This window comes from Vulpes vulpes, chromosome 16, assembly GCF_048418805.1.
Source record: "Vulpes vulpes isolate BD-2025 chromosome 16, VulVul3, whole genome shotgun sequence".
Taxonomy (NCBI): domain Eukaryota; kingdom Metazoa; phylum Chordata; class Mammalia; order Carnivora; family Canidae; genus Vulpes; species Vulpes vulpes.
This window is the reverse complement of record NC_132795.1, coordinates 19,981,396-20,035,296: the sequence shown is the minus strand read 5'-3', so window position 1 is coordinate 20,035,296 and position 53,901 is coordinate 19,981,396. Positions and strand designations below refer to the sequence as shown.

The window sequence follows — 53,901 nt, the reverse complement described above, 5'->3', positions numbered from 1 at the left end:
TATGATGAATATATAATGAGAAAGAGAAAGAAAACTTTGTTTTAAGCCACTCATATTTGTAATATTTGTTATCTCAGTATAACCTAGCATATCCTGACTAGTACTGGGTCACTGTCCAACATGATAGTTACAAGCTATATGTGACTATTTATGTATAAATTTAAATTTAATTAAGTTAAAAATTCAGTTCTTCAGCCACACTAACCACTTCAAGAAATCAAGAGCCACACGTGGCTAGTAACTACCATAATGCACAATGCACCTATAGAACATATACATCATTGCAGAAAGCTTTGTTGAACAGTTATGACATACAGTAGTAGCACTTTAATGAGAGTTGGTAATGATACCTTCTTACTTTTCTTGATACTTTAAGTATGCATCTAATACCACCTTGGAGTTATTCTCAAAAATTGTCACCTTTCTAAAAATTTCTGGCAGTGTCCAGTGGAGATTATCTTCTGGAAGAAAATAAATCACTCTGGGTAGTTACATTCCTTAGAACTAGCAGGCTCAGAGGTCTTTTCCTATAGGTACATTAGCAGAGGATTGACACCTCCTTGTTACTCTTGAGACTTTTCATAAATGAATTCTCACAGTAGTTTTTAATCCATCCTCTCTAACTTATTCATATTTTCTACTTCTAAGTCCTCTGTATCCCTAAGTAGGTTAATGGGAACCTGGTATAAGATCCTAGATGCTCAGTAATGATTCATTCAAGCTTATGAACATCCTTGTAAACAATTGTTTCTATTGTAAGAGCTCATTGAATATTATAAGAAAAACTTTGTAGGACCCCCAAACTGAATCCAAATATAAAATAATTCTCCCATCTACTCATTCAACAACCAACTAGACACTAGAAATACAAAAAGTAAAGTTCCCCCAAGGATTTTATAGTCTAATGGAGAATTAGATGGAGATAAATATAAGATCCAGTGACAACATATCCATCTGTCCTATCATGGAGGAGATGGCAGTCAATCTCTGTCTAGAAGTGAGAGTTTGCTGAGCAGGCAATCAAAGGGGTGAAAACAAGATAACTCAAGTATAACACTGCATGCTAATTATACTTCAATTAAAAATAAATAAATAAACATAAATAAGATAGCCCTGTGTGAGGGAAATACAGAAGGGATAGGATATTTTTTTAATTGAAAGGGAAAGAATTGAAAGAATAAATTGATTAATAAATTTATTATTGATTATTAGTATAATAAATTCAATGGTTAAATCCATGATATTATTTCATATAATATGAAATATTATAAGTAAGTGGTTCCAAGATTGATTAATGCCAATGACATCAACAACCCAAGTTCTTTCCATCTTTTTTCACTGAATCTTCAATGTCCTTCATTGCCTTATTCTCAGACTGTTCAAATCATTATCACCAGATGCTGCCACAGTTTCAGGAATCACATGGAGGTACAACAGTTATAGAAGAGGGCATCTCTTCCTGTCTGTTTCTTTTTCAAAGAAAGCACTTTTGTCTTCACATCTTAGTGATCAGACTGTCACATCTCTACTCCTAAATTACTAGCAAGGGTTATTGATGAACTGCTTTAGAATGGGCAGGAATCACTCCTGATCTGAATCTGGGATCACCTTTCCTGAGATGTGAATTCCTGAATGGTCACAGCTTTCTCCTAAGTGGAGAAGTGGGAACCACAGTTGAACAGAGAAGCAGCAGTTGATTGTGGAGCACAGGGAGCAGGGTGTGTGGGGGAGTGAAGACTGGCTATAAGCTTTCCAGTATGGGGCCTGAATAACTTGTTATATAATTAATAGGTAATTAGTTATGTGTTCATTTTGTACATCTTAAGTTTGAGGTATGCATCAGACCATCATAACTGCTGACCTGAGACCAGGAAATGAGGACTGGCTATATGTGGGCATCACCCACACAATAATGTCCTTAAAGTCTCAAAGATGTGACTGCCCAAGAGAACATATACAAAAAGAAGAAGAAGCACCAAAGGAGACAAAGCATTAGTGGCTAGATTTTGTGGGTTGGAGGGTTGCGGTCATGGTGGTGGTTGTGGTGGTGGTAGTAGTTACATGCTGGTAGTAGCCATAGTAAAATAGAAGAAAAAAGGACCAGGGAAATTAAAGGTGCCAAGGCCATGGGATTCTAGTTAACAAGGTAAGGCAGGAGTCTAGGAGGGCAATAAGAAATCAAGTTAAAGAATAAAAGGGTTAGTTGGGGTTTAGAATAAAGTTGGGGTGGGGGGTGGGGAAAGGTGACCATACCTGGTTCTGATTGGTTGTGACTATGGTTCACTGTGGTGAGCCTGGCTAGTTAAAGTTGCAGGCACTTTTTTAATGAAGTATAGTTGGGTTTTATTAGCCTCTTGCTCTAATAAACATTCAAAAATAAAGATAGATGTTTTAAATATAAATATTTTTCTTTCCAGACAAATTTCAATTCCTGCAAACCTGTATTAAATAGTGGCACTGATTTTTTTTTTTTGTCCTCTGAGATTTATCTTTTTTTTAGTTTTGTAATTTGCATTTTGTAATTTAGTTTTGCATTTTGTAATTTATTATGTTTAAACAATATGTGAGGGAAGATCTAGGGGATTTAAGGCAGGAAATGCAAAAGTCCAGGCTAATAGTACTAACAGAGCCCACTACAATGGCCGCAGAGGGCCACACATCTCTAGAAAAGACAATTCCCCAAAAGGGTGGCTGGGGAAGGCAGATAAAAGACCGAAGTTGGGTCATGTGACAGGTGTCACTTGAGTAACGGTACTGGGGCCAGAGATAAAAGCCCACTCCTTCTGGTCACATGACACAGCTTCATTACGCTCCCAGCAGGGGGTTAGAGAGTCTGGATGCCATTTTTACTTATTTATTTATTTGTGTGTTTTTTTTTTCCCTTATTCTGTGATAATGAGAAAATGTTTAAACTCCCATCTCTGTGTTTAAACATTTCTCCCTGCTGACAGCAGCGGGATACCCCTTGATCAACTGTCAGATTGGAAAGTGCAATTTTTCTGGAAAGTAAACAGCATGTTAGCTGGTTGGAAATAATTTTCTGTTTATTGGTAGCTGTTAGTCCAAGAGTGATGGAGCCCTGTGACAGCACTTGTCAACTGAGGAATAAGAAACAAGTTTGGAAATACCTTTAAGACATAGTTTTGACAATAGGCCTATTTTTTGATAGAAATGTACTCTCAAAAAGTTAAGTTAAAATGGGCAAAAAAAAAACTTTCCCAGTGTTACCAGCTCCTGGAGATCCTTCTGGCAAAGCTGACAGAGAGTCAAAGGCAAACTCATGGAATGTGGGAGTTGGAAGGGTCCTTGAAGTCCTGCCCCCCTTGTTACCACTGAAGAAACTGAGGCTCAGCCAAAGACCTTCGGACTCTTCTCACAAATAAGAAGAAAATATATTAACTATCAATATAATAATGAAATAAAGGTTATATTTGCTTTTCAAATTCATGTATGAAAATAAATGGAAAACACCAGTGGAAGCTTTTTAAACATTTGGATGTACATAGGCTTACCAACCAAGTTTAAGAATACTGTGGATTTTTTTTGTGGAGTGGCTAACAAAACATCATCATAGTCCTTCACGGATTAAACATACTGTCATCAGAAAGAAATGGCTCCAATAGAAGTAATATATATTCTCAAGCTGTATATGGTAATCAGTCCCATGTCTATCTTGAATTAGGCTAAATCTGAAGTCCTGATTTGTCTCAGAATTTGCCTCACATCTTCCTCATAGAAAAGTATTGCCAGGTGCCAACTAGGAGTCTTCATGTAAATTATTCCAACAACTAGATCAAGTCCTATATGTGCAAATGTCTTCTCCCCCATATCGTAAACAAAGCGAACAGGTCCTCTCCATTCCCATTTAACAGCATCACCATCCGCCCAGTTCCCTGATCCTCCTCTTACTCACCTCCAAAATATCTTCTAATCTGTTTCCCCCTCTCCATCTCCATCTTCACTGCCGGCCACAGACCTGTGGTTCTCAAAGAGCATCAGCATCACCTGGGAAATGGTTAGAAATGCAAACTTTCAGGCCCCATCCTGGATCTTCATAATTGGAAGCTGCAGATGGGCCCAGAAAGTCTACATTTTAAGAAGCCTTACAGGGGATTCTGATACACTGAAGTTTAAGAACCACTGCTCTGGAGGTATTCTCCAGACCTTGCCTGGTAGTCCCCTAACTGGCCTTTCAGCCACCAATTCTTTCTTCTCTAGAGACTTCTCCACACCAGTAGTTCTCAACGTTAGCTGAATTGGATTTACCTGGAGAGTTCTTTTTTAAATACCATTGCCTGGGTCCCCTTGCTGGGAATTCTTGTTTAATCTGGTGTGTAGCATTAGGCATCAGGATTTTTTAAAGCTCCCCATGTTATTCTGATATGCAGCCCAGGCTGATAATCACTGCTCCACACTGGAGCCAGGGTTCTTTTGTTATACCATCAGTGTCCCCCTGGAAAAAACTCCATCAGTCATAGGATAATTCTGGAAAGGATGCTTCATATGGCCCTGACAGACCTCTCTAGCTGGTTGCATCATCCTCCAGTCTCTACACTCAGCCACACAGAATTTCTCATCATTCTGCATAGCCCTAAACTTTTGCACGTTCTGTTCCCCCTGCTTGCAATATCCTTCTACCTTCTGCCTGGTGGATTCCTATTCATCTTTAAGACTCAGCCCCTAAATCCTTCCCTGACTTCTCCAGCCCACCGTTAGTTGCTCTCCACTCTGGGATCCCAAAGCACTCCTTTGCTATTATATCTATTACACAGGATTGTAATTATGAGTTGACATTTCCTCCTCATTTACTAAAACTGCATCAGGAGTAGGTCAGAAGAATGCTTAGCTTTTTAATTTTATCCCCAGTGTCTAGATAGACATTGAGAAGATGTACAATAAACATTGGTTAAATGCCCAAATTGAAAATATAATCAACAACACTTGCTATCTTTTTTTTTTTTTTAGATTTTATTTATTTATTCATGAGAGACAGAGACAAACACACAGGCAGAGGAAGAAGCAGGCTCCATGCAGGCAGCCCGATGTAGGACTCGATCCCAAGTATCCAGGTTCATACCCTAGGTTGAAGGCGGCGCTATACCGCTGAGCCACCCAGGGATCCCCACTTGCTATCTTTCATTGAGATCAAATCATAGCACCATTCTGCTTTTCATTCCAGAAACAGTAAAGCTCATATAGCTTGATTTATATATATATATATATATATATATATATATATATATATATATATGACAAGGGGTCAACCAGACCTAAGCTCTGTTACTTGCTGGCCTTCATTTGCTAATCTTTAAGACAGTGTCAATAATACTTGCTCTGGCAATGTCCACAGTAGCCGAACAATGGAAAGAGCCCAGATGTCCATTGATAGATGAATGGATAAAGAAGATATGGTATCTACACGGGAATACCACTCAGCCATCAAAAAAATGGGGTCTTGGGATTTGCAACAACACGGATGGAACTAGAGGGTATTATGCTAAGTAAGTTAGTCAGAGAAAGACAATTATCATATAATCTCACTTATATGTGGAATTTAAGAAACAAAACAGAATAATAAAGGAAAAGAGGAAAAAATAAAACAAGACAAAAATCAATCAGAGGGAGACAAACCATAAGAGACTTTTAATCATAGGAAACAAGCTAAGAGGGGATGCCTGGGTGGCCCAGCGGTTGAGCTCCTGCCTTCGGCTCAGAGCGGGATCCCAGAGTTCAGGGATTGAGTTCTGCAACGGGTTCTCTAAGGGGAGCATGCTTCTCTCTCTGCCTGTGTGTGTGTGTCTCTCTCTCTCTTTCTCTCTCTCATGAATAAATAAATCAAATCTTAAAAACAACAACAACAACAACAATCTTTAAAAAAAAAAAAAAGGAAACAAACTAAGGGTCACAGGAAGGGGGATGGGGTAACTGGGTAATGGACATTAAGGAGGGCACGCAATATAATGAGCACTTGCTATTACATAAGAGTGATGAATCACTGGGGCGCCTGGCTGGGTGGCTCAGTTGGTTGGGTGTCTGCCTTTGGCTTGGGTCATGATCGCAGGGTCCTGGGATGGAGGCCCACATCCGGCTTCCTGCTCAGTGGAGAGCCCACTTCTCCCTCTCCCTCTGCCATTCCCCCTGCTTGTGCTCTCTCTCTCAAATAAAATATAAAATATTTTTTAAAAAGACTGATGAGTCATTGACCTCTCTCTCTGAAAACAATAATACATGATATGTCAATTAATTGAATTTAAATTTAAAAAATAATAATACCTGCTTTGTAGAATGAGCATGAGGATTCATCATGTAACACTCAGCAGCATGCCTGACACAGAGTGGGCACTAAATAAATTAAAATTTTTATTATCATAATAAGTAAAACTAACTGAAAACAAAGTTGAACTGAGCAGCCCATGTGTTTATTCATGGGTCTCCGCCTTCAGTGTGTGAGGAGGCACTGTCATATTTATCTGTGTGTTCTCTGGGCCTGGAACACAGTAGGTAATCATTAATTCAATCACTCAACAGCATTTATTAATGAAATAAATAATATTTGGGTTGGAAGGGGGCTGTATGGGGAGCATAGGCTTACATATTTGCCCATCTTACCAAATGGAATCCAACAATTTTGGCAGGTGGGAAGATATTTAGAAATCATCTTTAAAATTTCTTATTTACAGGTGAGGATATGGAGATATCCAACCAGGAAAGCTATTTTATTTTTATTTTTTGTTAAGGATTTTATTTATTTATTCATGAGAGACAGAGAGAGAGAGAGGCAGAGACATAGGCAGAGGGAGAAGCAGGCTCCATGCAGGGAGCCTGATGTGGGACCTTGATCCAGGACCCAGGGATCATGCCCTGAGCAGAAGGCAGATACTCAACCCCTGAGCCACCCAGGAATCCCAAGAAAGCTATTTTCACTTCAATACTTAATACAGAATTTCTAGGTTATGAATCAATGCTGACCGAGTAGGAATTCAAGTCCATATTTGTAGAAGTTGGTCCTAACAGTGCCTTGCTGAGTGAACTAGGATAGCACCTGATTTTCCACACAATGAGAAACTGGGAAATTGAGAAAAATTTTAGAGAAAAAAAATCACAGGTGGCACCTTTGAGTATTGTTGATTCCAGACTATATATAAAATTAAATTAAATTAAATTAAATTAAATTAAATCATCCTTACCCAGTATGTATTTGAATTTATGTTACTGTCTCTTCAAAAGGCAATCATAAAACACAATTTGGGTCATTTAACAAGTGTTTATTTAAGCAATAACAAAACGGATTAAAGTGTTAAACTGATATAATTGCAGAAATAAGCCTCTTTTTAAAAATCACCTCAACTGGGGTGCCTGGGTGGCTCCGTCGGTTAAGTGTCTGCCTTCTGGTGTCCTGGGATCAGGTCATGATCCTGGGATCCTGGGATCGAGCCCTGCATCAGACTCCCTGCTCAGTGGGGAGTCTGCCTCTCCCTCTCTCTTTGCATGCTCTCTCTCTCTCTCTCTCTCAAATAAATAAATAACTCTTTTTAAAAAATAAAATAAAAAATAAAAATCACCTTAATAGATGTGTCCCCAAAACCGGAGTCATTCCCAAGCAGTCTGAAAGCTACTTTTAGCTTTTAAGGCCATCTAGTGTGGAGTTTCTGGGATGAACCAGAGTGACTGGACTTGGATGTTAAGAAGGCTGCTCTGGTGGTACAATTGTGATAGCTGGAGGGTTGGTCACAGATGTGTGGCAGGAATATACAGGGGGCTTTGTGACAAATGTCCCATACCACTCAGCCTCCATGCCCTGATCTACAGGAAGCACCTCCATGCAACGCCCTTCCTAGGAGGCACCCACACTCTCCCCTAATCCTTGTGTGCAAGCCCAGAAATGAAAATTAGGACTTTATCAGTTTGTTAGGGTTTCCATGACAAAATACCATAGACCAGATGGCTTTAGTTATTTTCTCACAATTATGGAAGCAGGTAGTCCAAGATCAAATTGGGTGCAGGGTTGATTTCTTCTGAGGCCTCTCCTTGGCTTACAGATAACACCTTTTTATTGTGTCCTCACATGGTCATCCCTTGATATGTGTTATCTGTGCACTAATGCCCTCTTACTGAAAGGACACTAGGCCTCACCCTCATTTAACTTAATCACCTATCTAAAAACATTACCTCCAAATACAGTCACATTCTGAGGTTTTGGGGATAGGACTTTAATATATGAATTTTGTAAAGGGGACACAATTCTGCCCCAAACAGTCTTCTTAACTGGAATACTGGCTGCTGACTTCTCTCACGCAGAAGAATGAATGAATGAATGAATGATGAACGATGAATAAATGCTCTAGGCCAGCCAGACATTAACAATGCTATGTTTTCCTTATTGCTGCTATGTAAAAAAGCACTATTGGGGGGTGGCCCCAGGCAGGAGTGGGGGTCAGCAGACAACCCCCCTGCCCCAGATAACAAGGCTGCTCTCCAGGAACACGTGTTAGAAAAAGTGCTTGATCAGAGTGTCAACTTGTGGGCCACGTAGGAACACTAAGTGGTTTTGTCTGTCACCTCCTCCACCCCCCCTGGAATTTGGCCGTAATCTGATGGAAACACTTTGCCTACTTTCAGGAGAATTTTCCACTATCAGTAAGGCTGTTTTTCATACTTAGGCTATCACCAAAGGCTTTCAGAACAGCAGCCCTGCTCTCCCCCTGGGAGGCATGCGGATCTCCAGGGCAGCGGGATGTGGGCCCAAAGCCACTCTGTGCAGAATGTTCTATTAATTGAGCTTTTCAATCACATTTAATTATAGCCCGTTTCCTGAGCAGTGACTCTGGGCTAGATGGTGCTCCTGCAGCATCTCTTCATTCGCCCTACTTTATTGCGGAAAAAATGTGGGGGGCTACATGACAGATAAGCGATGAGCAGGCAAGCTGCTTTCAAATCCAAATTCAGCCCATGTGTTTCCAAAATCCATGGCTGAACCCCTACTCTTGCTGTCCTCATGTCCCTGTGAAGCTGTCCAACTGGCCTTCGTAAGCAGCTATGTGAGAAAGGATTACAAGTGCCAGTATGAGAGTCAGAATGTCTGACTTCACAGCATTGGAGCTAAATACTTTGGGGCAAATCATTTAACTTCATTAGGCCTCAATTTCCTCATCTGTAAAAATAGGTCCAATCATAGGACCTATTCTAAGGGGGTTATACTGAGGCTTTGAAAGGGTCTGACCCACCAAAGGTATTCAATAAATGAGGGTTACTAGTATTATTACCACACCATAAATACAATCAAAAGTACAGATTTGTAAAAATAAATTAATTAATTAATTAAAATTTTTTAAATTACAGATTTGTTCCCACCTAGGGATGAATAAGCATATGCATTTTATGTAGACTGTGTGTCCATGAAGACGAGAATAGCCACTAACTACTGAGCACTACTATATATCATGCAGTAGACTACGTACTTCATATATATCACCTGGTGTTTTACATATGTGACCTTATTTATTCCCTGTAGCCATCCTCTGAGGTAGTTAATATTGTAATTGTCCTATTCAGATGAAGAAATGAAGCTCAGAGAGTTTGAGTGACTTGCTTGAGGTCACACAGCTGAAAAATGACGGAGCTGAACTTTGGTTCCAGGATTGACTCTAGAACCTATGCTTCTAGTCACTAAGATACACAATGTCTCTCTAAAGTAATAAGCTTGGGCAGCCCTGGTGGCTCAGCGGTTTAGCGCCGCCTTTAGCCTAAGGTGTGATCTGAAGACCCAGGTTCGAGTCCCACATCAGGCTCCCTACATGGAGCTTGCTTCTCCCTCTGCCTGTGTCTCTGCCTCTCTCTCTGTATCTCTCATGAATAAATAAATAAAATTAAAAAAAAATAAAGTAATTTAAAAAATCTCCAAAATTGTTACCCTCAACTATGTATAATTTTTTTTTATTGTTTTGAAAGGTGACAGCTTATCCCATCAATGCTGCCATTGTTCCTACTCTTTGGCCCTCAGAACCATCCACAACCCTCACGAGAAAACTAGTCTTATTCAATTATATCCACCTCATCTTTTAATCTAAAATGGTATTACTTAAACTTGATTATTCACCTTATTCCCCAGTCTTTGATCTAAATGAATTTTGGCTGTTGTTAAAAATCAAATCCACCTTTAAAACATAAATATTTGCCTCCATCAAGACACTCCAAAGAATGCACTTAAGTGTTTAAAAAAGAAACGAACCAGAGCATTTTTAACAGTATTTTTGGAATAAGTGATTCGTCTTCCAAGGAGACTGCTTTGAAGGGGAGACTCATGTGGGATGCATAAGCTCTGGTATGTTTATTTAAAACATACCTTAAATTTCCTCATATACATTCACAAGAAACTTTCCTGGAAGCCCCAGACACTCAATTCTGTTAAGGCGGGGGAAATTCATCAGGTCACTGAGTCCTTTTCAATTGGGTCTTTCCTGGACTTCTAAACTTGTATTCAGTGGATTATGAACATGAGCAAAAGAGTTCCTTGAGGAAAGGAACCCCCACCTAACAGGGATACTCCCGCAGACACCCTGAACCAGTACTCTGCTCTGCAATGCTGAGCCCTACCCTAGAAATGCAGTTGGTAGCTAGAGAGAGAGTCTTGGGCTCTGAGGGGACAAATGAAAGTATTGGTACAGGATTTTTTTTGGTAGGAAGTCAGCAATTCTCTCATTCATGGAGCTACCCTGAACTTAAATGCCTGTCAGTTGCTAGAAATCAGGTGTCACATCTGATTTGGGGGCAGTGCTGGATAATTTTTGACAAAATTTCTCCATGTGATTTTTACGTGGCCTCCCATTTGATGGTCAATTCAATGTCAGACGTGTGGGACTATCCTTCCACAGCCTTTCTCTTGATGAGTCAGGGTGGCTACCCCAACCCAAACATTCTAATTGGGGTTAGTCACTATTTCAGACCCTACTTAAATCCCTCCTTTCAAATTGATTCAAAGCACAGACCTACTTTCCACAGTAATCCAACTTTGGTTTCTTTAGACTCTTGTCATTTTAGCTATGCCTACACTGCTGCCCTGCTTCTCTGAAAGCTTCCTCCCCCAACCATACTGCGTTTCCCAGATGTTCACAACCCTGAAATATCCCAGATGACAAAATGTATACACATTGTACTTGTCCAAGTAAGTCCATCTTCACTTACTTTGGTTGAGTTCCCATTTGTCTTATCAAAACAGTAAAAATTTGATTAGTGCAATAGGTAAAATAATCCCCCCCACCCCAGATGTCTGCATCCTAATCCAGGAATCTGTGAATATGTTATAGCGTATGGCAAAGGGGAATTAAAGTTATGGATAGAACTAACATTACTAATTAGCTAACCTTAAAACAGGGAGATTATCCTGGATTACCCAGGAAGGCCTAATGTTATCGTAAGGTCTTCAAAAGTGTGCAACAGAAGAGGAGCTTAGAGCAATGTGATGTGGAACTGAAGGCAGAAGAGGAGGTCAGAGTGATGTGATATAGAACGGGACACACTACTGCTGGCTTTGAAGACAGAGGAAGTTGGCCATGAGCCAAGGAGAATGGGTTGCTTCTACGAAGCCAGAAAGAGCAAGGAAACAGATTCTTCCCCAAAGCCTCCAAAATGGAATGCAATCTTACTGAAACCTTGATTTTAGCCCATAGAGACCCATTTTAGACTTATGAACTACAGAATTTAAGATAAAAAATTTGTGTTGTCTCAAGCCATTACATTTATGATTATGTGAATTGCTACAGCAGCAATGGAAAATACAGTTAGCTCGGGCCTAAATAACCTGAAAATACAATTCACTGACACTGTTTCTGCTTATCGCTTTCAGGAGAAGTATCTAAATCTCTAGAAAAGTCTAAATTAACAATTGGCTTTTAAAGGTCTCAGATTGGGTTCTCTCAAAACCAATCCTGACATGGAAAGTTGGAGTCCACTGGTTTCTTAGGAAGAGCTCTCAGGGGGTAGACTTGTAAAGGGTCTGGGTCACAGCAGAGGGAGACGCTGGCCTGCAGTGCAGCTGGATCTGAGGACTTGACGGATCCCATAGGTAACCCTGGAGCTGGGGCAGCCCTTCAGAATTGTCCCAAACTGAGGCAACGCGGGGCTGAACTCGTGTTTCCACATTATCCAGTCTGGGAGCGATAAGGATCTAGGGTCAGGGCGTTCCTAGCGGTGGAGGACAATGCCCCGCTAGGAACACAACTGTGAGTCATCAGCAGCTGATACTCCCAACCAGGGGAGGACTGATAAGGCCAGGCCTGAGGAAAGGATCTGTGTAGGCTCTATGGTATTCATGGCAAGCAACCAATATTTCCAGGATATGTGAGATCTGAGATCCATCTCTATTCCATCTTGTCTTGATACAATGGATAAGAAGAAGAGCTGTTACTTGTGCAATGCTTCTTACTTAGCAGCTACTATTCTTAAGGACTTTGCACTCATCCTCTCCAATCCCAGCAAAGTAACCACTGTTAGTGGCATTTTACAGATGAGGACACCAAGGCTCAGAAGCTCAGACACGACCAGTCCCAGACCACCCAGCTCATGAAGGGAGAGCCGGGTTTTGACATCAAAGCCAAGCCACTTCATCTCTAGCCCACCACAGGCCACATGGAGCAAGTTCCCAGGAATCGAATTAACGTTTACAAACATCAATCTGACACTGCAAGATTCTTGGCCCTCAAAGAAAGATAAGATTATGTTCGGTAAACTCTGCTTCCTAAATAGGAAAAGGGGCCTGAGACCAAATGATAAGATATTAAACAGGGTTGAAATGAGAAAGAACTTCTGGTGGCCCAGAGGGTGGAGTAGATCAAGGTTTGTACTACACACTGTAAATCAAAGTTAATTACATTTTTGCTCTGCATTGTACATGGTGAATTGGGTCATAATTTTACATGTGCCTCAGTGTTCTCTTCCCCAGTGGCAGCTCCCAGGGGAAAAGCCTCAGGTCGGTCTGCTTTACCTTGCATGGCCCCTAGCACCGCAGCAACACGGGACAGCACGTAGGAAATACCGTTTGATGATTTTCTTCCCTCGCAGCCATGACCCAGACCCTGTCTAGCGGCCTGTAATGCAAGATCAGTCATTGTAGCATTCTCCCTGCAGGTTGGATCTAGAAAATATGGTGCTCTGAAAAATGCCATAAAAGCTCTCTTCTTTAATAAGAATCCTGGTGTCCTGTGATGGATGCTATAAAATCGAGGACTGGCTGGGGGTGTTCATAGCCGCGTGGGTCCATTAACAATGTCTGGTTCTGTGGCAACATACTTCATATCCTGGAAAGGAGAAGGTGGTCACCAGAGTGCAAAAGCGAAAGCATTTATTATAAATAACACTAGGTGACCCTGGAGTAAACACAGCTGTGCCCTCGTGGTGTCTTGTCAGGGGTACTCCCTCAGTAGATTAAAGAAATCCATGTTTTATGGGGCCATTACTTATTCTGTATATACACCACAGAAGGCTGCTTTTCCATCAGACCTTGCTTACCGCATATAAGGTTTCAAACCCTGGAATTGTATAAAGCAGAGATGCTTCACTGGAACACTTACACTAGCATGCTCTGATATTTTCAGCGGGGGAATGAGGATCAGCTCCTATTTGTTCCTAAATGATTTACGCAGCTTTCTGGCTCTGCACAACTTGAGCTGTCCTACTGATTTCTCACAGACTCTTCTCACCCACCCCTGACACCCTCTCCTGCAGATGCAGTGGGTAGAGAACATGAGACTTGATTTAGGAATGTCATCTACTAGCTACAGGGACTTGGGGCTGTGCCTTTAACCTACTAAGCCTTCTTTTTCTCATCCTTCAGCGGAGAGAATGAACTCTGCTTCTTGGAATTGTGCTAAGTTATATGGAAATGGAGGGGGCAGAGTGGGAAGACAGTAGGAATACACAGTGAGACTCTTTAAGTTGCTGGGGAATACTAGAATATATGTGAATATCATCACAGTTATATAATATAATACATTATATACATGTTGCTAAATATATGTGTTTATTAAATATGTAAATTTAAGATCATATGACAGGGGATCCCTGGGTGGCGCAGCAGTTTGGCGCCTGCCTTTGGCCCAGGGCGTGATCCTGGAGACCTGGGATCGAGTCCCACGTCGGGCTCCCGGTGCATGGAGCCTGCTTCTCCCTCTGCCTGTGTCTCTGCCTCTCTCTCTCTCTCTCACTGTGTGCCTATCATAAATAAATAAAAATTTAAAAAAAAAATTTAAGATCATATGACAGTTATTTGGCTATCACATATGCATATGTGTATGTATATATGTATATCTAAAACCTTTGTGGGATTGTTTCTACTTTTTGTCTATGAACAATGCTACTATGAAGATTCATGTATAAGTTTTATGTGGACACATGTTTTTATTTCTCTTGGGTATATACTTTGGAGTAGGATTGCTGGGTCATATGGTATCTCTATGTTTAACATTTTGAGAAACTGCCAGACTGTCTTTCAAAGCAGTGGCACCATTTCACATTCCCACCACCAGTGTATGAGAGGAACCTATTCATTTTAACGCCAAATTCTCATTAACTCCTATAGGAATTCCCCTTTGGATTGAAGGACTGGCTCCTGGCCCTTAATCCTGAGGGAAGAAGTAGGAAGTGTTTGTTGTGGCTGCCTTTGCTTTCAGGCCTGCTTGGAGCTTGTCTTAGAGTATCCAGGCCACCCCCTTTGTTTTAGGCCGCCTCAATCTCTGGGATGGTTGGAATAGAATGTTTATTTTCCTGTTTCTTAGGAGTGTTTTGAGGAGGGAAGTTCTGTGTGATCCTTGGAATAGAATAGCACGATTTTATGGAGTCTGTTGGTGGTGGTTGCCACAACAAAATGAATAGCTATAATACTTAAAATTATTGAATGTTAGCCTTGGAAGGGTCAGTAAAGCGACCATCTAGTCCAGGCATGGTAAGTAAGCTGTGACTCACAGCTTACTCCAGGCTGATTGGTTTCGGGTATGTGGGATCATGGAGCTCCGTCCCGGCTCAGAGAAAGGGCTGGGATTGATTAGCAATGTCTGCCCTGGTGACAGGAGGGTATCAATGGTGGCACTTATGCTTCCTATTTGCTTTCTCTAATTAAAGCCAGCCATACAACAGCTGAGGCTACAGTCCGGGTCACACAGCTGGTTAATTATCAGAGTTGGAACAAGAATCAGTTCAATGTTTTTTCCTCTGCACCATACTGTCCCCAGTTCTGTAAAGTGCCTCATAAAGGGTCGATTTAGGGACAGGAATAGTGTAACCAAGTCAACAGGGTCAATTTCTTTCCTGCTATGTTCGGCCAATTCCCATCAATGCCTGCAGGAATTACTTCATCAGGGTTAACTAGTTAATGATTATAAAGTCTTGGTAAATGCTAACTAATAAAGAGGGGGCCGTTCCCACCTCCCGAACCCCCATATCTGCAGCTATCATGTGGAACGCCCTTTGAAGTCCACAAACTTGATGCATTTGTACACAGGGAGTGTAGAGCAGAATGGGTTTGGACCAAAGTAAAGAAGTTAAGCTCCTTCTGATTTGAAAGGGAATGACTGTGTGTGTGCTTTCCACTTGAACAAAGAGAAAAGAAGCTCCGTATTCAGTCCTTAGTTCAATCAAACCCCAGAGTCATTCTGGGGGAGAAATAGGATTTTTCTATAGGCAAGAAATGAATATTGACCATAAAATATAACCATTTTTTAAATTCTCAAATTTATTTGAATTTCATCAGAATGTAAAATATGTCTGAATTTCTCCTTTTCTACACTATTAATGAATTAAATTATATACCAGCAAAAAATTACCTTAAAGATCTCAGAGACCTTTTGCAACTAATTCCTTTATTCTTTTTAAGTGTTATCATACAAGAATAGAAATAATATGAAAGTGATTTCCTTTTCCTTCTATCCCTGTACCTTCTTTTTTTCTTTCCATCATCCCTTGAACACCTGTATTCAATGTCCAGCATTGTCAGGATTCAAGCCAGTGAGCCACAGTCTCTGTGCCTGAGGAACTCCATCCAGCAGGCTTAAAGTCACAAACTCTCCTACCGCCCATGGAGGAAACAAATTCAACTGTCTCCAGGGAAAGGGAAGGTTCTGGAAGTCAACGGGGGAGCCAATGGGCAGAGAAGCAGGAGACAGGCAGTCCATGGTCAAGATGCACAAAGGCACAGAAGGCTTCCAGAATGGCAAAGTTGAAGATGCTGAAGCATAAGGTGGATTTGGAGAAATGTCATCAGAGAACAGCAGGAAGTGAAGCTGGAAGAAGGGACCTCTCTTCCCAGGCTCCTGGGGTGAGCCTGGCTCCAGACCCCTTCTGTGGAAAAGATTCCTGCGTTTTTCATCAAACTGCTGAAACTGAACCATGAATGCAGGCAGGGATGTGTGTGTGTGTGTGTGTGTGTGTGTGCATGTGCACATGTGTGCATGCATATGAGAGAGAGACATCACATTTTATTTATCCATTTATTCTTTGAGAGACATTTGGGTTGTTTTCACATTTTAGCTTTTATGAATAATGCTGCTATGAACATTTATATACAGGTTTTTATGTGGCCCTATGTTTTCATTTCTTCAGGGTATGGACCTAGAGGTAGAATTGCTGGGCTATATGCTCACTCTGTTTAACATTTTGAGGAACTGCCAAACTGTTTTTCCAGATACCTTTTAAAATCTAAATTTAAAGGTAACTTTAAACCTTCAAAATATATGACATTCCTCTACAATCGCACCAGTCTGTGCTCCTCAAGGGTTGTGTGTTTATCGTTGTGAAATGGCGAAACTAAAACCATGCAGTAATGAGGTTGATGTCTTTTATTCAAGGGAAAACAATCCGTGGGTTGGAGGAGCGCGGTGCCTAACAAGCAGTGGAGCAAGCACTCTTCCCAAGGGATTTGGGGTGAGCGCGAGTTTTACCATATGTTAGAGGCAACAGAGGCATCGTGGAAATAGGGCATGACTGGGGAAGAGGTTGGAGTTTCCTTACAAGGCCAGCAGGTCCTGTTACCCTACCCAGGGTAAGGTAAGCTAGCTAAGGCTGAGTTGGAGGATTGTGACTGGGGTTAGAGTCCCTTGACAGTGAGGTATATTCTGTAAGCACAGGCTGACTTGGGTTTGGATTTCTGATATGGGCTGAGCCCCAGGGAAACTTCCTTCTTGTGGTTTCCAATATAAAAACTAGCTATATCTGTATGTTAGCAGGACATCTTTTATTCCTGCAGTTCAGGATTGGAGCCTCATGGCACTCAGTGGGGCTAAGATGAAAGGGATCTCCATCCTTCCAGGGGAAATCCCAGGTTAGTGTCTCAGACTCATGAAGAAGTAGTTTCCTTCCTGCCTGGCCTAAAATCTTTTCTTGGTTTTATATAGAGATAGTGGCTTTGATCAACACGCACGTCCCTTAGATCCTCCCTCCCTCGAACACTGGACCAATGTCTATGGGATCCATTAGGTTGAAGGTAAAGGCCTACATTTTGGGGGGCTTCTGACTTCCCGAAGTAATACAGGGAAGGAAACACCAAGTGAGACCCTCATCATGAACAGAAGATCGGGCCATACTCCCTTGATGATTGGGTCCCAGAAGCTGAGGTTGGGGAGGGCGATGGGATAAAGAAAGGTGTCATTGAGGCAGCCAGCAAGTCTGGAGTGGGAAGGGCTTAGCGTACAGAGCTGACTGCCCACCCACCATATACCAGCTGCTCTAGGTCCAGTTCCTCCTTTATCCCCATTTTTAGGGAGGAGGAAACCAAGAGCTCAGTGATGGAAAAAGGAAGAGTCTGATGCCCAACAGCAGTCGAAGGCAGAAGTGAACTGGAGACGGACGGAGTAGGTCTGAGTCCCCAGATTAGCCTCGGAACCGGGCCACCATCCCCGCCATCTGGAGCACAGGGGCTGGAACACGTGTTCAGTGGCCCTTGGGCACCAGCACCTGGCCCTGCCCAGCAGAGCGGCTGTCACTGCTATTTTGGAGGCAATCATATATTTTTAATGACCTGCAAAACCTCCCTGTGAGAAGGGAGGGAGAGTTGAAATTGCGGCCAAGCAATTTGCATTGCGAATCAAGTTATCCTCCCTCTTGCTCTCCAAGAATATGCAGAAATAAATGCCTCCTAATGAACCCTGGGGGGCTGAGGCTTTGATATGAATTCTGCTGGAGGGGTAAAGAGTTCCAGCCAGACTGAGACCCAGCGTGAAGTTGAAGCGGGAGGGCCAGGGCAGTCCCCTTCAGAGGGAGGAGGAAAGGAAATTGGATTATCTAGCTAGCAGTTGGTGTTTTTCTATCTCTTAAAAGCACAGATGAGAGCTCCCCACCTTCAGATGGGGGGAATTTGGTTTATCCCTATTTAACTGGCCAGCTGTGCACCCCACTCCAGCCTCCCCACCCTGGCTTCACTCACCCTTAAGCTCCTTCCGTACTCCCTGGACTTGCAGAGACCAGGAGCTCCAAAGCCTTTGCATCTTCCCAAACTAAAGAAGATCCCTTAGAGATGATAGCTAGAGGGGCACCTGGCTGGCTCAGTTGGAAGAGCCTGAGACTCTTGATCTTGGGGTCCTGAGTTCAGGCCCCACATTGGATTTAGAGATTACTAAATAAATAAACTTAAAAAAATAAAGATGATACATAGATAATAGACAATAGATAGGCAACCTTTCTATCTTTTAAAGTCAGGTAGCGGAGATCCCTGGGTGTCAGCGGTGTGGTGCCTGCCTGCGGCCCAGGGCGTGATCTTGGAGTCCAGGATCAAGTCCTGCATCGGGCTCCCTTCATGGAGCCTGCTTCTCCCTGTGTCTCTGCCTCTCTCTCTTTCTCTCTCTCTCATAAATAAGTGAAATCTTTAAAAATAAATAAAGTCAGGTAGCCGTCAGTTCTGGCTGCCTCTCAGAAAACACCAGCCCACCTTCCCTCCCCCACCACCTCCAGGGTCTGTGTTTACTCAGCACAATGAGGTGTGTGTGCAGGCAAGTATGTGCTTGTAGGAATGAGCCCTGTGGGGGCTGGTCTGGGAGGTGAGTGGTGTGGGTCTGAGGGCATGTGGATGCGGTATTTGTGTGGGCTTGAGAGTGTGTGGTAATGAGGGTTTGTGTGGACTTGTGAAAGAGAGGAGGTGGAGAGACCTTTCACAGCCTCCCTCTGGGAATCCATGGCGATGAGCACAGGCCCAGCTTGGACAAAGGGAATCCACAGAAGATCCCGAGCTCCGTGTTGGCTCTCTCTGCTGCCTCCTTGCCCCAACACCTTCCCCAGAACTGCAAGCACATCCTACAGATCAAGACACTTCTCTTTCACAGCTGGCGCTGCCTGAGAGGAGCCTGAAAGTCCAGCAAAGCCCCTGGTAGGAAATAAAACCTGGCACCACAGCGCATGGGCTCTCCATGGTTAGACGAGTGGGTGTACCCTTCAGACAGCCTGGTCAAAGCCCAATCCACTGATTCTTCTATCTCTCTATTTCCTTATTTGGAAAATAGGGATAGTAAAGGACCAATCTTAGTGGGTTGTATGTGCTAATAGGAGTTTTTATTGGGGTGAATGGGTTGGTAACTGCTCAGTACTTGGGGCTCCCATTATTGCGAGCAGTATTGGGATAAGATGATTTAACGTTTTTAAGATGTTCGGAGGGGGGATCCCTAGGTGGCGCAGCGGTTTGGCGCCTGCCTTTGGCCCAGGGCGCGATCCTGGAGTCCCGGGATCGAATCCCACGTCGGGCTCCCCGTGCGTGGAGCCTGCTTCTCCCTCTGCCTGTGTCTCTGCCTCTCTCTCTCTCTGTGACTATCATAAATAAATAAATTAAAAATTTAAAAAAAAAAAAAAAGATGTTCGGAGGGATAGTGAGCAGAGGGTCATACCCAAGGGAATAAATAACTTAACCCATGCTTTTAGGATCTCCTTATTGGGTTTGGCACTGTGTACACAGGTTTGAGGAACTTGTCTACATCAAGATACCCTGAAAAAAAACAAAAGAGAAAGGAGAGGAAACGTTACAGATTAAAAAGAAACATGAGTCACATTAACCAAATGCACCTGGGAACATTGATTAGATCCTGACTTAAGTGATCAAATATTTTAAAATTATGAGACAATCAAGAAAATTTGAATGCTGAATGAATATTTGATAATAGCATGGAATTATCAATATTTTTAGATATGACTATGGTATTGTGGTTATGTTAAAAGAACAGATAGACTTTATCTCTTAAAAAATACTGGAATGGGTGAATTGATAAAATGTTTTGGATTTACTTGAAAAGAATCTAGCTGATGGTGGGGGCAGTTTGGAAACAGGGAAGAGATAAAACGAGATTGGCAAGATGAGAGTTCAAGGGGCTCCATTATATTATTTTCTCTAATTTTGTGTGTTTGAATATTTCCAAAATTAAAATATTAAGGAATAAAAAACCAAGGCTCTTCTGGAGCTGCCACTTGGAGAATGGCTTCTGCCCTCCCACAGTGTCACCAGGACAAGATGATTCAGTCAGGCCCTTGGACCAACAGGGAGGGGCACAGCTGAGCACTGCTTTCTAAGCCCTATAAATCAACAAGCACAGCTGAAGCCATTTAGTAGGAAGCTTGTTAATAAGAAAAATCTGGTTTCAATGGGTCATTTTATTAGGGAGAGGGAGAAAGGAATGATGGAGAACAGGGCTGCCCTGGCAGTGAGGGGGTTTATAACCAGTGCCAGGTCTCCCTCCCAGGTAAGAGTTGGATTGTGTTAACTCTATCACCACCTCCAACCCTTTTCAGGAGGATGGTGAACCCAGAGTGCTAGTAACAGGAGTAGCGGACAGGCCAGAGCATGTGCAGGGGAGAATGCCACTGGCTTATCTACTTCACCAGAGATGCAGGTCTTCACAGGGCAGCTGGGGCCTTCTGCAGTGTGCAGAGGCCACGTCCAGCAGAGAATCTCATGGATGACTGAGGGCAGAAAAGTAAAGGGGGGGAAAAAAAAGAAAAGTGAAGGGGGCAACAGCCAACTTGATAAGATGGTTTCAAGTAGAGTAATCTGAGCCAAAGCGAGAAAGAAGGCCCCCAGGAGAAGTGGGACTTTGAAGAGGAATCTTAATGGAAAGGGACCCAGGAAGTGGGGTGCATGGGTGGCTGAGTGGTTGAGCATCTGCCTTTGGCTCAGGTCCTGATCCCTGGGTCCTGAGATCAAGTTCCATATCAGCCTCACCGTGAGCAGCCTGCTTCTTCCTCTGCCTATGTCTCTGCCTCTTTCTCTCTGTCTCTTTTGAATAAATAAAATCTTAAAAAAAAAAAAAAAAAAAAAAAGGAGAGGACTCTGGAGGGACCCTAAGAAATAAATACTAGAGCCAAACCAAGGTTAATGCTTGTGGGTAAATTGAACTAAAAAGTGGTTTTTGAGCCTTAGAGGTGCCTTAGAAGGTCCTATGACTTAGCTTGCTCAGCCAAGGGCTAAGAAGGCCCAGGTACCTGAGTTCAGGGCATAAGTAGTGACAGCCCAAGGCCAGAGTCTCTGGAGGAACTACAAACTCACCCTTCTCTCCTTTCTTAATTTGCCAGTGACCCAGGGCTGCTGCAAGGGTCAGTGAAAGAGCACTGACTTTGGAGTCAAAAAACCCAAGTTCCAGTTCCAGCTTTGCTATTACCCAGGGGTAAAACTTTGGGCCATCAATCCTTTGGACTCTCTCAGCCTCAGTTTTTCCCTATTGGTTAACAAGATGAACAATACCTGCTTCACAGAGTTGCTACAGAGGGGTATTTGTGCAGTAAAAAGTGCATGGGATTTGGAGAGTAGGTGCCAAGGAGGATCAAGTGCAGGCCTCACCAAACTATGAGCCATGTGCCTTGAAGCCAGTCAGTTGATGCCACTGAGCCTCTATTTCCTCACTTGAAAAATGTACTAGCTTACCATGAAAACATAAAGAGAAAGTAGTACTAGCTTACCATGAAAACATAAAGAGAAAAAATGTAAGTAATCGGCTCAGTGGGAGGCCTTGCACAGGTGACCACTCAATGTTAGCAATGAGCATTAATATTATAAAACATTAGAACATAAATGAGACGAAATGTGAGAAGTCACTAAGAATGTCACAGAAAAAGCACCTGGGGGTCAGAGAAGGGAGCTTGGGTCTTGCCAGACTTGGGGTCATCTCAGCATTTACCTTGTGTACATTGTTTTTATCTCGTCGCTTGGAGCACAGGGGTCACTTGGTGTCAATGCAGACACCCTCGGCTTTGACACTCGATGGGCTTGGAGGTGTCTATTAGATCAATAAAAACTGTTGAATGATTGAGGTCTTCACTTGCAGAAAAATGTGCAGAAACTATAGCATGGGCATGATCCGAGCTTTAGGAAAAGAGGGAGCTTAGAGGTTAGGAAACTAAAAAAAAGTTGTTGTTTTCACCCTCGAGTTCAATGGGATAACTTCAGAAAAACCTCCAATATGAAAGTGATTTTTAGGCCAAAAATCTTAACACCAAAGCAAAAAAAAAAAAAAAAAAGGTCCTGTTTACATTATTAATACTTTAATACTCCTGGGTACACACGGATCTTTAAATAAGGACCTGCAGACAGTCATCTTTCCCAGAGTCTGTACCTTGTGGTTACTGCAGAGACAGTTACGGCCCTTCCCTTCCTAAATTAAACCTCATCTACTTCACCCACATTTGTTCTTGGCTCCTGCCAACAGGAACAGCCCTCCCGCCCTGGCTGGTCCCCAACCCTCCCACGGAGCGGGAGGCGACCCCCGCCGGAGGCCTGGATGTTTTCCTTGCTGTCTGCCCCGCTGGTCCCCCGATGGTAGACGCCGGGGTGTGAAACTGCACACCTACAACGTTGGCCTTCTGGTTCGGGGGGCCCCAAGAGGAAACCCGCAGGCTCTCCATTTCCTGTGGGTGAAGAGTTATGCGATTGAAACAGATCATACCCTCTTCCACTTCCCGGGTCACACCAGCCCAGCCCAGCCCAGCCCAGCAGAGTTAGGAAGCAGTGGCAGCAAGTCCAGGCTGGCCTGAGCCCCCAGGATCTGCAAATAGGGGTGCGGGCTTCCAGCTGCTTGCTTGTGTCTCCCCCTCCTCGCCCCCTCCCTGCTGCCACCTTCTCAGTAGGGGAGCAGGGAGCTGGAGCCCGTGGCCTACAGGGCCAATTCCCTCTGGGGGGCCTCGGCCGCCCCCACTCGCTGGCTGCTGTGTTCCCCTTGCTGCCACTTTCTTCTCTCTTGCAGGCTGATTTAAAACACTTTGAGTTAAAACAAAACAAAACACTTTGAGTTTGTTTTGTTTAAGATTTTATTTATTTATTCACAAGAGACACAGAGAGAGAGAGAGAGGCAGAGACACAGGCAGAGGGAGAAGCAGGCTCCATGCAGGGAGCCTGACGTGGGACTCAATCCCGGGTCTCCAGGGTCACGCCCTGGGCTGAAGGCAGACGCTCAACCGCTGAGCCACCCGGGCTGCCCCCAAACACTTTGAGCTTGAAGGAGTTTGTGTCGAAGTGTGACTGCTGCTGCCCCTTGGGCTCCAGGCAGGGACGATGCACCCGGTTGACAGGGGACAGCACTGCCCCGGGTGCCCCAAGGGCCCCGCATGCTTTTTACATGGAGATGAGCAGCCACTTGGCTCCTTCTGTAACTAATCACCACTGTTGTTGAAATATTACTACTTCCGTTGCAACCACTAATGCCCCAAATGAGGAACAGGCGCTTCGGGGTGACATCAAACATAGGATGGTCACTTCTCATTTGCCATTCCCAGCCCTCCCAGTGCACATCCGGGGAAGGCCAGAGTGACGGCTGGGTCAGGCTGCTGCCTCTGTTGGCAGGGTGGCAAAGGGGCCGGGATCTGCCCATCTCCTGCTTGAGGATTTCAAATGTACTTTATTTCTCCGATCATAGCGTATTTTAATGGGCACCCAGTGCTTTTACTTGGCATCAGTTACGAGTTGGTTTTGAAGCAATTCAGTATTACACCAGCTGGGATGATTACCGATCTCTCCAGTGCTTTGGGGTGACTGCCAACTGGGGACCGTTTCCATCCTACTCCAGTTCATATCGCTGTGTATATATGTCCATGTGGCAACACAGCAAGGGCTCTACTGGCTAACAGGACCTCCTCCTACTTGTCGTGGAAATCAGAGGTCCAGTTCCTTGGCTGTGCCTTGCCGTCGTTTGCCGAAAGCTTTGAATTTGGAGGTGACTTAGCGTTTCTGGCCAAAGGAAACATCATCAAGCTAAAGCCAGAGCTGCAGCAACCACAGCTGCTGGTTTGATGCAACTTCAAATCAAGTCCACCTGCAAAGAGCCCTAAAAAACAAAACAAAACAAAACAAAAAAAAACCTGTCTCCTGTTTAAATCAGGGGTGCTTTGCTGATGAAGGTTTTGGGGTACATAATCTGAAAAGATGTATAGGGAATGAATACAAAGAGCATATGCCTTGGAGCCCACGTTTGAGTCTTATCTTCATACCTCACTAGCTGTGTGAACTTGGCCCATGGTTTGCCCTCTCTGAGCTTGTTTTCTCATCAAAAAACACAAATACTAATAATACTGGATTGTTATGAGGGCTCAAAGGAAGGTGGATAGGTGATTAGCACAGTGCCTGGCAACCAGGGGGGGATCCATAATGAAATGATCATAGTCATGTTGATCCTGGTGTCTGGTGCCCTTCACAGACCGCCCTGCGCACACACACCATGCCAGACACACCTAGTCCCTTAGCACAGTGATTAGCTTATAACTTACTCTTGTTTCTCATGGGCCCTGGATCCTGGGACACCAGATGGAGGTCATGGTAATGACAGCAACCAAACTTTGCATTTTCCTTCCTGGTTTATAAAGCACAAACACCCACGCTCTATTCAATCCACATTGTAGGGTGTATGTGTAGTATCATTTTTTCCAGAAAAGAAAGCTAAGGCCCTGAGGGGTTAAGCAAGGTACCCAAAGTCACACAATTTACAAATGTTGGATCTAGGACTGAAGTTCAACATTCATTCTCCTTCTCCAAACTTCCTGCTACCCAGCACTCTGAGGGTAAGCACCCTCATGCCCCCTAAACAGTTACCATGCCCCATGTCCCAGGGCTATCTGCTAGGGAATTAGCTTAATTACCTGTGACAATGTAGAAACAGCTATCAGTGGGTTACCTCTCCCAGATAAAACATTTGTATTTGGATGGGGGGGTGGGGCTTTTGTTGACTAGCCTTGACCCAGAGGATTTACTATAATGGAGACTTTCAGGTCTCGTGTGGTGAATTACCTTAATGCCCTGGATGACTGCCTTTCCTTCCTATGTAGAAGTCTTGTCACACACACGGCCACATGAAATAAAGGGGAAGCATCACACAATTGTAAACTTGTCATAGATCTTTAACTCAGTAGGACATAGCCCAGTGGTTGGGCTTCTGTGTTCCAGACTTAACCCAATCTTCTTTTCCAGCTGGCTCAGCCACTGGGATCTGGCCAAAGGGAGTGAGTTTAACCTTTCCGGGCTGAGCTAAAGGAACCATAATCTTTTCAATAACATCCACATCGCATCTCATTTGTTCTTAACGACATCCTGTGAGGTTGTATGAGTTAGGTACCATTTTCCCTTACACAGATGAGGATGCTGAGAGATCCAGAAGGCTTAACTAAGTTGCCCAGGATCCCAGGCCAGCACGCACTGGTATCCAGATCAGTCCTTCCCTTTTAGAATGGTGGATTTTCTACTCTTTCCTGCAGACCCTGCACTTCCTGGGTGTGTATGGAATGAAGCAACTACAAGTTTATCCTCCCATAACGCTAGGCACTGGCCAACCCTTGACTCTGCAGTTGAAGCAGTAAATCATGGAGACTGGAAGAACCCACAGAGACCACCCTGTCCACTACCACGTTGCATTCGGGTGTGGACCCTAGAACTCCGCTATGATGTGGGTTTGGAGAAAACCCAGAGACAACTCCCTCCCATATGGAAGCAAGGAGAAGCAAATGCTAGCTGTCTTTGTAGGTGGAGGGAGAGGTCAGGGATTGACCTAGTTATATAGTCTCTAAGGATATAAAGGGTTAACTATGTCTGTCATCTCCCCCTAGGACTAGCAAGAAATTGTGGGTTTAAATCCTAGCAGGAAAATTCAGGATTAGCATTAGAAGGAACTTTCTTTTTTTTTTAAATGTCAATTTTATTTATTTTTTTATTTATTTATGATAGTCACACACAGAGAGAGAGAGAGAGGCAGAGACACAGGCAGAGGGAGAAGCAGGCTCCGTGCACCGGGAGCCCGACGTGGGATTCGATCCAGGGTCTCCCGGATCACGCCCTGGGCCAAAGGCAGGCGCCAAACCGCTGCGCCACCCAGGGATCCCTAGAAGGAACTTTCTAACCATGAAGGCCACAAGAAGCTGAAGCAGATTCATATGAAAGAGGAGAGGAAGCTACTTCTTTGGAGAGCTGTAGGAAAGAGGTTAGCCGCTGGGTAGGGAAGCATACCCATCATGAAGATGAGAAGATTGAGGTGTAGGATTACTAGATTTCCCTTTGAGCCTTGTGGCTAAAAACTGCTAGAAGACACCATATAAACAGAAAGTGTAACTACACTTATTTTTAATTGAATAATCATTGCTTCCAATTTGGGATGATTTCAACAATGCCCCTTCTTGTATTTCTATTTTTACTCTCCAGGGGGAAATTTGAAGTTTCCTGGTAATTTATAATTTTAACCACAGTTTTCCTGAGGCAGTAAGTTTATATGGGAAAATAGTTTACTCTGAATCTTAAAATTTTTTCTATGTTATAATTTGCCATCATACTAAACACACATGTTATTATCTCATAAGCTCATAATTGCTGACTCCTCTAACCCCGACATCTCCAGAACAGGTAGTTCTTCTTCAAAGAACATACCATTGCAATATTGGTACAAAATTCAGGTGCCCCTATATGACAGAGAGAGGAGTTTAAAGAAATGGAAATGACACCCGAGAAACAGAGAAATAAGGACATTCTGTGATCCTGAACTTTGAAGCTTTCTCCTCCGTGGATTGTGGATTGGAAGATCCTGTCCTTCATGTATGCAGATGAGGTTGCTGACTCGTACCCAGGGGGCATGTGCTCCCAGCCTTTCTGGGAGGCAATGGGTTTACACAAATCCAGACGTACTTTCTCGTCCTCTCTCCCTTATGTTTATGAGATGGCTCCCAGATGAGTGAGTGGAGGCTGGGGGTACTGAATCACCAGCCTGCACGGGTAAGCCTATGACCTTATTTCATCCTGAGCTAGCCAGACAGCATGAACAATAAGCAATTGAATCATCCATCAAGACTATATTACAGGATAGAGCCGTGCCTCCCAACATCTCATACGTGGCACTCGGATACAACAATGCAATATAATGATAACACAAAGATAACAATCTGGGATAAATAGATAAGGTTATTTGCCACCAGCCAGGTGACTCCAGCCACTCCAGACCTTGGCTGGATATGCAGTAGCTGGAAAGGCCAATATTTTGTAGCACATATTGAGAGGCTCTAGAGTAGAGCAAAATGGCTAGGGTAGAGCAGGCCCGGTGGGAGAGGGCTCTGAAGTTAGATAGCTTGGATTCGAGTCCTGGCTTCGTCACTTATGACCTTGGCTGAGTTATGTAATCTCTCACTGTCTCAGTTTGCTCACAGATGTGAAGGGGTTAATAACAGTACTTCATAGGGCTGTTTTTGTTTTTTTGTTTTTTTTTAAGATTTTATTTGGGGATGGGGGGTGCACCTGGTTGGCTCAGTTGGTTAAGCATCTGCCTTCAGCTCAGGTCATGGTCCCAGGGCCATGGAATCAAGCCCCAGATCAGGCTCCCTGCTCAGTGAGGATCCTGCTTCTCCATCTTCTGCTCCTCCTGCTTGTGCTCTCTCTCTCTCTCTCAAATAAATAAAGTCATTTTTTAAAAAAAGATTTTGGGATGCCTGGGTGGCTCAGCCGTTGAGTGTCTGCCTTCAGCTCAGGGCGTGATCCCCAAGTTCCTGGATCAAGTCCCACACCGGGCTCTTTGCATGGAGCCTGCTTTTCCCTCTGCCTATGTCTCTGCCTCTCTCTCTGTGTGTCTGTCATGAATAAGTAAATAAAATCTTTTAAAAAAAAAATAAGTAAATATGGGACGCCTGGGTGGCTCAGTGGTTGAGTGTCTGCCTTCAGTTGAGGGCCTGATCCCAGTCTCAGGATCAAGTTCCACATCAGGGTCCCCGCAGGGAGACTGCTTTTGCCCCTGCCTATGTCTCTGCCTCTCTCTGTATGTCTCTGGTGAATTAATAAATAAAATCTTTAAATAAATAAATAAATTTTTTTAAATATTTTATTTTTTTAGGTAATCTCTACACACAACATGGGATTCAAACTCACAACCCTGAGATCAAGAGTCACATGCTCCACCAACTGAGCCAGCCAAGCACCCTTTCATGAGGCTGTTCTAAGGATTTAATGAGTTAATCCATGTAAAGTGTTTAGAAATGTTTGGCACAGAGCAAGCACTGTGTAAATGGCAACTACTGGGGCTCCCGGGTCTGCTTCCCAGCAGAGAGGAGCAAACATAAACAGCGCCATGCTCCAAATCCAGTTAGAATTTGCAGTCAGATGATTTATTGTCTTATCAGAATCTGTGCCTCATCTCTTCTCTCTCACCCCTTCCTATCTCCCCTTCCTTAATGTGGCTGTGGATGCCTGAGAGGTAGTAGTCAAGGAAGATAGAGAATTGACCTGGGAGCAGGAAATTCACATGCCGATTCTGGTTCTTGCACCCACTCCAGGTAGGCTCCTGCTGGATATGTCACCTCACACCTCTGGCCTTCAAGATCCTCGTGGATTGAGAGACAGTGGTGGACCAGATGACTGCAGAGGTCTCTTTCTGCTCTAATATGCCCTCGGCTGTTCTGTGGTACAGAATTATATAGTACGGCATGTGTGTGCCCAGTGGCTAGGGCCTCAATGTGCAGCACCAGTGTCTAGGATGATTAAAACAAAACAAGTTCATGTTTACTGTAGATCAAAACACACCAACACATCCCCACCTGCAGTAAGAACTTCAATTTACCAATGTTGCCCTCCCAATAGCTGAATTCTAAATTGGAGCCTTTTTTACTTCAAGAATAAATCTGTAAATATGTCTCCTAGGTAACATCTTGTTAGCTTCCTTACTGAAAGCTCTTGAAAATAATAAAACTGTATTTCTGTTTAAAAAGTCAGTAATTCAGACATCTCACTTAAGCCTCCCACCCAATTAATCTGAATTAGTAAAACATGTTCATTTCTGCTCAGATGAGGACATTGGCTAAAACACACAGATTTCTAAGCATCCATGAGAAATAGAATTTTTAAAATGCCATTTCCCAGCATCTGGGGTTATTCTTTCCTAGGTCTGTTTTATTTTGAGGTGTCCATAACAGGTATATCCTTCTTGCTATTAAAAATTAATATTTTAGTCCAAATAGTCACTCAGAAATAACAGCCAGAGCAACATCTCAGTTTAATCCTAATGGTGACAAAAACTATCTCCCACCTTCAGGATGGAGGAGAATTTGCTGTCCCTTTAGCCTACCCTTGGGGGAGGATGGTCCCCTGGAGCCATTTCTCACACCTCCTGGAAACCAGCTGTATGGCTCTTGCAAAGCCACACCAGAATGTCCCAGCAGAGGGGAGGCAGGGCAGAGACCTGTGGCCTGAAGGATTTAGCAGAACAAAGTCCCACGGAGCAGGGCCTGCAGCTTTACTTTGTTTTCACTGACAGGAGTGCCCTTCCTCCGTGAGGCCCAGCCCAGGCCTGTGTGAGAAAGATTTCCTGGAGTGTGGACACCTACCACAGGCTCAGGACACTGCCAGTCCCACCCAAAGAGTAGAACAATGTTTTTGAAGTCTTGGAGAGAGCTCTGACCTGCCCCTCAGGAGCAGATGGGCTGGCAGCCTGGAGCAGAGCCAGGTCCAACAACTGATCATCCGCAGAGGCATTTTGGGGGGCTGCGGGGGGACAGTAGCTTGCAAGGACCTGCATCCTGGAGGGGGAGGAGAAGGGCAAGATGAATGTGGCCAGGACTTTTATTGCCTGCTGCCTTTGACAAATGACGATGGTTAGCAGAATGAGTTCACCAGCAAAGAAAACACAACCTTCAGGGCAGCCATGGAGCCCTTTGAGAAGTGTATTTTGGCTCTCCTAGTAGCACAGCTATCACCCAGAGAGAAAGAAGCAAGCCCCGGAGTGCAGCCTGGACCAACCAGGAGCTCCCAGGATTTGATTCCTGTGGGAGATGAATAACGGCCCCCAAAGATATCCAGATCTTAATCGCTTGGAGCCTGTGAATGTTACCTCATATGGCAAAAAGGACTTGGCAGGTGTGATTAAATTAAGGATCTTGCAATGGGGAGATTATCCTGGATTATCTGGGTGGGCCCCAAATGTAATCACAGGTGTCCTTATCAGAGGTAGGCAGAGCTAGATTTGACTCCAGACGAGAAGGTGATATGATGACGGAAGCAGATTGGAGGAAGGGACCACAGGCCAAATGACAAGGCAGCCAAGAGAAACTGAAAAAGGCAAAGGAAGGGTCTCCTCTAGAGCTCCCTAAAGGAACCGGTCCTGCTAGCACCTTGACTTTCATCCAGTGAAACTGATCTCAGACTTCTGGCCTCCAGTAAGTGCCAAAAGATTATAAATGTATGTTGTTTTAAGCCACTAAGTGTGTAGCCATTTGTGTCAGTAGTAATAGGAAACTCAAAAAGTTCCTGTGGAGGTCAGGGGGATGCTTCAGCTGCAAGGTCTCCCATTATGGCAGAGGGACTCCTGAATGACAGAGAGGAGCATCAGTGCAGGTCTGAGGAGATATTCCCACAGCCTGAGCACCGCATCTTTGGGCAATGCTAGGAATGTTCACAGCAGGGATGGTGGAAGGACACTGTCCTCTATCAAGCACCTATGTGTGCTTCACTGTTCACGTATTCTCTTACTTAACCCTCAAAGCAAAGATGCTAGCATTTCATTTTCTGATGAAGACATTGAGCTCAGAGACTTCACTTGCCCAATGTCACACAGTTGGTCAGCAGTTCCCCAGGGATGTTCAGTTGTACACCCGACCTTGCGTACTCCTTCCTTAGGAATCTTCCAAAGTAAGAGATTAGATGAGGCAGTTGCTATGGCTGTAGTTCCAAGGAGTCCATTCATCCATCCATCCATTCATTCACTAAATGAATTAGCACCTCCCAGTATTAGGTCCTGTGCCATGGGGAAAGAATGACCTCCTGCCTCAGGTCACTTACAAGCCAGGAACACTCACAAGACAAGTTATGTGGGCATTTCCCTCTAAAAAGCCCATCACGAGGCTGGCTCCTGCTACGCTGTCCACATCTTAGAACAACTTCGTTGGAGTTCATTGTAGCTTCTGGCCTCTCCCGAACATGTCATTCTAAGAGTCTCTGATGGTGACACTTCCATTCACTTTCACTCATTTTTAGGTTCCATTGGATAATCTCATTTTTCTTCTGGGAAGTCTTTCCTGATATTCCTCTCTTTCCCCACACCTGCTCACTGAGGCTGGGCCTCTTCCCGGTTTCTTAGAACCCAGGGCTCCCATCTATGATGATGGTCCCCACACCTCATTATTTATTGTGCGATGTCTACAGGTTTCCTGTAGAGAAGCAGAGAAGCTCTACCAGCCAGAATAGTACAGCCCCCAATGCCCACACCCAAATCTCTGGGGCTATGCCTAAGAAATCGTTACTTTACCTGACAGACGGATCTTTGCAGATGGCATTAAGGTGACTAAGCAGTGGGCCCATGTGGAGATTATTCTGGATGATGCAGACAACTTTCTTTGATTGGGATCAGAGAGATCGGCTCCTCCCTCCCCCCAAGAGGAATCAGCCTCCACTGTGAGGAGGGTTTGGTGTGTTGCTGGTTCCCGCATGTAGGGACCCAGGCGCAAGGACTGGAGGCAAAAAGGTGGCCCCTGCTGACTGCCAGCAAGGAAAAGGACCCTCAATCCTCAACCACAGGAGACCAAATTCATCCGAGGGCATGGATGAGTGAGCTTGGAAGACAGTCCTCCCCATAGCCTCCCAGTTAAGAGCCAACACCTTGAATCCAGCCCACAGAAGCTGGGATGGAGGCCCCAGCTGTGGCACGTCTGACCTGGAGACTGATACAGTGCATGTGTGCTATTTGAAGCCACCGTGTTGGGGCTCCTGGGTGGCTCAGTGGTTGAGCGTCTGCCTTCAGCTCAGAGCGTGATCCCGGGGTCCTGGGATGGAGCCCCACATCGGGTTCCCCACGGGGAGGCTGCTTCTCCCTCTATGTCCCTGCCTCTCTCTGTGTGTCTCTCATGAATAAATAAATAAAATCTTAAAAAAAAAAAAAAAGGCCCATCACTCACCACAGGCAAGGACAACTGGCACAGAGGATTGTGCACAACCACAATGAGAATAATTTTATTTTGCCAAGGAGGAATTAAGGCTTGGCCTTGTTGGTGACTTGTCAGAACAGAGGGAAGAGGAATCAAGATTCTTCATGCCAAGGGGAAACCACTGGTTTGCAATCGGAGAGTTTTCCTGGAGGTGTAAATAAATAAATTTCCTTTGGGCCCCAACACACCCTGAACACCAAGGATGAGTGTTGGTTAATGCCAGTTTAGGGATATAGGCTATGGCCGGGAACAGTTGTGCTAAACTTGATCCAAAGCTTAGCATGGACTAACTTCTATCACCTCAGGCTCTGTGAGAGGCAAGAACAGGACCTAAAACTTGGGCCTACATCAGCTGCTCTGTACCTGGGGTGTAACAGACAGGCTCTGTTGGGTTCTTACTGGATATTCCTCTCTTCTTGTCCTTGCCCAGAGATGATGCTGACTTTGTGTCCCCTGTGGTCTGTTGTTATTTCAGATAGGATGCTTTCAGTTGCAAATAACAGAAAATCCAATCCAAATCAGCTCAAATTACCAAGGCATTTTATTGGCTCCATTTAACTGAAAAGTCTAGGAGTAGGGCTGGCTTCTAGGGAGGCTTGTTCTAGTGCCTTAAACGATGCAACCAGACCTTCTTTCCCTCTCATTTCTCATCTTCATTTCCTCTTCAGATTCTTCCCACATGACTTTTTCTCATCACCCCCCAAGAGGGCTGCTAGTACCCCAAACTGAGTCTTATTGGCCTCAATGTTCTGACAAGGATGATGTTCCCAACTGAGAGCCAACCAAGAAGGCCAAATGTAACGCACTGATGGTTGAAAGCAGATCACACACTCCCTATCTAGGACTGGAGGTGGAATCATCTAGGTGCACACAGCTAAGGGGAAGAAAGACGAGTCCCAGCGAGAAACTGGGGATGTTACTAAGAAGGGAAGGGGAGAATGGATAGATACTGGGGAACCAACCAAAATGTCTATGAAATGTCTGTAAAACTGATAGAGTTTTGTTGTTGTTGTTTTGATCTTAAATGAACAAATTTTCTACCCTTCTTAATACTTCCTTGAAATGAATAATCTTGCAAGGGCTTCCTTAATTGGGTACTTATGATATCACATACTCCTTAACACTCCAATGAACAGATTTCATCTTCATTAAGGCGACAGAGCTTTTAGATGTCAGCTCTTCCCTCTGTTCCCTCTCTGTGCTTCCCCTAAAAGAAGTAGTGCTGAAATATTGCCCTTGATTAATCACAGGCCAATTATCTAGTTTGTGGATTATCAGGACTCCTCCTTTCTCTTCTCTGCCTTTTAGCCATCCCCCTGCTCATTAACAAGCCTGCCTGAAAAGATAGGGAAAAAAAAAAAAAAGAAAAAGAAAGAAGGAAAGAAAAGAAAAAATAGAACTTCAAATCAGCCAGTTTAGCATCTTACCAACCCTGGAAAATTTTTTGAGGAGGAAATTGAAAAGAAATGATGGCATGAGATTATCTTGAATTTCTATGATCTGTGATAATTTTATTGACCCCTTCTCAAAGGCCCTTCCACCTCTACCCTCATCCTCCTTAGACACAGTGAAAAAAGCTGAATTCTCCAGAACAGGCACATTCCTTAGACATCCAGACATTTCAAATAGCTCTACTCCTATTCTCTCATTTCCCTTGTATCTCAATAACTTCTTTAAATAAACTTTTTCTTTTTTTAAATCAAGACATTTGCTTTTGAGATCTGTTGGAGGGATAAACTCAACCCTGCTGCCTAAATTGAGAATTCAGGCCCCATGTCTCAGTTTCCTAGAGAATAAGAATCAGATAAGCATAGTAGTCCTTGCTAAATCAGGTGAACAAAGTAAAGGGGGTCATGGGCAAGGTGGGGCCACTGAGCACCCCTCCCAGCAAACCAGAGTACCCCCATCACCTGCACCAAGCATCTGGCCACCATTTCCACTCACCACTCACATCTAACTGATCCCTTCTAACTCTGGTAGGCTGGACTAGAATGGTGATGATCTCCTAGGGCTTTGGTCTCCTCAGCAGAATTTAAACAAAAAGGAAAAGGGTATCTTTTCTATTTTTCAAAGAACATTTTCCCAACATCTAAAAACACATTATTTCTCTTTGGGATTTGTCTTTCTCCTAACCATACCTGGTGGAACAGAAACTATAACAAAATAGACTGGTGGCTTATAAACAACAGAAATTTATTTCTCATAGTTTTGGAGGTAGGGAAGTCCAAGATCAAGGCACCAGCAGATTTGGTGTCTAGCAAGGGCCCACTTCCTGGTTCATAGATGGTCGTCTATTTGGCTTTTCACTATGTCCTCACAGGGAAGAAGAGGACAGGAGCTCTCTGGGGTCTCTTTTGCAAGGCCACTAATCCCATCATAAGAACTCCACCCTCATGACCTAATCATCTCCCAAAGGCCCCACCTCCAAATACCATCACGTTGAGAATAGGTTTCAACCTATGAATTTTGTTGCAACATGCACAGTCTGTAGCGGGACTGCCACTTCCTTTTCCTGGCCATGTGGCTTGGCCCAAGTGGGCAGCACATTTATAGGCAGAGTTAAATCCCACATTAACAACCTCTCCTAGCAATGTTTGGAAGGGTCTCAAGCAACCCATGTCCTTGGCAACGTAGTGGGGATTGTTATCATGGCAGCATAATGCGGTGCTAGGCTCAAAAACAGAAAAAAATGGACTCCAGAACACTTCTGCATCCAGCCCTGTGGCCAACTGAGGCAAGTGACAACCTCTCTGAGCCTTAATTTTCTCATCTGGAAATGTGAACCCCAATGAACCTCACAGCATTGATCTGAGGATCAAATGCACTAATGCACAGAAATGTATGCAAATTGTGCTCCAAATTTGGATCCTGATAATGACAATCACGATGCCAGCATACATGCCTGCCTTCTAATGGCCACAGACAGTGAGTCAACTTGGGAGCAGGGCACATCCCATACTGGAGCACCCATGGATGCCTTCCCTCGTGTGGGTAATTGGCTCCATAAAAATCCAAGTTCCAACTCTGCTCAAACTTGGTTGACTTCACAGCTGCCTCTCATCCCCACTGAGGGACATGTCATCTTCCCATTGCCCATCATTTACAGCTCCCTCTGCCAACTGAGGATTGAAAACATCTGTCTTTGGCTGTATGATTTCATTCGCTTCTCCGGTCTCATTATGACCCTGATGATCAGCACCAGGCACTGTGCTAAGTGCTTTACATATACAACATTATGTAATCCTTATTTGTAGGTGACAGTATAATAAGAGTTGTTGTTGTTATCCCATTTTAACATGGAAAGAATCTGAGGCCCAGAAAAGATTAGTAACTATAACTTTCCCAAGATCACATGGCTAATAAGAGACAGAGCCAGGTTTCAAAACTGCCAGGTCCTGCACAACTGTGCATTCTCTAACCATTGAACTTTACTGCCTCTCTGTTCCCTTTGCCCAGATTGCAGGGAAGACTCCAGCAGGTTAAGAGGGACAGTCGGGCCTACCTTCTCTGGGCCCTAGAGAACGGCTAGAGCTTCCTTCCTGGATCCTGGCACCTCCTCCTTGAGATGACTGGGCCCCTGGATCCCACTAAGTTTAACGCAGGACCTCTGGATGAGAACCTACTCCCCGACCCCCACCCAACAGGTTCACAGATAAATGGATGCCCAGGAAGGGAATAGATCCTTACATCAGCCGGGTCTCAGGAACCTGAGGATTAATTGCCCTGCAAGCAGCTCGTTAGAGGCTGTGTTGGCAGATGAGGGGAGCAGCAATAGAATCAGCCAATTAAGCAGCCAATGGTGCTGAACTAAACGTGACCTCGTACTTAATTGTGGATGTTGTTTCTCAGCAGTTTCTCACCAGTCTGGGTTTGGGAGAAAGAATGGGACGGTGAGGGGAGGGTGAGTGGCAAGAGGAGACTCCCATTTCTTTCTTTCTTAAGGAGACAGTAACATCAAGGATTCAGTGATTTCCAGCACAGCACAGTTGGGGAGGGGTAGTCTGTCTCTTGGCTGTAGCCCCAAGGCAGCAGGCAGATGACAAAGGGACAGGGCCTTGTCAGTTAAATGAAACATTCCCAAACAGGCCAGAGAACCAGACTCAGGGCCCTATCATTAACGGGTTGGGGGACAGTGCCAGAGCCAGGAGCCTGGGCTACACTCTATACAGAGAACTCATGCAGTTTGAAAATGTCCCTTTCCTCTCTACGCATGCCACCAGCATGATTAGGGAGCCCTGGGCCCCTCCACACTTTCTTCCTAAAGCACCTAGAGCACCATATTCAGAAGACGAGCCTAGGAACTCAGTGGGATCAGCGGCTCTGGGGGCAGAGGAGACAATAAATGCCTCCCCACCTGCTGGACTCCAGCCAGTGTACCTCACCAGCGCATCCGCAGCAGCTGTGAGGGTGCTTCCCAGAGCTCCCCCTCAAGAGACAACTTGCCTTTGAGCTGCAAGGAGTGCATGAGCCAACAGTCTCCAGGTGTTAGAGCCTTCAGGCCCCACCTCAGCTCTGAGGCCAACTCAGGCAGTGACTGAGCACCCAGGAATACTAGGGCCTGGTGGACTCTGCTAAGTTGGGACTCCCCTCACAGGCAGCCTCTGCTGCAGAGCTCCCTGTTGGGTTGGCTAAGACTCGGCCAGGTCTGTTATGTTCCAAGGCTCTCCCTACCCAACTCTGCTTCCTTACCCTTTTATCTTCCCCGGAGTCTGTCAAGTCTGTCCAGGCTGTCAAAAAAAAAAAAAAAAAACACCATAGCCTGGGGAGTGTGGGGGGGGTGGGTGGGTTAGACAACAAGACATTTATTTTCTTACAGATCTGGAAGCTAGAAATTCAGGATCAAGGTGCCATTAGAGTTGGTTTCTGGTAAAGATCCTTTTCCCAGCTGGTAGATGGTCACCTTCTTACTTTGTGCTCATGTGGCCTTTCTTCTGTGGAGGGAGAGAGAGAGAGAGAGGCTCTTTCTCTTCGTATAAGAAGAGGCCTAATTGGACCAGGGCCCCATCTATATGATCTCACTTGACCTTAATTACCTCCTTAAAGTCTCTACCTTCAAATCCCAGACTCCCAGAAAAGCAAATATGATCCCCAAACTTGAGATGTTCTAAACAACAAGGGGAAAAGGCTGGAGAAAGTTTTTACTTCTCAAACGTAGATTCTAAGTCTGCAGAGGTTTCTGACAAGGCATAGACATAGACTGATTGCCTCCACAATGAGTGAGGTGCCAAAGGTAAGAGGTGTGGAGCCTACCTTGGGAGCAGTCTGTTGAAGGTGGGTTTGGGTGATGAAGACACATGGAGAATAGAAACACCAGAGATACAACCAGACAAGGAAACCCAGAAGAGGGAGAGATTATCTCTACTTGGGAGGACCCCAGAGAACTCTTTAATACAGGCAGCATTGGGGTTTGGTTTTGGATGATAGGAAGGTTGGGCATTAAAAGCAAAGGAAGAAGCAAAGGGGATTCAAGGCACAGTGACAAGCCCAGCAGCATGGAGTGTGTGGTGCTTTAAGACAAGGTTAGAATGACAGAGTGTATTTAAATACTGGAGGACTTTGTTTTGTTTAAAGATTTTATTTATTTATTCATGAGAGACACAGAGAGAGAGATGCAGAGACATAGGAAGAGGGAGAAGCAGGCTCCATGCAGGGAGCCCGACATGGGAGTCGATCTGGGGACTCCGGGATCATGCGCTGAGCGGAAGGCAGACGTTCAACCGCTGAGCCACCCAGGTGTCCCTAAATAATGGAGGACTTTGCTAAAATATTTGGATTTTGTTGGTATTGGGAAGCCATGAAAGGATGCCTCCATAGGAGTGATCCAATCAGAGATTTAGAAATACAAATTCTTAGCAGGTCAAAAATGTAGGGATAAGAGGTGAGTAGAATAGTTACAGGCTTTTCTAACAGTGAAAACAGAAATGATAAGGGCCTGACTAGATCAGAGAAGAGGCTATGAAAAAGAAGGGTGAGGTCAGAGATTTACTACAGAGGAGAATGACCAATAGGATCTGACATGGGACAAGGGGATACAGAGAAAATGTTGGGGTCATGAGTCTGAATGATCTACAAAATAACCTTAGAATGGACTGAGTCGAAAGGGAAGAATATGGGCTGAGATGAAGGCAATTGGACATGGGGTTCTGAAGTCTGGGAGAACAGTAAGATTAAAGATAGGATTCTGGAAGTCATTCCTACTGCCATCTTCACACTTCCGGTTCAAGTGCTGAAAAAGAAGGGAGAGAAAGTGAAAAGAGAAGAGAGAACCCAAAACCAAATCTTGAGGCAGCCTCCATTTACTGGAACTGGGTCCAGGGAATGATTGAGGGGACATCATCAGAGCATCATGGGGCAGAAGCTCTGGAAAGAGTTCTAAGTAGAAGGGATGGTCGACAATGACAGTGCATGCTATAGAGAGGTCACTTCACAAAGGATAAGGATCTGGATTATTGAGAGACTACAGGGTGGGGTGGGGGCACATTGGGGTGGGACCAAAGATGTGACAGGGAAGTGAGAGTTGTGGGCCGAGGACAGTCCTGCTGGATTGAGGTAGGACCTACAGGCAGGGAAATGAGGTAGGGAGGGCTGACTCCTCTCTCAGGACGTTTGAAGGTCAAAAGGAGGGAATCCCTGGGTGGCTCAGCGGTTTAGCGCAGGCCTTTGACCCAGGGTGTGATCATGGAGTCCTAGGATCAAGTCCCACATCAGGCTCCCTGCATGGAGCCTGCTTCTCTCTCTCTGTGTCTCTCATGAATGAATGAATGAATGAATGAATAAATAAATAAATAAATAAATCTTTAAAAAAAATCAAAAGGAGAGAAGGCAGTTTATGTAACAAAGCCTCAAGAGTTAATCTAAGAACATAAAATTTTAAGAATTTTTATTTGAAAATAACTTCAAATACACAGAAAAGTTGCAGAAATATAAATTGGACACAGAACACCTACGTTTTGCTTAGATCCACCTATTGTTAACATTTTGCCCATTTGTTTCATCATTTGCTCTCTCTCTTTATATATACGTAGACATATATGTAAATAAGTGTTTACAAATATCCATATGTTATATAAAACATTTTTCTGAATCTTTGGAAAGAAAATATGTACATCATGGCTCTTTACTCCTAAATACATCAGTGTGTATGTACTAAGAACAAAAATATTCCCTTACATAACCACAGTATATTAATCAACTTCAGTAAATTTAGTATTAATACAATCCTCTCTTCAATTGACCTGATAATGTTCTTTACCTCTTTCCCCCCCAAACTGAAGTGAGCGGGCAAGCTGGCCTTTCTTCATAGATTCTCAGCGCTGTAGCCCCTGGGGTGGGGGAGGGTCTGGGCCAAGGCGGGTGGGCTCCTCCATTAGCAAGCACTTAAGCTGTATTTCAGTTGCCAATGGCCATGGTTCATGAGAACATAGGCAGGATCTAGGTCTACCTAGGAGGTGAGCAGAGGTCAAAAGATAATTGTGTAGATGTGAGTCAGGCTGACCTCCATATCGGTTATACTCCTGGCCTGCATAAGTTGTTATTTTAGAAGAATTCCTTTTGGTGTCCCTTCTCACTTTTATGAAAGAAAAAACATTTACCAGTCTTTTAAGGCTTGTTCAGCTGAGTGGACAGTACTTTACACTGGCTCTGTATTCTCTTTGGGCAAAGGATGCATTTCTGAGCCTACATTGAGATATCCATGTCTTTGGAAATGGATCCTTCATGGAATTCAAAGCCATCTCAAGGACTTTATTATTTGCTTAAATGGACAAATTGCTGAAGCCATTCTAGAAAGATGATATGTTTCTGCTAATATCTTCAGTGTTTGGCCTGTGAGGGATGCCTTCAGGTTTTTATCCTTTTCGATGCTGTTCACCTCTCACCTTGGCCACTTCTAACTCTGAGACATAGTATATCTGGTACTTTATCAACTATAAACACAAAAACCAATGTGACAAGAAGGTACAAACAGAGGTGTTTCTGACCCGAATTCTTTTATTATTTTTTTTTTCCGAATTCTTTTAGTAGGATTATTTGGCAACATAGAAATTTGTTCTGCCTAATACCTCTTTGTGGGTCTTGGCAATCCCATTATTTCACATACTTCTTTTACTAGATGAAAGTTATATATCCCATTGTATTTCCTTTTTTGTGTTGGCTGCAAGAAATTTCAGAGCCATATTTACTTAATATGTCAATCGCAACAAATATATTAGCATAGATGGTTCTTTTGTTTTATCTCCATCTACCATATCTATGTATATATTTGGCTTTTCTTCTATTTATATATATCATCATTTCCCATATCTCTATGGTTATCTATGTATAAGTATCTTTCTACATATGATTTTCTTGTACATATTTCCTTAATATTAAACATCCTAAAGTCATTTTCGGAAGCAAATGGGTGCCTCATAAATACATCATTCCTTACAGGACACTTGTCTCATTCTAGCCACTTATTCTATCCCTTTCACATATAAAAGCAAGTCTAAGACATTTTCTCTCATGCTTGTTAACTACCCCTCCTGGTCCCAACTATAAATGGCCTTGCCACAGAAGGCAATTTGGTTTGGGGCAGGAGCTCTTAGTTAAAATAGAAACTTCTCTTCTTGGATTACATCCTGGGTCCCTGTGTTTATTCAATTTCTTCTGGAGTTCTGATGCTGACATAAACCAAAGGGAATGTTGGTCCAGAGGGGCACTACCTTCCCAAGCTGACTTTTATAAGAGAGGAGAGAAAGCCTGGTCTTGGGGAGGTGGATGCTCCCCCAGCCACAGCAGAGAAAGATGAGAGGATTAGAGGGCGGAGTTTCCTCACAGGTGATCCTTCTTACCAGTGGGGACTCCTGATTGATTACTGGCTGAGATCTGAAGAGTGGAACCAAGAACATCAATAGACAGGTCTGTGAGGAACTTTCAAAGTGTCTTCTCCCTGTGAGATAGAAGATATCCCAAGTCAGGGGAGATACTTTCTCTGCTGGTTGGTTCTGGAGCCAAGGCTCTACTGGCTTTCTGCATGTTTCTAGGAGAAAACAGAGAAGTTTAAAAAAAAAAAAAAAAAGATACATAGGGGAGGTCATTTTGCTTTGTCTCCATATAAAATATAATAATAAAAGCTAACATTTGTACAGACTTTTCAAGTGTCAGGTATTTTCCCAAGCACTTACACACACACCACCCAATAGATAAGTATATTATCATTATCCCCATTTTCCAGAGGAGGAAACTGAGGCTCATGAAGGATAAATAACTTGCCCAAGCTCACACAGCTAGTAAGGTGGCAGAGGTGGCTCTCATACCCTGGAAGTCTGGCTTCTGAGTTTGTGTTTCCTATCCCTGTATTATAAACTCATCCAGCAGCCAGCACACAACTTTCAGATGGCCCCTATCCCACGCAAGCCAGAGGAAACAGACCTCCTGAGTCCCAAACAGGGTATCATATTGCTCTCAAGTCCCTGAGAATTCCAGAGAAAACTTGTTCACTAGAATTGTGTCAACCCATTTTCTTTCCCATGGGCCAGAGACAGTATAAAGTGTGCTGATTTACAGTCTAGCTGGAAGTCTTTTTTGAAGAATTTTAGAAACATCACTCTTCAAACTTCTAGAAGAAGGTAAGAATTTAGATCACATATTCATTTGAAACACAATGATTAGGGGCCTAGTGCATGCCACACACTTTGCTGGGTCCTGGAGAGATGATAATTCGGCTTCAGGGGTCCCTGCTCTCAGGACACTGCCAGTCCCAGAATATGATGCAAGGGGATAAAGAGGGAAGGATGCTTCAGCAGGTAAAGGAAAGCCTGGGTTGGGCATCCCATCCTACTATTAACCAACCACCGAGATAGGCTGTCTCATACATCTCTAATTTTTCAAAGAGGCATCCAAAAACTGCAGGGAACACTTAAGATGATTTTATTCAGGCTACTGAAACAGGGAGAAAGCTTATTAATGAGGAATATATCAAAGAAAAGGAAGAGGCCTGAGGTTTTACAGGCAGGTAGATAAGGGAGTCAACCCCAAGTCTTACAGGAGTCAAGCAGAAGAATTATTTGAAATATTCGAGGGCAGACAGGGTGATCCTTTGCAGTTAGCCATTTCCAGGGCACAGGGTGGGGAAGGGATTTCTCAGTTGTTGCTGTTTCCTGGAACATGGGGCTTCACTTAAGTTCAGTATCATCACAGGGCTGCATACTTCCAGGATGCGCAAGTGTATAACCAAGGGGTACCTAAAACCACAAAATTAACTGGAAAGGCTTCCCCAAATATCTATTTTTACTTGAAATTGTGGGGACAGAATCACTACTTTATATAAAACAAATACAGAAAAGAATTGAAATATTTAGGATTTTAAAGGTAAAATCGTCAAAGAGTTCATCCTTGACGTAGGATTCTGAAATAGGAACCTGTTTTTCTGGATCATTTGGGGTATCTCCATAGAAGTTGAGAAGTTATTTATTCTTTTATTGAATTCCTACAGCAAATCTGATAATACATGTTTTTTATTAAAGCTTCACGGGGATCATATTATCTTTACGTCAGGTTTTATTTCTTCATGTGCTTCCATAACTGTCTTTTTTCTAACCTTAAAATTTTTTTAATGACAAATTTTTCATTCTGGAATATTATAGAAATATTGCAAGGATAGTATGGAGAGTTCCTGTACATCCTTTACTTGTTTTTTTTTTTTTTTTTAAAGATTTATTTATTTATTTATTTATGATAGACCGAGAGAGAGAGGCAGAGACACAGGAGGAGGAAGAAGCAGGCTCCATGCAGGGAGCCCGATGTGGGACTTGATCCCGGGACTCCAGGATTGCGCCCTGGGCCAAAGGCAGGCGCTAAACCGCTGAGCCACCCAGGGATCCCCCATCCTTTACTTGTATACCCCGTTTCTACTAATGTTAACATCATTTTTTAAAGATTTTATTTATTTATTTGTTTATTTAAGAGCACATGACCACACTCTTGAGCAGGTGTGAGTGGGGGGAGGGTTAAGAGGGAGAATCTCAAGCAGACCCTGTGCTGAGCACTGAGCCCGATGTAGGGCTCCATCTCACAACCCTGAGATCATGACCTGAGCCAAAATCAAGAGTCGGACACTTAACTGACTGAGCCACACAGGAACATCTAATGTTAATATCTTACATAACCACAGTACATTGGTTAAAACCAATAAAATTGGGAGGCCTGGGGGGCTCAGTGGTTGGGCACCTGCCTTCAGCTCGGGGTGTGGTCTTCAGGTCCTGGGATCGAGTCCCGCATCGGGCTCCCTGCATGGAACCTGCTTCTCCCTCTGCCTGTGTCTCTGCCTCTCTCTGTGTCTCTCATGAATAAATAAATAAAATCTTTAAAAAAAACATTAAAATTAATGTTAGCCATTGATATTAACTAAAATACAGACTTGATTTAAATGCCACCCATTTTTCCACCAATGTCTTTTACTGTTCCAATATCCAATCCATGATTCCACATTGCACTTAACACATATGCCAGTTTTTTTTAAAGTTTATTTTTAAGTAATCTTTACACCCAATGTGGCTGAACTCACAACCCTAGGATCAAGAGTCACATGCTCTCCCACCTGAGCCAGCCAGATGCCCCAACATACATGCCTTTTGATTGAAAGAATCTTTCATGAGGCCTACTAAGTGCCAGGCATCATCCTATGTGTTGGAGAGCCCCTGAACCCCAGAGCCCTGGTTTATGGACATATAAAGGACACTGTGGGGACAGTGGCTTATTGTCTGCCCTGTCCTACTGAGATGTGAGGAGTCTTTATGACCAAGGACTGTGGGTTTGAGTCTGAATCCTTTTGCAAACAGACGTGCCAGCTCTGGTGCACACTCACTGGCTATCAGGGAGAGGCGTCTTGGTGCTGGGGTGGATGGGTTTCCCAGCCCCTGCTCCTCAACTCCTGGCAGCATTTCTGAGCTCGTGGTGGGACCTCTATGAGTCTCCCCGTTGGGATGTCCCTCTGGAGCCCCGTGCTGAAAGGTTAGCACCTTTGAAATTAGATAAAGGGCATCAAGACACAGCTGTGTTTGTTTTATAAATTAAAGGGGCAAATCATTAAAAGAATTGTTTTCCTGAAAATAAAGAGATTAAACAGGTCTCTCTTCTCCCCTGCTCCTCACTCCTCTTTCTCCAGTTTGTCTCCAAAGGACTCCAGCTTCATGTTAAAGAGCAAAGAATTATCTCTGTTTCAATCTTGGGGACTGGCTGGCTCCATAACAATTATAATCTCTTATCTGAACCCGCCTGGGGCAATGGGGCCACTGAAGCCAAATTCTTTCCAGTATTAACTGCCATTCAAATGGATACAGGAGAATAATTGAGCCAGGTCCTTTAATGTTGGGCTAGGGGGTGGCCCAAGGTGATTCTCAAACTCCCCTGTTAAGGACTTTTCCCTTAACCCACTTCTGTAGAAAGTTTGGTGCATATTGGAAATTTAAGATTTTAATACACGTAAGGGGGAAAGAGGACGAAACAAGCATATGAAAGTGCTTAGAAATCACCTGACACTCAGTAAGTATTCAGTTAATGTTAGTCATTGTTACTATATTTCAGAGGTCTGTGAGGGACATTTGTACTTAATTAGGAAGACAAGGAGGAGCCTACAGGGTTTTTTAGAAGGATGACATGGTTGGATTGGGATGGTGGTCTTCAAGGAGTTTACAAACTAGTAAGTTCTTAAATCATGCACACAGAACAAGACACAAGGTAGTAAATACAGTAATTAATTAATAATAATACAAAGTCACTTTACCTGCATGATGTCATTTCATCCTCCCATCACGCCTATCTGGTCACCATTACTTTATCCCCAGTTTACAGAGGGAGAAACAGAGGTTAAGAAATTAGTAAAAGCAGAGCTCAGAGTCCAGGTGGTATCCTACATACCCTTCTCCCAGGGAGGTGTAGTGGGAGTCCTGTCTACCCACCCACTCCACAGCCAGCTCCATCCCAGCACATCCTGAGTGTTGGCTTCTCCCTTTTCTCTCAGCTGGGAACAACTTGAGGGCAGAGTCCGCGTCTTCTCACCTGGGCATCTTGAGAGCTAGCACAGAGACCGACCTGTGTGGAAACTCAATAAAAAATTGTGTCAAATAAGGCACAGGTTTGCCGGGATGGTTCAGTAAGAAGAGCATTCATTGGGTGTAGAGATTACTAAATATAATAATATAAAATAAGCAAACGAAGAAATACACAAAGGAATGTGAGCCCCCAGACATCCCTGCCTAAGAACTCCTGGCGTCCTTGTTCTTTTGGCTAATCTCATGCTCCTATTTCTTTTTCTGGGACGAAGGGGTGAACCTGTGGCCTATTTTACCAAAACATCATGGGCAATTAGCAATGGGAACTCTAAAATGCTCAGAGAATGCAAAAATGCAGCCAATGTAATTAACTGCGGTCTGTTCCCTGACCTCCATAATGAAAGAAGATCCTTAATTTTTTTTTAATGGGAAAATAAAGAGCTTTCCCCCATCAAACCAGCATGGATGTTCTACTCCATGAGCAAATGCTGAAGCGGCCCAGGATGTCAAGATGGAAAATGGTCTCTCAGCCTGGAGGTTTCTAGGGTCAATCTATAAAGATAAGTGCTCTGTGAGATTTATTGTGCCTGTGAGAGACTTAGAGAACTGGGATAAAGCTCACACTCTGCTTGTAGCACAGGCAGTGTATGGAAGGAAATGAACTCTCCCAGTCAACAGTAACAAGATGGGTTCTTCCAGAAGACAGTAGAAATTCTTATGGGAGGACCCAATGTTGAGCTTTTGCTCAATTTCTGGAGCTCCCTCCAGGCCTCTGAATTACCCACCAAGAAATCCCTAAAGAGAAATTAGAGAATGAGGAAAATAAGGCAGTCCACTTTGTATGGTGCAACAACAACAAAGCCCTACATGTTAAAATCCTAAAGGGCCCGGGGCACCTTGGTGGCCCGGTCAGTTAAGCGTCTCACTCTTGGTTTCAGCTCAGGTCATGATCTCAGGGTCCTGGGATGGAGGCCTGTGTCAGGCTCTGTGCTCGGTGTGGAATCTACTTGGGATTCTCTCTCTCCCTCGCTCTCTGCCCCTCCTGCTCGTGCTATCCCTCTTTCTCTGTCTTAAATAAATAAATAAATAAATAAATAAATAAATAAATAAATAAATAAATAAATACTAAATGGCATGGAATGAAAGACTAAGCAACCCTCAGAAAAGTCCCAAAAGCCAGGCTGAGCCCGGCCAGCATTCTCCTGAGGGGAGGCAACCCTGCTACCAGCAGCTGGGTGAGGAGCTGGGAGACAGGTCTCCTTTCCTTTCCTTCTACAACACTTGACCACCTCCCTGGGGCCTAAGTAATTTAATGATGCAGAACTTCCCTTTCCCCTAATATTGAGCTCAAGCTAGGCCATTTCTAGTTCCCACAGGCATGTGCAGGTTTGAGCCACTCTGTGCTGCTGTGAAAGCTTCAGGCTGGGATTTGGAACACAAGCAGAACAGGGGCCTCTGGGTTTAAGAGGCTGAGTGGGCAGCAGAGGCTGACGGTTTGCTACTGTACTGCACTCCAGAAGACAGGCCTCTCTAGTGCACCCAACCTAAGGCAGTAGCCAGCTGAGAAAAATGAGGTTGGTTTCAGCTGGGCATTTAACAATTGTTTGCCTCTTAGCTTATTTCATGCTATTTTATTTTATTTATTCATGAGAAACACACAGAGAGAGGAAGAGACATATGCAGAGGAAGAAGCAGGCCCCATACAGGAAGCCTGATGTGGGACTCGATCCCAGGACTCCAGGATCACACCCTGAGCCAAAGGCAGGTGTTTAACCACCGAGCCACCCAGGTGTCCCTATTTCATGATTTTTTTTTTAATTCAGCTTTACTGGGGTATGATTGACAAAATTGTAAAGTATTTAGAGTGTACATTATGGCAATTTGGTATCCAAATAAACTATGAGAAGATTTTCCCCCTGCTAGTTAACTAACATATCCATCATCTCACATATTTACTTGAGGAAGAGTGCACACAAGTGGGGAGAGGGGCAGAGGAAGAGGGAGAGAGAGAAGCTCAAGCAGATTCCCCACTGAAAGTAGAACCCAACGAGGGGCTTGATCTTACAACCCTGAGATCATGATCTGAAATGAAATCAAGAGTCAGACGCTTAACCAGCTGAGCCACCCAGGTGCCCCATCACATATTTATCTTTTTTTAATGAGAACATTTAAGTTCTACTCTCTACTCAAATTTCAATCACATGATAGTGTTATCGACTATCATCGTCATATTTTACATTAGATCTTTGTGCTTTTTATAATGAAAAATATCAAATATGTAAAGAAGTAGAGATAGTAATATAATCAACCCCCCTATATTACTCACTTAGACTCAACAATTAACAGGATTTTGCCACATTTGCTTTTTCCTTTTGCACCTTTGCTGAAATGTTTTATTTTAAAGCAAATCCAAGATCGCATGTCATTTCAGTCCTAGACACTTCAATCTTATTTCAAAAGAAATAAAGACATGTCTTATACAACCACAATACTATTATCATGCCCAACAAAATAAACAATAGTTATTTGGTAGCCTTCAATACTAAGCCTCTCCCTCTAAGGAATGATACCTTGGGCTTAGAATCAGGGCTACGGAAAAGCTCCCCCAGAGCTATTTAAGGGGGAAGAAATTCTAGCCACAAGTTTGTTCTCCAAGCCTCAACCCAGAATCTTTGCCTTTGTTTTGCAGGGGAGACATTTCCCATAAACGTCTGCCTTACTGGTCTTGCAAAGACCTGGTAGTCTCCTACTCCCTCAGCCTCTCAAACAGGAGCTTGAGCTCTCCTGCTATAGGAGCATCCTCAAACTAGAGTGTATCGGAATTATCTGGGAGATTTGTTGAAATAACAGATTCTGGGCCCCGCCCCCAGAGTTACTAATTCAGTAGGCCCAGGGCAGACTTGAGAATTTGTGGCTAACAAGTTCCCAGATGACAGGATTCTGCTAATCCTGGGACTACACTTGCAGAGTCACCAAACTACAGTCAACCACACAAGTGGATCTTTGCAGGACAAATCTAGAAGCCAGCACTGCTGTCCCCGCCTGTTGGCTGCCTGCGGCTGTGGCGGCAGCTCTCCCGTGCGGAGAGCCATCTGTGTGCGGGCAGGGATTTGGGATCTCTTCATTACCCTAGAGTTATTCCCACTGCTGACATACTTGGGCATACATCAATTCCCACAAATTGGGTTTCTGGTGCCTTTTTACCTGGTAACAGGGCCCAGCCTCGCTCTGCCATGACCAGGCTCCTCACCTGGACTCCATTCCTTGACGGACCAGAGTTCTCATCCTCCAGGCTCAGTGTCTTCCAGCTGGGTAATCTCGCACCAGGTCCTTGACTTGTCCTGGGGGTTGGCTGGCTTTCTCCTGTCCCTACCAGGGTACCTGCAGCAGTTGTGAGGGGACATCCTTTCCTGTTGTCTTCTTCTAACACACACAGCGCAACGCCTTTTTCTAATTCATGCTACGGTGCTGTGCCAGGCCCTAGTCTGCTTCTCTGTCAACTGCTTGCTCCACCCTCATCCTGGATTCAGCCTGAACTGTTGAATAATGAGTCCCATCTGGCTCCCAGCCTGCAACCATACTTATTCGCCTGTCCCTCCCAGCCCCAACCCTTGCAGTACACATGCTTTCCAGCTGGTTCCTTCTCAGCCTAACCCACACTGTCTCTGGTTCCACAAAGGTCCAAGCCTGAGCCAGGTGGGCTTCCAGAGGCCAGAAGAAACTAAACCAAGCCATCTGCAACTTATCTGACCCTGAAATGAAGATTCTGGACCCTGGGGGTGACTGGGGATGACTGGGTGGTTCAATAGGTTAGGTGTTTGCCATTGGCTCAGGTTATGATCTCAGGGTCCTGGGATCAAGTCCCAAGTCAGGCTTCTTGCTTAGCAGGGAATCTGATTGTCCCTCTCCCTGTGCTCCTCCCCCTGCCTGTGCTTGCTCTCTCCCTCTCTCCCTCATTCTCTCTCTCTCTCAAAAAATAAATAAAATCTTTTAAAAAATCTGGACCTTGAACATTATTAAAATTAAAGGCAACATGCCTGAGTGGCTCAGCCGGTTAAGCATCTGACTCTTGATTTTGGCTCAGGTCAAGATCTCAGGGTCATGAGATTGAGCCCTGTGTGGGGCTCCATGCCTCAGCGGGGAGTCTGCTTGAAATTCTCTCTCCCTCTCCCTCTGCCCCTCCTCTGGTGTTCACTCTCTTTCTCAAATAAATAAATAAATCTAAAAAGAATATATTAAAGCCAGGGTACTTGGGTGGCTTAGTCAGTTAAGCATCTGCCTTTGGCTCAGGTAATGATCCCAGGGTCCTGGGATGGAGCCCTCACATCGAGCTCTCTGCTCAGTGGGGAGTCTGCTTCTCCTTCTCCCTCTGCCTGCTGCTCCCAGTTCTCTCAGATAAATACATAAAATATTTTTAAAAATTAAAGCCAACATATGACAGTTCATGAACCAAATGGCCCCTCCCAGACAGGTTGATGGCTCTCTCTTTAGATGAGGATATTTGCTCCAGGACCCAGTCTCATCCTAGCAGCACCCAGTTTGTTTCTCAGAGCAGTAGCTGCTCCCAAGTAATATTGGGCCTGCTTTTCCTCATCCCTCAAAGGGGCTCCTCTTGGACCTCAGACCCCTTTCTGCACCAAGTCCTCAGTTGCCCTGCCAGTTAGTGAGTCAAATTTACAAACCCATTAACCCCAGAGGAGGGTCTAGAGACAAAACTTAAGCTAACAGGTATGAGGGCCCCATCCTGGGAGAAGGCATGGGTGTGTCCATCCATTCATCCATCCATCCAGTAAATCCAGTAAACATTTCCTGAGTGCCTACGAGGACCAGGGACTCTTCTAGACACTGGAAGTGCCACAGACAACTACATGGAGAAAATCTTTTGTCTTCACGGATATTGTATTCCAGTGGAGGAGACAGGTGATAAACAAGTAAATAAATGAAAAATGTGTGGTAAAATAAGACCCTAATGTCTAAATTCTTCTTCAGAAGAAGAAAATGCTAAGAAAAAATAATAAAGCAAGGCAGGAAGATATAAAAATGTTGGGGGGCAGTTAAACATTTTAAATGGCTTGATTTGTATAAGAAACGGAAAGCCTCCCTAAGAGAGTAACCTGGAAGCGAGGGCCTAACTGGCCACTGACAAGAGAAACCCAGAAACACTGAGGAGTTGGCAGTTACACAACACAGAGGAGAGAGGCTGTGTCTCTGCGGAGCCAGCAGTGAAGGGAGCTGAAGGGTGTCACCAATTCGGTTTTTGTAGGGACCAGAAACAGGCGAGCAACTGATGTGCTTTCTGACGTCCCTGGGGGGCGAGGCGGGTTGGGGGGTGAATCCAGAGTACCTTCCCAGCAGGTGCCACAAGACAGGTGATGACTCAGAGGGGAGAGAAGGCACCGCGGGTTCAGAAAGCAGCTTCCCAGACTGGGCCCTAGAAGAGCGAGAGTTAAACTGAGCCAGAGAAAACAGAGGACTCGGGAAGGAAGAGTGTGAAAATCAAGATCAGGAAGGACGATTTTATCTTTGGCTAAAGGCCCTTGGAAGCCGCTGCAGATTCCGATTCAGATGCTGGGGAAAGAGCAGCGGGAGGGCCCTGGGGAGGCGCTGGCCCACAGCCAGCCGTGGACGTGGACAGGCTGAGAGGAGGGGAGGGGGGAGCCAGGAGAGACGTGTGGGAGGCAGCAAGCACAGAGGCCTGCTCACCTCCCCTATCCCTGTTTACTTTTCTTCTTTTTTTTTTTTTTTTTTAAGATTTATTTATTTATTTATGAGAGACACAGAGAGAGGCAGGCTCCACGCAGGGAGCCCGATGTGGGACTCGATCACAGGACTCCAGGATCACGCCTGGGAGCCGGAGGCAGACACTCAACCGCTGAGCCACCCAGGGATCCCTACCCTTCTTCTAATGATATGATGAGCTCGCATCCCCGCTGGTGCCAGGACTGCTTGAGCCGCGGCCAGGTGGGTCCCACATCGGGGAGCCCCCGGCTTGCAGGGCCACACAGGGCAGGTGGCGTGGGGGTCACGGCTGTGGGGAGGGAGAGGCTGGGTCGGCTGCACAGACCGCCAGGGAACAAAACACTCCTCTCCTCGTTGGAGTTGAAAGTAATCCAGTAGATTCATTTCCTCTTTCTTTCTTTTCCTTTTAATTTAATTTAATTTATTTTTATTTTTTGTGCTGTTCATGCCTGTTGTGGCAGAGCCACAGACTCTCCAAGGAGAGAGATTTTTAAACTACCTCTCCCCAGGGTGCCTGGGTGGCTCAGTCAGCTGAGCGGCCCCCTCTATGTCATGATCTCAGGGCTCCCACCCAACAGGGAGTCTACTTGAGGACCCTCTCCCTGCCTCTCCTTCCGTCCCTTCTCCTCCCACCCACATCTCTCTCTAAAATAAAGAAAGGTGCTGTTTCTCAAATAAATAATTAAAATCTTAAAAGGGGGGGTGGGCCTGGGTGGCTCAGTTGGTTAAGTGTCTACGTTGGGCTCGGGTCATGATCCCAGGGTCTTGTGATCAAATCCTGCTTGGGGCTCCCTGCCCCATGAAGAGTCTGCTTCCCCCTCTCTTTCTGCCCCTCCCTCCCACTCATGTATGCTCGCTCTCTCAAATAAATAAATAAAATCTTAAAAAATAAAATAAAGATAGGTGAATCTTAAATAAATAATAAATAAATAATAAACTACCTCTCCCTTTACTGTGTCTCAGCTCTTCCACCTCTGCTGACTGCATGTGTTGTGAACCCCCATGGCATCTCCACTCCACACAAATCTTCATGCCCAACCAGCTGTGTTTCATCTCCCACTTGTTTTTTCTTAGGCAGGGGAAATCTCTTTTTTTTTTTTTTTTTAAAGATTTATTTATTTATTCATTCAGAGAGAGGGAGAGAGAGGCAGAGACACAGGCAGAGGGAGAAGCAGGCTCCATGCAGGGAGCCCGATGCGGGACTCGATCCCGGGTCTCCAGGATCATACCCCGGGCTGCAGGCGGCGCTAAACCGCTGTGCCACCGGGGCTGCCCGAAATCTCTTGATTCCCCACCTTTCCATAGTACCCTGTAGAAACCACTTCATTGTCCATTTATTCTGGATTTTTCCCTCATCTTATGCAACCTGCTTACACTAGTCAACATCCTGCCTCTCACTGCCTTTCCTTTGCCAGAGTCCTCAACACACAGAGGAAGGAAAAGCACATCAAGTCTGTGTGGTCATGGGACACCTGGGTGGCTCAGTGGTTTAGTGCCTGCCTTTGGCCCAGGGTGTGATCCTGGAGTCCCGGGATCGAGTCACACATCAGGCTCCCTGAATGGAGCCTGCTTCTCCCTCTGCCTGTGTCTCTGCCTCTCTCTGTCTCTCAAGAATAAATAAATAAAATCTTATTAAAAAAAAAAAAAAGTCTGTGCGGTCAGTCATGCCAAATCCTTATCATCCGGTCACACCACCTTCTCCAGGTCTCTGATTCTTCCTGGTTCACATTTTCTCTTTTCCCTGTTGTCATCCTTGGTGCCCTCAACTTTCATGTCAATAACCTGTTCAGGGGATCCCTGGGTGGCTCAGTGGTTTAGCACCTGCCTTCAGCCCAGGGCATGATCCTGGAGTTGCGGGATTGAGTCCTGCGTAGGGCTCCCTGCATGGAGCCTGCTTCTCCCTCTGCCTGTGTCTCTGCCTCTCTCTGTATGTGTCTGTCATGAATAAATAAATAAATAAATAAATAAATAAATAAATAAATAAACAAACAAACTAAAAAAAAAAAAAACCTGTTCAGTCCCTTGCCAACCCTCTTCTATGCTCTCCTCCACACTGATGACCTTTCTTCTCCAGTATTGTAGCTATAGCTGGACCACATTTCAGTTGTCTCCTCCCAAGACACTGAGCATGGTGCTCTCTTAACATGGTCTGCTCACTCACCATCCATATCCCCACTTCCTCACCACTGTTGGCTCTTTATAGTTTATACAGTCTAATATCCCGCTTTGGTCTACATTTTCAACACACATACACACATACACACATACACTTGGACACCTCTCTGGGCTCTACTTGCCTTCTATTCTGATCTTCTTTCCCACCAATGAGCACAGTTAAACCAGAGGAAGGAAATATCCTCTATGCAAAACTACCTTCTCTTCAAAAATGATAACAATTGGTATTGTGCGCTGACTATAGATACTATTCTATTCTAAGAACTTTATGTAGATTATCTCATCTAATCCTCACAACCCATGAGTTAAGTACAATTATTACCCCAAAGCACAGAAAAGGAAAGGAACTTGCCCAAGGTCATGCAGTTAGAGGCAATATTTAAAGAAAATCTATTCTATTTTAGTGCCACAAACAACTCTCAACCCCCGCCCCTGCCAAGTTACATGGAATAGGTGTTGGTTTTCCTAAGATTTCAGTGGCAGGATTCTTGTACCTAGAAAGTTCTTGTGATTCACTATAACCTGCTGAGGGCTTCACACAGAGGAGGAACTCAATAAAGATATAGTGAAAGTACTTAAATTA

At 44.3% G+C, this 53,901-nt stretch overlaps 1 long non-coding RNA gene across 1 annotated transcript; it reads right to left on the bottom strand.

The window, feature by feature from the left end:
• Positions 1-23,237: 23,237 nt before the first annotated feature.
• Positions 23,238-48,871, bottom strand: LOC112922866 (uncharacterized). The gene is made up of 6 exons (XR_011997977.1): positions 48,609-48,871; positions 45,271-45,455; positions 41,205-41,302; positions 39,626-39,814; positions 37,188-37,304; positions 23,238-24,269 (listed from the first exon to the last, which is right to left on the bottom strand). It is a non-coding gene; the product is annotated as an uncharacterized lncRNA (long non-coding RNA).
• Positions 48,872-53,901: the final 5,030 nt, after the last annotated feature.